Here is a 72,089-nt window from a genome sequence, read left to right as displayed (position 1 = left end):
TGATGGCCGTACTGTGACAGAGTGCGTGCATAGCTTTCACTGCGAGGATGGGAAGTAGCCATTGACAACGGTGACACCCTACATAGAGCTTGCCATGGAAGGAACAATGCGTGTGAGAAAAGGACGCCTAGGGAAAGTAGAAATTCAAAGGACAAAGCATCTCCAAAACTCCAACATATTCCTCATTACTGCACAACAAGTAACGCTTTTATTCTCTATTATTAAAGTAATAACTATTTATTCTACGCTCTAATTGGCAACGAAAATACGAGGCTAAAGAATCCTATTGGTATCCTGACTAAGCCAAATAAAATAACATTGATTGCTTCAAACCAATAATCTATGTGGATTCGACCCTTACTCACGTAAGGTATTACTTGGACGACCCAGTACACTTGCTGGTTAGTTGAACGGAATTGTGAAAAGGAAGTAATCAGTTAGTTGAGTTAGTTTAACTTTTTGGCACATGCCAAGGAGCCACTAATCAAGAATCACAATTTCGTCCACCAAGTTTTTGGCGCCGTTGCCGGGGATTATTGAGTTTGGACAATTGAAGGCTTATTTTATTTCTTAGATTAGGAATAATTTATATTTTATTTTTATTTTTTTTATTGTTATAGAGTCATTAAATCTTGATAGGATAGTTTATTTTCAAAAAAATTTCTTTTCAAAATTTATTATTTTTCTCTTAATTAATTGCCAATTTTCGTGAGTTTTAGTGTCTTGTTCTAAGTTTGGTGTCAATTGCATATCTCATATTTCTCTTTAAAATTTTCGACTTGTGATTTTTTGTTCTTCATTAATCTTCAAGTTGTTCTTGCTTATTTTTCTTGTTTGATCTTGAGTTTTTCTTGTTCTGTGTCTTTTCTTGTTTTTCTTGTGCTTTTTCAAAACATTAGTTTTCAAAAATTTAGTTTATCCATAAAAATAATACATCTTTAAAATACATTACATTTTTAATTCAGTTGGTTATAGTGTTGGCTTGTGTTCTTGGCAATTGGGCACCAGTTTTTGAAAATCCTTTTCAGAAATAATTTTTCTTGATTTAATCTTGTGCCAAACTTTAAGTTGGTGTTTTCTTGTTAATCTTTTCACAATTTTCGAAAACTTGTGTTGATTTTCTAAAAATTTTAAGTTTGGTGTTCTTTCTTGTGTTCTTGGTGTTCTTGTGAATCTTCAAAGTGTTCTTGAGTTTTTCTGTGTCTTGATCTTAAAATTTTTAAGTTTGGTGTTCCTTGGTGTTTTCCCTCCAAAAATTTTCGAAAAATAAGGAGCATTAGATCTAAAAATTTTAAGTCTTGTGTCTTTTGTGTGTTTTTCTCTTTCATCATAAATTCAAAAAAAAAAAAAATTTTTATTTTCTAACTAATTTTAAAACTACTTTTTCGAAAATTTTACATTAAAAATTCAATTTTCAATTTCAAAATATTTCCACTTTCTTTATTTATTTCGTTTTCATTTTTTTTTAAAACAAAAAAAAAAAATTTTTTATATATATATATATTTTAACTCCTTTTATATATTATTATTACTTATTCCATTTTTTTTAAAAAAATTAACCTATAAATTCTCAACTTGTATTCCATTATGGAAGTAAGTTTGAATGGACAGTCCAAGAGGACTCTGGGTCATATGCCAACCCCACTACTGCTTCATATGGGAGTAGTATCTGTATACCCTCCATTGGAGTTAGTAGCTTTGAGCTGAATCCTCAGCTCATTATCATGGTGCAGCAAAACTGCCAGTATTCTGGTCTTCCACATGAAGAACCTACAGAGTTTCTGGCACAATTTCTGCAAATTGCTGATACAGTACATGATAAGGAAGTGGATCAGGATGTCTACAGATTACTACTGTTTCCATTTGCTGTAAAAGATCAAGCTAAGAGGTGGTTAAATAACCAGCCTAAGAACAGCATAAAAACATGGAAACAGCTGTCAGAAAAATTCCTGAATCACTATTTCCCTCCCAAACGGATGACACAGCTAAGGCTAAACATCCAAGGCTTCAAACAAGGAGATAATGAATCCCTTTATGATGCTTGGGAGAGATACAGAGAGATGCTAAGAAATGCCCCTCTGAAATGTTTTCAGAATGGGTGCAATTAGACATCTTCTACTATGGGCTTACAGAAAAAGCTCAGATTTCTCTAGACCACTCAGCTGGTGGATCTATACACATGAGAAAAACAATTGAAGAAGCTCAAGAGCTTATTGATACAGTTGCCAGAAATCAACATATGTATCTAAGCATGAATCTTCCATGAAAGGAGAAGCTAAAACAGTAACTGCAGAACTCAGTCCGGCGGATCAGGCTAATGAATTTAATCAGCAATTAGACTTTCTAACTCAGCAGCTAGCCGAATTCAAGGAGATATTACAGGAAACAAGAATGGCAAACAGGAACATGGAAGTGCAATTAAAGCAAACAGAAAAACGACTGTCAAAACAAATAGTAGAAGAATGCCAAGCAGTTCAATTAAGAAGTGGGAAAACATTAAATACCTCACTTCAAAGCAGCAAGAAGCAAGGACATGAACGAATAGCTAATAAAAATCCCTCTGAGGACAAGCAGAGCCCAGAAAGGGATAAAGCTGGCGCTGAACGCCCAGACCATGCTGATTCCTGGCGTTCAACGCCAGAAACAAGCTTGAATCTGGCGTTGAACGCCCAAAAGGAGCATGGTTCTGGCGTTCAAACGCCAGTAACAAGCAAGGAAGTGGCGTCTAACGCCACTCCAGCTCCTACCTCTGGCATTCAAATGCCAGTGGGGAATCAGTCACATACAAGTGCTGATAACAAGGCTTCCCAACCCACTTTTGTAGGTAATAAACCTGCAGCAACTAAGGTTGAGGAATACAGAGCCAAAATGCCTTATCCTCAAAAACTCCGCCAAGCGGAACAAGATAAGCAATTTGCCCGCTTTGCAGACTATCTCAGGACTCTTGAAATAAAGATTCCGTTTGCAGAAGCACTTGAGCAAATACCCTCTTATGCTAAGTTCATGAAAGAGATCTTAAGTCATAAGAAGGATTGGAGGGAGACTGAAAAGGTTTACCTCACTGAAGAATGCAGTGCAGTCATTCTAAAAAGCTTACCTGAGAAGCTTAAAGATCCTGGGAGCTTTATGATACCATGCACATTAGAAGGTAATTGCACCAAGCAAGCTTTATGTGACCTTGGGGCAAGTATCAACCTAATACCTGCATCTACTATCAGAAAGCTTGGTTTAACTGAAGAAATCAAACCAACCAGGATATGTCTTCAACTTGCTGATGGCTCCATTAAATACCCATCAGGCGTGATTGAAGACATGATTGTCAAGGTTGGGCCATTTGCCTTTCCTACTGACTTTGTGGTGCTGGAAATGGAGGAGCACAAGAGTGCAACTCTCATTCTAGGAAGACCTTTCCTAGCAACTGGCCGAACCCTCATTGATGTCCAAAAAGGGGAAGTAACCTTGAGAGTCAATGAGGAGGAATTCAAGTTGAATGTGGTCAAAGCCATGCAACATCCAGACACCCCAAATGACTGCATGAGTGTTGACATGATTGATTCTCTGGTAAGAGAGGTCAATATGGCTGAGAGTCTCGAATCAGAGCTAGAGGACATCTTTAAAGATGTTCAGCCTGATTTGGAGGAGTCAGAGAAGATAACAGAACCTCTGAAAATCCCTCAGGAAGAGGAGAAACCTCCAAAACCCGAGCTCAAACCATTACCACCATCCCTGAAATATGCATTTCTGGGAGAAGGTGAAACCTTTCCTGTAATTATAAGCTCTACCTTGGAGCCACAGGAAGAGGAAGCACTAATTCAAGTGCTAAGGACGCACAAGACAGCTCTTGGGTGGTCCATTAGTGATCTTAAGGGCATTAGCCCAGCCAGGTGCATGCACAAAATCTTGTTGGAAGATGACGCCAAGCCAGTGGTTCAACCACAAAGGCGGCTGAATCCAGCTATGAAAGAAGTGGTGCAGAAAGAGGTCACTAAATTACTAGAGGCTGGGATTATTTATCCTATTTCTGACAGCCCCTGGGTGAGCCCTGTCCAAGTTGTCCCTAAGAAAGGAGGCATGACAGTAGTTCACAATGAAAAAATGAACTGGTTCCTACAAGGACAGTTACAGGGTGGCGTATGTGTATTGATTATAGAAGGCTCAATACAGCCACCAGAAAGGATCATTTTCCTTTACCATTCATAGACCAGATGCTAGAAAGACTAGCAGGTCATAAATACTACTGCTTTCTGGATGGATATTCAGGTTATAATCAAATTGCAGTAGATCCCCAGGATCAAGAGAAAACGGCATTCACATGCCCTTCTGGAGTATTTGCATACAGAAGGATGCCATTTGGCTTATGCAATGCACCTGCAACCTTTCAGAGGTGCATGCTCTCAATTTTCTCTGATATGGTGGAAAAATTCCTGGAAGTCTTTATGGATGACTTTTCAGTATTTGGAGACTCATTCAGCTCCTGCCTTAACCATTTAGCACTTGTTCTGAAAAGATGCCAAGAGACTAACCTGGTTTTAAACTGGGAAAAATGTCACTTTATGGTGACTGAAGGAATTGTCCTTGGGCACAAAATTTCGAACAAGGGGATAGAGGTGGACCAAGCTAAGGTAGAAGTAATTGAAAAATTACCACCACCTGCTAATGTTAAGGCAATCAGAAGTTTTCTGGGACATGCAGGGTTTTATAGGAGGTTTATAAAGGATTTTTCAAAAATCGCCAAACCTCTGAGCAACTTGCTAGCTGCAGACATGCCCTTTATCTTTGATGAGGAGTGTCTGCAGGCATTTGAAACTCTGAAAGCTAAATTGGTCACAGCACCAATCATCTCTGCACCAGACTGGACATTACCATTTGAACTAATGTGTGATGCCAGTGACCATGCCATTGGTGCAGTGTTGGGGCAAAGGCATGACAAGCTTTTGCATGTCATTTACTATGCCAGCCGTGTGCTAAATGATGCACAGAAGAATTACACAACCACAGAAAAAGAGCTACTTGCAGTGGTTTACGCCATTGACAAATTCAGATCCTACTTAGTAGGATCAAAAGTGATTGTGTACACTGATCATGCTGCTCTTAAATATCTACTCACAAAGCAAGATTCAAAACCCAGACTCATCAGATGGGTGCTGCTTCTGCAAGAGTTTGATATAGAAATAAGAGACAGAAAAGGGACAGAAAATCAAGTAGCAGATCACCTGTCCCGAATAGAACCATTGGAAGGGGCGTCCCTCCCTCTCACTGAAATTTCTGAAACCTTTCCGGATGAGCAATTACTAGCCGTCCAGGAAGTGCCATGGTTTGCAGACATTGCAAACTACAAGGCAGTGAGATTCATACCCAAGGAGTACAGTAAGGTGCAATCAAAGAAATTAATCACAGATGCAAAATACTATCTCTGGGATGAACCATATCTCTTTAAGAGATGTGCAGACGGAGTAATCCGTAGATGTGTGCCTAAAGAAGAAGCACAGAAGATCCTTTGGCATTGCCATGGATCACAGTATGGAGGACATTTTGGAAGTGAACGAACAGCCACAAGAGTCCTCCAGAGTGGCTTCTACTGGCCTACTCTCTATAAAGATTCCCGAGCATTTGTGCTTAACTGTGATAGTTGCCAGAGATCAGGCAACCTGCCCCACAGTTATGCTATGCCTCAACAAGGAATCTTGGAAATTGAGTTGTTTGATGTATGGGGTATTGACTTCATGGGACCTTTCCCACCATCATACTCAAACACCTATATTCTGGTGGCAGTGGATTATGTATCCAAATGGGTGGAGGCTATTGCAACACCCACTAATGACACTAAAACAGTGTTAAAATTCCTCCAGAAACATATCTTCAGCAGATTTGGTATCCCCAGAGTGTTAATCAGTGATGGGGGTACTCATTTCTGTAATAAGCAGCTCTACTCTGCTCTAGTCCGTTATGGAGTCAACCACAGGGTGGCTACTCCATATCACCCACAGACTAATGGGCAGGCAGAAGTCTCAAATAGAGAACTTAAAAGAATCCTGGAACGGACTGTAATTAACCGCAGAAAGGATTGGGCAAGAAGCTTGGATGATGCTCTGTGGGCATACAGAACAGCATTCAAGACCCCTATAGGGACCTCTCCATACCAGCTTGTGTATGGAAAGGCGTGTCACTTGCCAGTGGAACTGGAACACAAGGCCTACTGGGCAACCAGATTCCTGAACCTTGATGCCAAATTAGCTGGAGAAAAACGATTGCTCCAGTTAAATGAGCTAGAAGAGTTTAGACTCAATGCTTTTGAAAATGCAAAAATTTACAAGGAAAAAGCAAAAAAATGGCATGATAAGAAATTGTCATCCAGAGTCTTTAAACCAGGGCAGAAAGTTCTGCTATTTAACTCTAGGCTCAAATTATTCCCCGGGAAATTAAAATCCCGGTGGAGAGGTCCATATGTAATTACAAGTGTATCACCATATGGCTACATAGAGCTTCAAGATAATGACTCTAAAAAAAGTTCATTGTCAATGGACAAAGAGTTAAACATTATCTTGAAGGCAATTTTGAGCAAGAATGCTCAAGACTGAGACTTAATTGAAGAATCAGTGATAGTCCAGCTAATGACATTAAAGAAGCGCTTGCTGGGAGGCAACCCAGCCATATACAAAGTTTAAATTACTAATTAAATAAATTTTCTTTCTTTACAGGTTTAGGTCTACGTATCTTCAAAGGTGAAATAACAAATTAACTGAAGTCCCAAGAGTTACAGAGAAATTTGGAAGTTCACTGGCATGAAAAGCCAGTAAGAAACACTTTGGGCGTTAAACGCCCAAAGAAGCACCCACTGGCGTTTAACGCCAGTGAGGGTAGCCTTCTGGGCGTTAAACGCCAGAAAGGAGCATCTTCTGGGCGTTAAACGCCAGAAAGATGCACCTTCTGGGCGTTTAACGCCAATCTGCTAGCATTCTGGGCGTTTAGAAAAACGCCCAGTAAAGAAGGACTTCCTGGCGTTCAACGCCAGAAAGAAGCATCACATGGGCGTTGAACGCCCAGGAGAAGCATCACATGGGCGTTAAACGCCCAAACCATGCACCATGTGGGCGTTTAACGCCAGGATGGTGGGAGGAGGTACAATTTCGTTTTTCTTTATATTTTTTCCAAATTTTTATGTTTCAATTCATGATTTCTTGCATCAACATATTTCAAATTATCATCTCTCATCCCAAAATTAGAGTTCTAAAAATCCTAATTTCTAATATCTCTTTTTCAAATATCAAAGGTATCTTAATCCATAAAGGACAAATTAATTTTCAATCCAATCAAACTCTTTTAAAAATTTGTTTTCAAAACTCAATTATCTTTTTTAAAAATAATCTTTTTCAAAATTAAATTTTTCAGATTTGTCTTTTAAATTCTTATTCATATCTTTCTCTTTTAAAAATTATATCTTTTTCTAATCATATCTTTTAAAATCATATCTTTTATCTTATCTCTTTCTTATTTTTCGAAAAATAACCCACCCCCCTCCCTATATCTTGTGTTCGGCGCCCTCCTCATCATCCAAACTGCTCTCCTCCTATCCCTCTTCTTTCTTCTCTTTTTGCTTGAGGACAAGCAACAGTTTAAGTTTGGTGTGGATATCCGTGATCATCAAATTCATGGCCCCAAGAGGAAAACAACCCACCCAAAAGGACAAGAAAGAAAGCGCTCCAAAGCCACTTTGGAATCAAGGGAAGTTCCTATCTAAAGAACATTCAGATCATTATTATAAAATAATGAGTCACAGATCAGTGATCCCGGAAGTCAGATTTGATTTGAAAGAAGATGAATATCCGGAGATCCAAGAGCAAATCAGAAACAGGCATTGGGAAATTCTGGCCAATCCTGAAACAAAAGTGGGAAGAAACATGGTTCAAGAGTTCTATGCTAATCTATGGCAGACAGAAAGGCAAAGAATCGTTGGAGCTGCTATCTTTGATCATAAAACTGTGGTCAGAGGAAAGATCATTCATACCAATCCTGACAGGATCAGGGAGATATTCAAGATTCCTCAACTAAAAGACGACCCAGACTCCTTTAATAGGAGAATGATGAGGGTCAATAAAGGATTGGACAGGATCTTGGAAGATATATGCGTTCCTGGAGCCAAGTGGACTACCAGCACAACTGGCGACCCAGTTCAACTAAAAAGGGAGGATCTAAAACCAGTAGCCAGAGGCTGGCTGGATTTCGTAGGGCGTTCCATATTGCCCACCAGCAACCGTTCTGAAGTAACCATCAAAAGAGCTGTCATGATTCACTGCATCATGTTGGGAAAAGAGGTAGAAGTCCATCAACTGATCTCATGCGAGCTATACAAAGTAGCAAACAGGAACTCTAAAGACGCCAGATTGGCCTATCCAAGCTTAATTTCTATGCTCTGCAAAGATGCCGGAGTGAAGATGGGAATAACAGAGTACATCCCAGTTGAAAAGCCAATTACTGGAATATCAATGGTCAGACAGCAACAAGATGATTCAACCAGGAAGAGAGCACAAGAAGCTCTCCCAGAACTGCCTCAATTCGAATATTGGGAACATCTTGAAGCCTCTATTTCCAGATTGCAAGAAGCTATGGATCAAATAAAGGAAGAACAGAATAATCAAAGTAGCATGCTTTGCAAACTGCTCAAAGAACAGGAGGAGCAAGGGCGTGATCTAAGGGAGCTGAAGCGCCAAAAATTAATCCTTGAACAACACCCCAGAGATTAGAAGAACACGTCCTTCCTCAAAACAAAAGGTTGCTGAGTTCCAATTTTCCTGCTTTAATTTAGTGATAGCATTTTTTTATTTGAAATTCACCTTAGGAGATATTTAGTAGTAATTAGTATGTCTATTTTGATTTTATTTCCAATTAAGCTATAGTTTATTTTTCTCATCATCATCAGGCATGAATAAAGTAGTAGATTTTATTTTAGAATAAAGAAGTAATCTATATTTTTCGAGTTCTTAATAATAAAATTTATAATTAATTATATGTGGTGGCAATACTTTTTGTTCTCTGAATGAATGCTTGAACAGTGCATAAATTGTATTTTGAATTTGATGAATATTGGCTCCTGAAAGGATGAGGAACACGAAAAATATTATTGATGATCTGAAAAATCATGAAATTGATTCTTGAAGCAAGAAAAAGCAGTCAAAAAAAAAATATATATATATATATAATTACAATCAAAAGGAATAAAAGCCAAGCAGCCCTTAAAACCAAAAGGCAAGGGTAAAAAGGATCCAAGGCTTTGAGCATCTATGGATAGGAGGGCCCAAGGAAATAAAATCCAGGCCTAAGCGGCTAAATCAAGCTGTCCCTAACCATGTGCTTGTGTCATGAAGGTCCAAGTGAAAAGCTTGAGACTGAGTGGTTAAAGTCGTGATCCAAAGCAAAAGAGTGTGCTTAAGAGCTCTGGACACCACTGACTGGGGACTCTAGCAAAGCTGAGTCACAATCTGAAAAGGTTCACCCAGTTATGTGTCTGTGGCATTTATGTATCCGGTGGTAATACTGGAAAACAAAGTGCTTAGGGCCACAGCCAAGACTCATAAAATAACTGTGTTCAAGAATCAACATACTACACTAGGAGAGTCAATAATACTATCTGAATTCTAAGTTCCTAAGGATGCCAATTATTCTGAAAATTTAAAGATACAGGGGGATGCCAAAACTGTTCAGAGACAAAAGCTACAAGCCCCGCTCATCTAATAAATTTGAACTTCATCTAAAACTCTGAAATATATACTACTTCTTAATTTCTGTTAGAACCTATTTTATTCATCTAGTTGCTTGAGGACAAGCAACAGTTTAAGTTTGGTGTTGTGATGAGCGGATATTTTGTACGCTTTTTGGGGGTAATTTCATGTAGATTTTAGCATGTTTTAATTAGTTTTTAGTTAATTATTATTAGTTTTTAGGAAAAAATCATATTTCTGGACTTTACTATGAGTTTTTGTGTTTTTCTGTGATTTCAGGTATTTTCTGGCTGAAATTGAGGGAGCTGAGCAAAAATCTGACTTAGGCTGAAAAAGGACTGCTGATGCTGTTGGATCCTGACCTCCCTGCACTCGAAATGGATTTTCTGGAGCTCCAGGAGTCCAATTGGCGCGCTCTCAACGGCGTTGGAAAGTAGACATCCAGGGCTTTCCAGCAATATATAATAGTCCATACTTTGCGCAAGGATAGACGACGTAACTTGGCGTTGAACGCCAAGTACATGCTGCTGTCTGGAGTTAAACGCCAGAAAAACGTCATAATCCGGAGTTGAACGGCCAAAACACGTCAAAACCTGGAGTTTGACGCCAAGAAAGGCCTTTACACGTGGAAAGCTTTAGTCTCAGCCCCAGCACACACCAAGTGGGCCCCAGAAGTGGATTTCTGCACCAATTATCTTAGTTTACTCATTTTTCTGTAAACCTAGGTCACTAGTTTACTATTTAAACAACTTTTACAGACTTATCTTGTACCTCATGACATTTTTCAGATCTGAATTACATACTTTGTGACGGCATGAGTCTCTAAACTCCATTGTTGGGGGTGAGGAGCTCTGCAGCGTCTCGATGATTTAATACAATTCCTTTGTTTTCCATTCAAACACGCTTGTTCTTATCTAAGATGTTTATTCGCGCCTAACTGTGGAGAAGGTGATGATCCGTGACACTCATCACCTTCCTCAACCCATGAACGTGTGCCTGACAACCACCTCCGTTCTACATCAGACTGAATGAATATCTCTTAGATTCCCCAACAGAATCTTCGTGGTATAGGCCGGATTGATGGCGGCATTCATGAGAATCCGGAAAGTCTAAACCTTGTCTGTGGTATTCCGAGTAGGATTCCGGGATTGAATGACTGTGACGTGCTTCAGACTTTAACCTGCTGGGCGTTAGTGACAGACGCAAAAGAGGGATTCTATTCCAGTAGGAGCGGGAACCAACCGGTGATTGGCCGTACTGTGACAGAGTGCGTGCATAGCTTTCACTGCGAGGATGGGAAGTAGCCATTGACAACGGTGACACCCTACATAGAGCTTGCCATGGAAGGAACAATGCGTGTGAGAAAAGGACGCCTAGGGAAAGTAGAAATTCAAAGGACAAAGCATCTCCAAAACTCCAACATATTCCTCATTACTGCACAACAAGTAACGCTTTTATTCTCTATTATTAAAGTAATAACTATTTATTCTACGCTCTAATTGGCAACGAAAATACGAGGCTAAAGAATCCTATTGGTATCCTGACTAAGCCAAATAAAATAACATTGATTGCTTCAAACCAATAATCTCTGTGGATTCGACCCTTACTCACGTAAGGTATTACTTGGACGACCCAGTACACTTGCTGGTTAGTTGAACGGAATTGTGAAAAGGAAGTAATCAGTTAGTTGAGTTAGTTTAACTTTTTGGCACATGCCAAGGAGCCACTAATCAAGAATCACAATTTCGTCCACCAAGGGTGTTGCATTGCTTTGAAGACATTTATGGTCATTTGTTCATCATGCACCCTGAAGATCATCTCTCCCTTTTCCACATCAATGATTGTTCTAGCTGTAGCCAAAAAGGGTCTACCAAGAATGACTGAATTGTTTCCCTCTTCATCCATATCTAGGACCACAAAATCAGCTGGGAATATGAAGTTTCCCACCTTCACCAAGAGGTTCTCAACTACTCCATTTGGCACTTTGATGGATCTGTCAGCAAGTTGGAGTGACATCCTTGTGGGTTTGAGCTCTTCAATCATCATTTTCTTCATCATGGTAAGGGGCATTAAGTTAATGCTTGCTCCCAGGTCACAAAGTGATTTGTCAACAGCCATGCTCCCAATCGTGCAAGGTATGAGAAAGCTGCCAGGGTCTTTGAGTTTTGGAGGTAACCCTTGTTGAATGATGGCACTACACTCTTGATTGAGAACCACGGTTTCTTTTTCTTGCCAACTCCTCTTCTTGGTGATCAACTCCTTAAGAAACTTTGCATACAATGGCATCTGTTCTAGAGCCTCTGCCAATGGGATGTTGATTTCAAGTTTCTTGAAGATCTCTAAAAACCTTGGGAATTGTTGGTCCTTTGCTCCTTTGTGTATCCTAGTTGGGTAAGGAAGCTTGGGTACATAAGCTTTCACTCCTTCATTTTTGTTTTCTTTTTGTGGATTCATACTTTCCTTGCCATCACGGTTGCCTTCTTGACTTGGTGGATTGCCTTGTGGCTTGACAACCTCCTTGCCTTTGTTAGATGTTGAAGCCTTTTCTTCATCTTGCCTTTCCATTGTGTCTTGCTCTTTGGGTTTTGTTGCTTCTTTATTTGAACTTTCACCAACTACCTTGCCACTCCTTAACTGCAAAGCCTTACATTCTTCTCTTGGGTTGGGTATTGTGTCACTTGGGAGGACATGGGTTGGTTTCTCGGCTTGTTTGGCTAGTTGTCCCACTTGTCTCTCAATGTTCTTCATAGTGACCGCTTGTTCTTGTTGTCCCTTAGCTAAAGCTTGAGTGGTTTGAGCAAGTGCTTGCAAGGTTGCTTCCAGACTTGAGATTCTGGCCTCATGATGGTCAATTGGAGGTATGATGGGGGTTGATTGTTGTTGGAAGTTGTTGGGTGGATTAGTGCGGTAATTTTGTGAGTTGGATGTTGGTGCAGAGAAGTTATTTTGGTGGGTTTGTGGGTTATGATGGAGGTGTTGATATGTGTTTTGTGTTTTTCTATATTGGTTAGTGTTGTTGGTATGGTGATTTTGGTTGTTTGTGTTACGGGTGTGATTGTGGTTGTTGTTCTTTTGCCAATGGTTTTCTCCCCACTTTAAATTGGGATGATTCTTCCAAGATGAGTTGTATGTATCACCATGGAATTCCTCCTGAGAATTTGAAGTATTCTGCATGTATTGAACTTGTTCTTGTGGTTGTTCAACCGTGGTTCCTTCACCTTGGTTCCATTCAAGTGATGGTTGATTTGTTGTGTTCACTGATGCAAGTTGCATACCATCCATTCTCTTTGTTATCATCTCCATTTGTTGTTGGATTTGTTGGTGCATTAACTTGTTTTGTGCCAAGATAGCATCAACACCTTCAAGCTCCATTACACCTTTCTTTGGGGGTGGATTGTGTTGCCTCTCTGATGAGTAATAATATTGATTGTTTGCCACAATCTCAATGAGGTTTTGAGCCTCCTCAGCAGTTTTCATCATGTTGAGTGATCCTCCTGATGAGTAGTCTAGTCCCTTCCTTGCTTCTAAGTTTAAGCCTTCATAGAAGTTTTGGAGCTTAACCCAATCACTAAACATGTCTGGGGGACATCTTCTCATTAGTGCCTTATACCTTTCCCAGGCTTCGTACAATGACTCCCCTTCCATTTGCCTAAAAGTCTGAACCTCTGTCTTCAACTTGATGACCTTTTGAGGTGGGTAGAACTTTGCTAGAAATTTGCCCATCACTTCATTCCAATCATTGAGGCTTTCCTTGGGGAATGATTCTAGCCATTGAGTGGCTTTATCCCTCAAAGAGAATGGAAATAGCAACAACTTGTAGACATCTGGATGCACTCCATTTGTCTTCACTGTATTGCATATCCTCAGAAAAACAGAGAGATGTTGATTTGGGTCTTCAAGAGGTCCCCCTCCATAAGAGCAATTGTTCTGTACCAAAGTGATGAACTGAGGTTTTAGCTCAAAGTTATTGGCCTGAACATTTGGTGTAGCAATGCTGCTCCCACAATGTCTTGGATCAGGGATAGTATATGAGGATAACACCCTTCTAGCGTGTCCACCATTATTGTTGACCCCTCCAGGAGGGTTGTGCATCTCATCCTCCATGACTTGATCTTCTCCCTCTGATTCCTCTGACCCTTCTTCACCAACTATGAACTTTCCTCTTTCTGCTCTCCTTAACCTTCGTCGGGTTCTCTCGTCCTCAATATCACGTCTACTTGTTCCTGACATACATAAACAGAACCAAAATCACAAGTGAAATATTCTAGAATTAGAGTGGAATTGGAGTTAGTGAAACAAAGTATCAAACAGTTAGTGGGCTTAACAAAAATAAAAAAAAAATGCTTAATCTAAACCACCTTTCACTTAATCATTGTCAACCTAACCAATCCCCGACAACGGCGCCAAAAACTTGATACGTAAAAATTTAGAATTTCACGTACAACCGGCAAGTATACCGGGTCGTATCAAGTAATAAAACTCACAAAGAGTGAGGTCGATCCCACGGAGATTGGAAGATTAAGCAACTTTAGTTAATGGTAAATTTAGTCAAGCAAACATAGTTTTGATTTCATGAGCATTTTGATTTTTGAACATAATTGCAAGAATGTAAATGACACACAATGTAAAGAACTAGAATAGAGAAATAAAATGGAAGTAAATGACGGAAACTTAAAGTACAAGAAACTTAAATGACATCAAAGATAAATTGCAAGGAATTAAAGTGCTGAATTCTAAAGAGCATAAGAGTGAGAAATAAGAAACAGAATGTAAATGACAAGAATAATAAATTGCAAGGATGTAGAAGGGAATTGGGTAATGGGTTTTCAAACACTAAGAACAAAAGAAATGAGAGTTAATGATGGAGAGGATCATTAGGGATCAGAGATGTTAGTTTTCGTGAATTGATGTTAGTCAAATCCTTCTCAATCATGGGTATAGATCTATGGCAAGTGGGTGATTGAACCCCAATCTCTTGGTGATTCAATCTCTCTCAACATAACTAATTGCCACTCTCGTGATCTAATTGTTCATGAGAAGAGATGAAGCTCATATATTATCCAGCCACACAATTTCTATAATCTCAACCAAGGAGAGTTACATCTCACATACTAACCAAGGTATATTGATTAAAGAAATCATGAAAGGATGAACTCTAAACTGAATTATGTGGGTCATTCCTCAAACTCACCACATAATTCATATAGATTAACCCCTCTCTCGATGGTGGTTGAATCTGTGAAGATCAAGAGTTCCCTCTTTAAATCAACCACTAGAATTGAGGAGGAAAGATGGGTTCATCAATCCATTCCAACAAACAGAGCTCCTCCCCCTAATGAAAGTGGGGTTTAGTGAGTCATTGCTCCAATTTCAACAACAATTGCCATAAATCAAAATTAAACTAAATGTAAAGGAAGAAGAAGCCGAAGAAAAAAAAATGCTTAAAGATTAAGAAAAATGAAGAAGAGAAGTTCCAAGATGAACCAAAATTGGCTCTCTGGGTCTCCTCTCGGAAGTACCAAAAGAGTTTCCAATACAAGTGCTAAAAAGTGTCTAAAAATTCTAAGTGTCAAAAAAGTATTCAAAAGTGTAAAAGTCCCCTACAAGTACAAACTCAATTTCTATTTATACTAGTCCTAAAGCTCTTTCAAAGATCTTCAAGTGGGTTAGCAATATGGGCTTTCTCATTGTTGAATTCTTGGCTCAATTGGAAGTGTTGCTAGGCTTGGAATGGAAGAGTTCATTCATCATGTTTCTGGCCCATTGACTTGGCGTTATTGGCACTAACTCCAGGCCAAATGCACGTTGGCAACGTGCTTGACATTTTCCTGGAAGTGAAGTATGAGACTTGGGCGTTGCTAGCCCAAGTTGTTGCCAACAACTTGCTTTTCCTCTTCTTGGCCTTACTTTCATGCTAATTGTAGCCCAGAATTTGAGTGTCAACCTTCAGCTTCAATATGGACTATTATACATCATTGGAAAGCTCTTGATGTCTATTTTCTAATGCCACTGGAATCACCTCAATTGGACTTTCCTAGCTCAAGTTATGGTTCCTCAAAGAAGGTAAGGTCAAGCTGCCAAGTTGTTGCCAAGTTGTTGTGAATAACGCACCCTCAACCCCAAGTTAGCAACGTGCTCGAGCATCACTCTCCCAAGGCAAGGACTTGAGGCTGGCGTTGTTGCAAAACAAGCCCCCTTTGTGCACGTTGGCAACGTGCTCGATCCCACAGCCAAGGATCATCTCTAGCTCCCTTGAATTTCATTTCATGTTCTTGTTTTTAGGGCCTAAAGATGACTCTGGTTTGGCTTCAATTTTGTGCTCCATCATAGACTATTATATATGGTTGGAAAGCTCTGAATGTCAGCTTTCCAATGCAACTGGAAGCACTCAATTTGGATCTCTGTAGCTCAAGATATCTTCCATTGAAGAGGACATGTTCAGGCTGCCTTGTTTTGGTAAGTTGGCGTTGGCAACGCCCATCTAGCGTTGGCAACGTGAGTGGTGCAGCATTTGGGCGTTTGGAACTTGGTTGGTGCGCCATTGGGCGTTTGGCAGCCTGGTTGGTGCGCCATTGGGCGTTTGGCAGCCTGGTTGGTGCGCCAAGACTTGGTGCCAAAATTTGCTTGTGTGTGGCGTTGGCAACGCCAGATTCAAGTTGGCAATGCCAACTTTGCTTCTTCCAGGGCCAAGCTTGCCTTGCTTGTGTGTGGCGTTGGCAACGCCAGATTCAAGTTGGCAACGCCAACTTTGCTTCTTCCAGGGCCAAGCTTGCCTTGCTTGTGTGTGGCGTTGGCAACGCCAGATTCAAGTTGGCAACGCCAACTTTGCTTCTTCCAGGGCCAAGCTTGCCTTGCTTGTGTGTGGCGTTGGCAACGCCAGATTCAAGTTGGCAACGCCAACTTTGCTTCTTCCAGGGCCAAGCTTGATAGTGTGGCGTTGTTAGCCTGCATTGTCCTCAAACACGCCAATGCTTCCTAGCTCAAACAACGTGCTCGAGCTTCCATATTAGTGCCAAAATTGCTTGTGTGTGGCGTTGGCAACGCCACTCTCAAGTTGGCAACGCCAACTTTGCTTCTTGTCTTCCTCCAGGGCCAAGTTCCTTGCTTGTGTCTTGTGTGTGTGGCGTTGGCAACTTGGTTCTGGAGTTGGCAACGCCAACCTTGCTTCCAGGGCCAAGTTTGCTTGGTTGTGTGGCGTTGGCAACGCCCATCTTGAGTTGGCAACGTGCTCGAGCCTCCTTTCCTAGCTCCAGGCATTGCTTCCCACGTTGCCAGTGAACACGCCCATAGAAGCTGGCGTTGGCAACTTGAATGTTGCCTAGTCTTGGCGTTGGCAACTTGGATGTTGCATGTGATGGGCGTTGGCAACTTGGATGTTGCTTAGTCTTGTGTGTGGCGTTGGCAACTTGATTCTAGAGTTGGCAACGCCAACTTTGCTTCCAGGGTTGCCAAGCTTGCTTGGTGTGGTTGTGTGTGGCGTTGGCAACGCCAATCCCAAGTTGGCAACGCCAACTCCTTGCCTTGGTTGCCTCCAGGACCAAGCTTGCCTTGTGTTGTGGAGTTGGCAACGTGGATTCCAAGTTGGCAACGCCAACTCTTGCCTTGGTTGCCTCCAGGACCAAGCTTGCCTTGTGTTGTGGAGTTGGCAACGTGGATTCCAAGTTGGCAACGCCAACTTTGCCCAGCTTGCATCATTCTTGCTTCCATGCCTCCTTGTTTCATCACCTATTATCAACAAGGGAAATAGCTTCAAAGTCTTACCAATTCAAGCAATAAATTTCATGAGATTCATTCATACTCATTCATATATGCATTCCTTAAATCATTTGCATGAATTTGGCTAGAATTAACATGTTCCTTAATATCATCATGCATGGAAACAAAACTCATAAAAGGACTTGTTTATTTAGAGAAAATGAGTGAAATTAAGCTAAAACTAACTAAGCTAACTAACTAATAATGCAAATATGCATTTGCATCAACGCGCAAGGTGCGCGCGCGCGTCGATTCGAAAATAGGGATAACCCTAATGCGCGACGCACACTGCGCAGTCGCGCACATCCCCCCTCCCAACCCCCATTTCACCTTCTTCTTCCTCCTCCTCGGCCATAACCGCCGCGCAGCAGCGGCAACCACCACCGGCTGACCCTCTCTCTCTCTCCTACACTCACTTCGTTCTCTCTCTCTCTCATCCACTATCTCACCCCGCCTCAGTCTCTCTCTCAATCATCCCGTCTCCTTCGGCAGCAGCAACCGCCAACGCCGCCGTCCACCGCAGCTGCCACTGTTCACCGCCTCACTCTCTCTCTCTCATTCATTCACCTCGTTTTCTCTCATCCACTCCCTCTCTCCTCTTTCTCTTGGCTGAACCTCCATCACCGCAGTCACCCGTCTTTCCGGCCACCGTCCACGGCGGTGTAAATTTCTGCCTCACCAATCACTTCCGATCTATCCTACTCCCCCTTACCATTCTCAGTTCTTCCCAGCTCCCAGGTTCCTGCTCCATTTCTATTATATCTTTTTCTGTTTTTTTTTTCCTTTTTACTATTCGTTTATGTTAGTTACTGTAATTGCATGTTAGTTAGTTTGAATTCAAATTTTGCATGATTAGGTTAGATAGAAATTATTGCGGTTAGGTAGCTAGGACTGGATAGAGGATTCTAGGCCTGATAAGTGCTCCGTTTGTGAATACTTTCTATTTGATGATTTGTCTGTTATGTGCCACTTCTGAGCTGCTCTGTTTGCAATTTGTGTTGCCAAATGCGATCTGACTGCTGCTGTGCTTAATTGGTATTGTTTTCTATGCTAATTGCGCTATTTTGCTATCCGGGAACGTCCAATTTTAAGCCGGAATGCTGCCCGATTTTCAAGAAAATTAGTCCCATTTTAGTCTTTGTTTCGAATTTGGGCAAATTTCCATTTCCTTTTGACTTCCCGGATTTGCACAATCATTGTGAACATGAACCGCAACTTCTCGTTTCATTGAGCCTATACATCATCATATTACTAATCCACTTTTCTAACTCACTAATTTCCTTAACCATTTAACTTCCACTCACCTTTAACCCTCTTTAACATTTCTTTCAAAAATATGATGATATTATTGCCTTTTGAATATGAGTTGTTGACTTTAATGAAGCTTGCATTCTTGGTTTACTTGTTCACTTTTGCGTATTCTTTGCAACATCATGATTGTTATTGCCATTTGTATCCTGAACATGCCTTCTTTGTTACATGCTAAATGTTTTATATACTCTATTATATTTTTCAGGATGTCAGATAAGGGCAAAGCCATAGCCACTGCTTCCAAGAAAAGAAAACACTCTACCCCCTCCATTCCTTCCATCTACAAGCATTATGCTAATAATCCATTGAGTGATGAGGAAAAAGAAAATTAGCAGTTGCCTTCTACCAATCCAGACAAATTCCCCAATCTCTACTGTGAGCTTTGGTTTTCTAGATATCGAACAATAAAGCTGAATACTGAGAAGAAGTTGCTCTTACCTAATGATGTGAGACGTTTCATTACCGGTCGGATCCTTAAATTAGGTATCGACTTTGTTGACCGGGATTTGGGGGACATTAATATATCTTGGGTCAAGAAATTTTACTGCAACTTCTTCTACCCGACCTTGGATTCAGTTCAGGTGCGGGGTAGAGAGATTATGATCAATGAGACTGCCATTGGGGAGGCATTACATTGTCGGCACATTCCTGATGACATGTGTGCCCATCAGCAGGCTGAGATAGCCATCCATACCATGATCTTTGACTATGAGGCGCTTAGGCGCGTGATTGGGATACCGGATGCTGTATGGGTTATGGATGCGGGCAACACCAAGCCTAAGGGGATGCTATTTACTCACTTGACCAGAGAGGCCAGGACTTGGCAGATGATCTTTGCCCACTACGTCCTACCTACCACCCATTTCTCTAAGATCCCCATGGAGATGCTCCTGCTGGTTGGATGTGTCATGGAGGGGAAGGATGTCTCTTTCCCTAGATTTATCAGACAGTGCATGTGGCGGGCGCATATTCATGGCCTGCTTCCATTTCCTACATTGGTCACGAGTATGGCGGCCCTAGCTGAGGTCCCATGGCTGGACGATGATGTGCGACCACCACCCCTTGATGCGGATGACAGGGAGGTTGCCATTCCCTGGGGTGGTTGGGTGCACGAGAGACCACCTGCTAGACGCCGCTCTCGGGCTAGAGCTGTCGTGGGGACACCTTCACCATCAGCCCCTACAGCTGCCCCATCATCCTCTATAGCCGCAGCTCCCTCATCATCTACAGATCCTCCTGCAGCACCTGAGCCTACCTATCTCCTGGTCCAGCGTCTTTTCCAGTTCTTAGAGCGCGAGAGACGCCATGTCAGACGCCGTTTAGACTGGATGGACCAGACACTTATTTCTTTGGGTGCTGAGCTAACTCCGCTTCCCGACTCTCTGGCCTCCGATGAGCAGGATCATCAGGAGGAGGATGCGGAGGCACCAGTTCAGCAGGATGCCCCTGACACTACAGAGCCACCACAGACTCATGAGGAGCCGGTCCCACAGCCAGAGCCAGAGCCTATCGTTGTACCTCCCACTGATCCTCCGGTTTAGCATCGAGGACGATGCTTGGTTTTAAGTGTGGGGAGGGCACCGGTAGCATTATTTGGGAACCGGTGAACTTTTCGGCCTAGTTATCTTATTTTGCACATCTTTGTATATATTTTGATGCATTTCTAGTTTGCTTTGGATACTTTTATTGCTTATTTTGGATTTTAGATATTTTGATGCTTTTGGATATTTTTAGATGTTTTGGATGATAGATTCCATATTTTTAGTTGGATTTTTCTTTATACATTTTGCCTATCTTTATTTTTTTTGTGTTATGGTTGTGATTAGAAATCATACTTTGAATTGCAAATACTTAGTCGCCCTTTTTGCATAAGAAATTGGTTTTAAGTGAAAAAAGGAAAGGGTGAACTAAGAAAATTTTTGAATTTTTCAATCACAACAATGCTTAGTCAAACATTGAAATTTTCCAAGAGATTTAAATATAGGGCATTAACCCAATTGATTGAAAGAAATTTTTGGTGAAACTTGCTTGAATTTCATACCTTATGAAGCATGTATTGAACTAAGAACACAAGCTTGTGAGACTTAAGCCTATTGATGTGGTTACATTTTATAACCACTTATTTTCCATTTCTTTTGTGAAATTGCTCTCTTTCCATGATTATGATCCTTGATTTGCTTGATTCTATATGTCCATTTATTTCTTGTATTTATGCATTTGTATGATTGAGGCCATCATTTCATTAGCTCACTTATCCAAATAGCCAACCCTTTTATATTCCTTTGTTAGCCAATTTGAGCCTACGATTAACCCACTTGTTCTTAATTTTAGCACATTACAAGTCTTAAAGCGAAAAACAATAAATGTCCTTATTTGGATCTTTGATTAGCTTAGGCTAGAGTATGTGAGTATCATTCAAGTGTGGGAACCTTGGGACATTGGGTGAATAAAAGGGTAATTTTGTATTGTTATTGAAAATATTGGGAATTGGGTACATACTCACGTATTGATTAAATGTAAAACCTTATGCATTGAGATTCTTGTATATAGAAAAAAAATGAGAAAAACAAAAGAAAAAGAAAAAAATATATGGAAAAGAAAAAAAATATATATAGAAAAAGAAAAAAAAAGAAAGAAGAAAAAAAAAGAAAGGAATAAAAAGGGGACAAAATGCCCCAAGGTGAAGCTCAATAAAATCAATGCATAGGTGTTGTGAAATAAAAAGGAATGCATGAGTATGTAAGAAAAAAAATGAACAATGGGTAGTTAGAATAGCTTGCATTTGTATAGGTCATTATATGGATTAGGTGGGAAAGTCTATGCTAATCAAAGATTCAAATCCTAGTCCACTTAACCATAAATGACCCTACCTTGACCCTAACCCCATTACAACCTAAATGAAAGACCTCATGATGAATGTATGCATGCATTGAATAAGTGTTGATTGTTAGAAGAAAATCAAATTTTGGGAAACATGATTAGAAGAGAATTGAGTGAATTAACCCTTAAACACTTGAGTGAATAGAGCGGATACACATCTGGTGAGGGTTCAAAAGTTCAATCACATGTGTTCACCCATATTATCTATATTCTCGCAAGTTTGAACTCTTTTTGATAATTCAATACAATTGTGGTTTGGACTTAATTCCTAATGCCTAGCTCTTGTGCTTACACATGCTCTCTTGGGAATTGATTTGTTTGAACTAAGCACTTCCATTTGCTTAGGTAGTTGCATTTATATAGGACTCATATAGTTTAGTTGCATTCAATAAATGTCATAACCCTTAGTTCCTTCTTAATTTAGCATGAGGACATGCTAAGGTTTAAGTGTGGGGAGGTTGACAAACCCCAATTTGACGGTTTATCTTGTATTGAATTTAGGGTATTTTGATGACCTTTTCTCGCATTTAACCTATGAATTGGCACGGTTTTGTAATCTCCCGTATTTGTGCTTAAGTGTAAAAACATGCTTTTTTAAGCCTTATTTTGACGAATTCTAGTCTCTCTTTGATTCCATAAGATGCCTTGATGTGTTTGCTAGTAATTCCAGGATTGAAATAGACTAGGCATGGATCAAAGGAAGCAAGGAAGGAAGCATACAAGTGGAGAGAAGCATAAAAAGTCAAAGAAGCAAAGTCAGCCATGCACGCGCACACGCACAAGGCGCTCGCGCGCACATTGCGAAAGAGGCCAAGGACGCGCACGCGTACCGTGCGCGCACGCATCGATGATGGCACATGACCTCACTAATGCAACACGTGCCTGGCGATTTGAGAGGGTTTCTGAACCCATTTTTGGCGCCAATTGCTAAGGGAAAGGAATAAAAGGATGAAGGATTAAGGGAAAAACATCACTTGAGTCATTAGTGGAGTTTAGGATTAGTTTAGAGTTTTAGAGAGAGAAGCTCTCACTTCTCTCTAGAATTAGGATTAGGTTTAGTTCTTAGATCTAGGTTTCAATCTTTACTTTCTTCTACTTCTACATCTCAATCCCTTGTAGTTACATTCATTCTTCTTCCATTCTTTTGTTATAATCTCTCTTATGTTGTTCTTGTACTTTGTTATAGATCTAGTATTGTTCCTTTTACTCTCTTTCAATTTAATAAAGGTAATTCATAATAAATGTGTTTCTTTTAATTGATGTTGTTAATTCCTTTCAATAATTGTTGTTAGATTTCATTCTTGTTGTTGATTTACTATGTTTTCCTTTTATGCCTTCCAAGTGTTTGATGAAATGCTTGGTTGGACTTTAGTGTAGATTTTGTTTCTCTTGGCCTAGGTAGAGTAATTAGTGACTCTTGAGTTATCTAATTCCTTTGTTGATTGATAATTAGAAGTTGCTAATTGATTTGAATGCCTCTAAAGCTAGTCATTCCTTTAGGAGTTGATTAGGACTTGAGAAATCAAATTGATTCATCCACTTGACTTTCCTCCATGGTTAGAGGTTAACTAAGTGGTAGCAATGAACAATTCTCATCACAATTGAGGAAGGTAACTAGGATAGGATTTCTAGTTCTCACATCTTGCCAAGATCTTTGTTAGTTGTTAGTTTATTTTCATTACCATTTACTTTTCATGCTTCTTATCCAAAACCCCAAAATAACTCACAACCAATAACAAGACACTTTATTGTAAATCCTAGGGAGAACGACCCGAGGTTTGAATACTTCGGTTTATAAATTTTAGGGGTTTGTACTTGTGACAAACAACTTTTTGTATGAAAGGATTATTGTTGGTTTAGAGACTATACTTCGACGAGATTTCATTTATAAAATTCTAAACCGTCAAAAAAACCAATCATCAATTATATGTCACATATCCCATCACCAAAACCCAGATTTTACTCAAGTGTGAGAAGGAATTTCAAGCATGGTTTCATGTTTTCTTTCCCAAGGTTCCCATGAAACCCAATTGCATTCAATCTCTTTCCCAAGATAATTGAACACTAAGCATTAAGAACGAAATTCCTTCTAGCAAATCAAGAGAAGATGAAGAGAAGAAGAATTTTACTATTATCAATCCATCAAGTACAACAGAGCTCCCTCTCTCAATGAGAGGGAAGTTAGCTACTCATAGCTTGAAAAGTACTCAAAAGTGGAGTGTAAAAGTGGATCTAGAACTAACTGCTTAACCCCTCTTCATTACTCCTTGGGGGTATTTATACTACTCCTAGTAAAATTAAAAGATTTACAAAAGTGAAAAAGGGAAAATTACATTTTGGAGGGAAAGAAAACACTCAATAAGCGTGACTCCTTAGTTGGCGTGTGGCTGGCGCTTCACTGGCATGTCACGTGCCCTTCAAAATAGCTAGGCGTGCCATGCTCAATCCTTCAAGTGGCACGCTCGTCCCTTTATTAGCCTTGGTGTGCCACACCTTCGAACTCAAGTGGCACGCCATAGTGGAATTCTTGTGTTGGCGTGCCATGCCTTCCAGCTCAAGTGGCACGCCCTTTGCTTTTTCCACTTTCCTTTGCCTCTGGAAACTTGAACTAGCGTGGCACGCCCAGGATCTAGTGTGCCATGCCCTTGTTGTGTGCTTGGCTAAGCTCCTCTGGAAAGTTGCACTAGCGTGGCACACCCAGGATCTGGCGTGCCATGCCCCTTTGTGAGTGAGTGGTTCCTCTGTTTGGCGTGCCACGCCACAAACTCAAGTGGCACGCCCTAATGCTTCTTTGTCTTCTGAATGACATTGGCGTGCCATACCTGGTTGCTCAAGTGGCACGCCTAAGTGAAGAATAGTGGATGGCGTGCCACGCCTTCGATACCAAGTGGCATGCCCCATGTAATTGGCCTCTTCCATCCTCTTTGGAAACTTACACCAGCATGCCACGCCCATGATCCTGTCTTTTTCCAGTAGTTGGCGTGCCATGCCTCGGCCTTCAAGTGGCACGCCTAAGTGACATGTTCGGATTGGCGTGCCACGCCTTCGACACCAAGTGGCTCGCCCAGTCCTTGCTCATATTATCTTGTGCATTGGCGTGCCACGCCTGGTTACTCAAGTGGCACGCCTAAGTGAGATTGAGAGGTTGGCGTGCCATGCCTTGGACTTCGAGTGCCATGCCCAGTCTTCAATTGCCTTCAGCCCCTTCTCTGGATCGTTGTACCAGCGTGCCACGCCATGTTTCTCAAGTGGCACGCCCATGTATTTGTGCACTCTTCAAGCTTGGCGTGCCACGCCTGGGTCTTCAAGTGCCACGCTGACGTGGCGGAAGTTGGCGAGTTAAGAATTTATTAATATGGACACGTTGCAAGTACAGTCCTTAACCAGCCAAAAATCCAGTTATCAATTTAAAAGGGGTTGTCACAATATTGAAAATTAAAATACTGGGAGTATGAATCCCAGGTCGTCTCCCAACGAGTTGCAAGGAGATGTGCTATTTAATCAATCGGGCATTTTCAAAAATGGTTTAGTTGATAAGCAGGGAATTAATCTAGAGAATTTAACTAATTTTAAATAAAAGCCTTGACTGGGGGTAGATTAGTTAGAAGTCCTATTCTTATTGAAATACTCTCAAGATTAATTAATAATTGGAAGTTGCTCTGCTTAGTTAACCCTTACTAGGTAAAGAAAAGTCAAGCAAGTTGGAAATCTGTTTCTAGTCATAAGTCCCAATCCTCTCCCTTGGGAAGGACTAGAGTTAATGATTAGAGGTTGATCCAACAATAAACCCAATTATAATTTCTCTCTTGAGTAGTTCAACTCAAGGGTTCCTTTCAATCATCCCCCAATCAAGTCATGGGACTACTCACTCATCATAATTATAAATTTCACATAATTAATGGTGAAAATAAAAGAAGACATGATAAATAATAATAAAAGGATTAATTGAAAATAAAAGTAGTCTATATTAATAACTTGTAGAAATAATCCAATGTCAACTCTAGAGGGATTAAGAATATGGAAGGATAAATATAAAAAGTAAATAACAAAATAAGTTGACTAGTACCGGAGGTAGACTCTTCTCAAAAGCTAAAGCCAAAATCTTCCAATCCTAATTATGAATGCTCAAGTGAGTGAAAAACCTAGGGGAGGAGTAAATCCAGATCTAAAACTAAAAATTATGCAGAATGAATTCTTGTCTCTATTTCTGCATGTTCCCTGGCTCTAGTCTGTGTTTTTGGGCCGAAAACTGGGTTGAAATCCGGCCCAGAAACTCTGCCAGCGACTTCTGAAATTCTGCAGATTGCGCACGTCACGCGGCCGCGTCATTCACGCGGACGCATCATTCGGCGTTTTGCTTTCCCACGCGGGCGCGTCGTCTATGCCTCCACATCACTTATGCTTTTCCAATCCGCGCGGTCGCGTAAGCCATGCAGTCGTGTCACTTCTCGCTGGTCATCTCCTTAATTTCTTGTATTCCTTCCATTTTCGCAAACTTCCTTTCCAATCTCCAATACATTAATGCCCTATAAAGCCTGAAACACTTGACACACAGATCACGGCATCGAATGGGATAAAGGAGAATTAAAATACCTAATTAAAAGTCTCTAGGAAGTAAGTTTTCAATCGTGTAATAATTTTAGGAAGCAAATATAAATGCATGCTAATTATGTGAATAAGTGGGTAAAGATCATGATAAAACCACACAATTAAACACATTATAAACCATAAAATAGTGGTTTATCACACGCCAAAGTGACTTTTCGGAGCTGGCGTGCCACACCTTCGATACCAAGTGGCATGCCATAGTGGAGGTTCTTCGTGAGATGGTGAGTTAGCGTGCCACGCCTTCGACTTCAAGTGGCACGCCCATAGTAATTGATGGGTCAGGCATGCCACGCCTAACCTGGTGTGCCACGCCCCTTTTGTGTCCTCCATCTTGCTTTCTGGAATTTTGTACTAGCGTGCCACGCCCAGTCCCTGGCATGCCACGCCCACATGCATTCTTGGCTCTCCCTTCTGGAATTAGTACTGGTGTGCCATGCTTAGCTCCTGGCGTGCCACGCCAGTGTATTTTTGTGGCGTTTGCCCCCAAGTGGCACGCCAATTTCACACGCCCAGCCTCTTGTTTGTCTTCTTCCCATTCTTGATGCCTTTTTCACCTGAAATTCAGCACAACTCATCTCAAAGTAGTGTACCATAATTCACCAAATAATGCATGAATTGTACTGATCAAATGAGATTTGTGCTCTTTTATGGTCTTCTTTATGCAAAAAAGAAGGGTAGATGATGCAAGTCATCACAACACCAAACTTAAGCTTTGCTTGTCCCAAGCAAATCAATGTAAGTAACTTTTATATATTGAGGCCTTGGCTTCGAATGATCGCAATACAACTAAGAGTAAAGCTAAGTGTCTAACACATGTATGAATGCTTTAACTGTCATGGAAAGCTCTTGGATCCTTGAGGGTTCCCTTAGGTATAGGCTTTAGGGGTCCTTTCTATTGATTGTCACCTTGAGGTAGTAAAGGTTGTTTTTCTTTCTTGACCACGACTCTAAGTGTTTTGTCTCAAGACAACCCTTTAATTAGGCTTTTGGTGCACGAAATTGCAATCACACTTTTGCAATCCGCACAACTAACCAGCAAGTGCACTGGGTCGTCCAAGTAATACCTTACGTGAGTAAGGGTCGATCCCATGGAGATTGTTGGGTTGAAGCAAGCTATGGTTATCTTGTGACTCTTACTCAGGATATAATATCAATAATGATTCTTAGTTTTAATTGTAAAAAGTAAAAGAGCATGAAATAAATACTTATTATGCAATAGTGGAGAATGTGTTGGAGTTTTGGAGATGCTTTGTCCTCTGAATTCCAGCAACATAATGCTTTCTCACTTTCATACATGCAAGGCTCCTTCCATGGTAAGCTGTATGTAGGGCATCACCGTTGTCAATGGCTACCTCCCATCCTCTCAGTGAAAATGGTCTAAATGCTCTGTCACAGCACGACTAATCATCTGTTGGTTCTCGATCATGTCGGAATAAGATCCATTGATCCTTTTGCGTCTGTCACTACGCCCAACACTTGCGAGTTTGAAGCTCGTCACAGTCATCCAATCCCAGAATCCTACTCGGAATACCACAAAGAAGGTTTAGACTTTTCGGATTCTCAAGGATGCTACCAATGGATTCTAGCTTATACCACAAAGATTCTGATTAAGGAATCTAAGAGATACTCATTCAATCTAATGTAGAACGGAGGTGGTTGTCAGGCACACGTTCATGGATTGAGGAAGGTGATGAGTGTCACGGATTATCACCTTCTTCATAGTGAAGCGCGAATGAACATCTTAGATAGGAACAAGCGTGTTTGAATGGAAAACAGAAATAATTGCATTAATTCATCGAGACGCTGTAGAGCTCCTCACCCCAACAATGGAGTTTAGAGACTCATTCCGTCAAAGAGTACGAAATTCAGATCTAAAAATGTCATGAGATGCAAAATAAGTCTCTAAAAGTTGTTTAAATACTAGACTAGTAGCCTAGGTTAACAGAAAATGAATAAACTAAGATGAATAGTGCAGAAATCCACTTCTGGGGCCCACTTGGTGTGTACTGAGGCTGAGACTTAAGCTTCTCACATTCCTGGGCTGTTTCTGGAGTCGAACGCCAGGTTGTAACCTGTTTCTGGCGTTGAACTCCAACTTGCAACCTATTTCTGGCGCTGAACGCCAGACTGCAACATGGAACTGGCGTTGAATGCCAGTTTACATCGTCTATCTTCACGCAAAGTATAGACTATTATATATTTCTGGAAAGCCCTGGATGTCTACTTTCCAAACCAATTAAAAGCGCGCCAATTGGACTCCTGTAGCTCCAAAAAATGCATTCCGAGTGCAGGGAGGTCAGAATCCAACAACATCAGCAGTCCTTTTTCAGCCTGAATCAGATTTTTGCTCAGCTCCCTTAATTTCAGCCAGAAAATGTTTGAAATCATAGAAAAACATACAAACTCATAGTAAAGTCTAGAAATATATCTTTTGCCTAAAAACTAATAAAATTCTACTAAAAACTAACTAAAACATACTAAAACCTACATGAAATTACCCCAAAAAGCGTATAAAATATCCGCTCATCACAACACCAAACTTAAACTGTTGCTTGCCCCCAAGCAACTAGATAAATAAAATAGGATAAAAAGAAATTAAAAAGCAATGATATCTCAGAGTTGTAAGTGAAGCTCAGATTCTAATTAGATGAGCGGGACTAGTAGCTTTTTGCTTCTGAACAATTTTGGCATCTCACTTTTTCCTTTGAAATTCAGAATGATTGGCATCCATAGGAATTCAGAATTCAGATAGTATTATTGATTCTCCTAGTTTAGTATGTTGATTCTTGAACACAGTTACTTTATGAGTCTTGGTCGTGGCCCTAAGCACTTTGTTTTCCAGTATTACCACCGGATACATAAATGCCACAGACACATAACTGGGTGAACCTTTTCAGATTATGACTTAGCTTCGCTAGAGTCCCCAATTAGAGGTGTCCAGAGTTCTTAAGCACACTCTTTTTCTTTGGATCACGACTTTAACCACTCAGTCTCAAGCTTTTCACTTGGACCTGCATGCCACAAGCACATGGTTAGGGACAGCTTGATTTAGCCGCTTAGGCCTGGATTTATTTCCTTGGGCCCTCCTATCCATTGATGCTCAAAGCCTTGGATCCTTTTCACCCTTTCCTTTTGGTTTTAAGGGTTGTTTCTTTTTATTTATCCAATGATTCCTCTTTTTTTTTTCACTGCATTTTCTTGCTTCAAGAATCAATTTCATGATTTTTCAGATCATCAATAATATTTCTCTTGTTCATCATTCTTTCAAGAGCCAACACTTTTAACATTAATGAAATTCAATATAAAAAATATGCACTGTTCAGGCACTCATTCAGAAAACAAAAAGTATTGCCACCACATCTAAATAATTAGAATTTTTCTTATTAAGACTCGAAAAATAACTTGCCTCTTTATTCTAAAAATCTACTATTTTATTCATGTTTGATGATAATGCAAAAAATAAATTATAGCTTAATTGGAGATAAAATCAAAATAGATATACTAATTACAACTACTCCTATATAACTTCTAAGGTAAATTCCTGTAAGAATAAATATCACAGAGTTAAAGCTAAGATTAGGACTCAACAACCTTTATTTTGGGAAGTGGATGTTTCTCTAGTCTGTGGGGTGCTTGGTCCTTCAAGAGATAATTTTTGACGTTTAAGTTCTTTCAAGTCACGCCTTTGCTCTTCTTGTTCCCCAAGCAATTTGCAAAGCATGCTATTTTGATTATTCTATTCTTCCTTTATTTGGTCCATATCTTATTGCAACTTGGTAACAGATGCTTCAAGATGCTCCCAGTATTCAATTTGAGGAATTTTCGGGAGGAATTCCTGGGCTCTCCTCTTGAGGGGGTCATCCTGCACTTGTTGTTTTTCCATTGATGTTTTGGTGATTGGTCGCTCAACTGAGATATACTCAGTTATTCCCATCTTAACTCCAGCATCTTTACATAGCATAGATATTAAGCTTGGATAAGCCAATTTAGCATCTTTGGAGTTCTTGTTTGCAATTATGTAAAGTTCACACGAAATCAGCTGATGAACTTCCACTTCTCTTCCCAACATAATGCAGTGGATCATCACTGCTCTTTTAATGGTGACTTCAGAGCGGTTGCTAGTGGGCAGTATAGAACGCCCAATGAAGTCCAGCCAGCCTCTGGCGACTGGTTTGAGATCTTCTCTCTTGAGTTGATTTGGGACGCTCTTGGTGCTGGTGGTCCACCTGGTTCCAGGGAGGCATATGTCCTCTAGAATCTTGTCCAGGCCTTTATTTGTTCTCATCATTCTCCTATTAAAAGAGTCTGGGTCATCTTTCAGCTGAGGTAGCTTAAAGATCTCCCTGATTTTGTCAGGGTGGATGTGAACAATCTTTCCTCTGACCAAGGTCCAATAGTCATAGAGGGCAGTTCCAGATATTCTCTGCCTGTCTGTTTGCCACAGATTAGCGTAGAATTCCTGAACCATGTTTCTTCCCACCTTTGTTTCAGGATTAGCTAGGATTTCCCAGCTCCTGTTTCGAATTTGCTCTTGGATATCTGGATATTCATCTTCTTTCAGATCGAATTTGACTTCTAGGATCACTGACCTTAGACCCATTATTTTGTAGTAATGGTCTGAATGTTCTTTGGTTAAGAACTTTCCTTGATTCTAAAGTGGTTTTGGAATACTCTCTTTCTTGCCTCTTGGAGTGGGTTGTTTTCCTTTAGGAGCCATGATCTTAGTTGGTATGATTTAGTGATCACGGGTAAACATACCAAACTTAGAGATTTGCTTGTCCTCGAGCAAAAGAAGCGAAAGGAGAGGGATAGAAGGAGAGCTAGTAGCGAATGGTGGATGAGAGGAGGGAGGCCGAATGTGGATTTAAAGGGAGGGGTGGGTTTTCGAAAATTTTGAAGAAAGATAAGATAGAAGATATGATTTGTAAAAGATAAATATGATAGGAAAAAAATATAATTTAAAATTAAAAAGTTGTGAAAGAATTTGAAAAAGATAAATTTGAATTTTATTTTGAAAAAGATTTGAGATGAATTTGAAAGGATAATTGAGTTTTGAAAAAAAATTTGAAAAGAAGTTGGATGGGGTTTGAAAAAGGATTTGTGTTTATGAATTAAGATACATTTGATATTTTTGAAAAAGGGATTTTAGAAATAGGATTAAAATTTTTGGAATTGAAGGATGAGAGTTTGTAACATGTTTATGCAAGAAATCATGAATTGAAATATGAAAATTGAAAAAAATGTGAAGTAAAAATGAATTTACCTCCTCCCCACAATCCTGGCGTTAAACGCCCAAACGCTGCATGTTTTGGGCATTTAACGCCCATTTGTAGCTTCTCCTGGGCGTTCAACGCCCAACTATTGCTTCTAGCTGGCGTTGAACGGCAGGAACTCCTTTGTCACTGGGCGTTTTTCTGAACGCCCAGGACGCTGTAAATCTGGCGTTAAACGCCCAGAAGGTGCTTCTTTCTGGTGTTCAACGCCCAGAAGATGCTTCTTTCTGGTGTTTAATGCCCAAACAGCTATCCTTACTAGCGTTAAACACCCAGTAGATGCTTCTTTTAGGCGTTCAACACCCAAAATAACTCTTACTGGCTTTTTCGCACTAGTGAGCTTCCTTTTTGCTCTTTTATCCTGCGAATCCTTCTGTAACTTTGTGAACTCAAGCAATTGCTATTTTACCTTGAAGATAATTGACATAAATCTGTAAAAATCAATTAATTAACAAATAAGTTTTGTAAATGGCTGGGTTGCCTCCCAGCAAGCGCTTCTTTATTGTCTTTAGCTGGACTATTACTGAGCTTTAATCAAGTCTCAGTTTTGAGCATTCTTGCTCAAAATTGCTTTCAAGATAATGCTTAACTCTCTGTCCATTAACAGTGAACTTTTTGTTAGAATCATTATCCTGAAGCTCCACGTATCCATATGGTGATACACTTGTAATCACATATGGACCTCTCCACCGGAATTTCAATTTTTCGGGGAATAATCTGAGCCTAGAATTAAAAAGCAGAACTTTCTGCCCTGGCACAAAGACTCTGGATGACAGTTTCTTATCATGCCATCTTTTTGCTTTCTCTTTGTAAATTTTTGCATTCTCGAAAGCATTGAGTCTGAACTCCTCTAGCTCATTTAACTGGAGCAATCGTTTTTCTCCAGCGAACTTGGCATCAAGGTTTAGGAATCTGGTTGCCCAGTAGGCCTTATGTTCCAGTTCCACTGGCAAGTGACAGGCTTTTCCATACACAATCTGGTATGGAGAGGTCCCTATGTGAGTCTTGAATGCTGTTCTGTATGCCCACAGAGCATCATCCAAGCTTCTTGCCTAATCCCTTCTACGGTTAATCACAGTCCGTTCCAGGATTCTTTTAAGTTCTCTATTAGAGACTTCAGCTTGCCCATTTGTCTGTGGATGATATGGAGTGGCCACGCTGTGGCTAACTCCATATCGAACCAAAGCAGAGTAAAGCTGTTTATTACAGAAATGAGTGCCCCCATCACTGATTAGTACTTTAGCGATACCAAATCTGCTGAAGATATGTTTCTGGAGGAATTTCAGCACTGTCTTAGTATCATTAGTAGGTGTTGCAATAGCTTCCACCCATTTGGATACATAATCCACTGCCACTAGAATATAAGTATTTGAGTATGATAGTGGGAAAGGCCCCATGAAGTCAATGCCCCATACATCAAACAACTCAATCTCCAAGATCCCTTGTTGAGGCATGGCATAACTGTGAGGCAAATTGCCAAATCTTTGGCAACTGTCACAATTAGGTACAAACACTTAGGAGTCTTTATAGAGAGTAGGCCAGTAGAAGCCACATTGGAGGATGGTGCACGAAATTGTGATCATCAACAATGGCGCCAAAAACTTGGTAGCGCTCTCAATCGTGAATCACACTTAGTCACAACTCCGCACAACTGACCAGCAAGTGCACTGGGTCGTCCAAGTAATACCTTACGTGAGTAAGGGTCGATCCCACGGAGATTGTTGGTATAAAGCAAGCTATGGTCATCTTGTAAATCTCAGTCAGGCGGATTATAATTGATTATGGATTTTCGAATAATAATAAATAATAAACAGAAAATAAAGATAGAGTTACTCATGTAATTCAATGGTGGGAATTTCAGATAAGTGCGTGGAGGTGCTTATCCCTGTTGGATCTCTGCTTTCCTACTGTCTTCCTTCAATCCTTCTGATTCCTTTCCATGGCAAGCTGTATGTAGGGCATCACCGTTGTCAATGGCTACATCCCATCCTCTCAGTGAAAATAATCCAAATGCTCTGTCACAGCACGGCTAATCATATGTCGGTTCTCGATCATGTTGGAATAGAATCCCTTGATTCTTTTGCGTTTGTCATCACGCCCAACAATTGCAAGTTTGAAGCTCGTCACAGTCATTCAATCGCTGAATCCTACTCGGAATACCACATACAAGGTTTAGACTTTTCGGATTTTCATGAATGCCGCCATCAATTCTAGCTTATACCACGAAGATTCTGATTAAGGAATCCAAGAGATATGTGCCCGGTCTAAGGTAGAACGGAAGTGGTTGTCAGTCACGCGTTCATAGGTGAGAATGATGATGAGTGTCAGGGATCATCACATTCATCATGTTGAAGTGCAACGAATATCTTAGAATAAGAACAAGCGGAATTGAATGAGAATGCTTTGGTGCCAACATTTGCCTCCAAGTTTGAGGTAAACTTGAGCGCAAACGTTGGCCTCCCCTGCTCCAAGTTTTCGTCCAAGTTTGAGGTTCCCCTGGTGCTTGTTGTTGAGCCAATGTTTGCCTCCAAGTTTGAGGCAAACTTGGGCGCAAACTTGGCCTCCCCTGGTGCTTGTTGTTGAGCCAACGTTTACCTCCAAGTTTGAGGCAAACTTGGGCGCAAACTTGGCCTTCCCTGGTGCTTGTTGTTGAGCCAACATTTGCCTCCATGTTTGAGGCAAACTTGGGCGCAAACTTGGCCTCCCCCAGGGTGTATTTTTGCTACCTTCTGCCATCCCTTTCTTCAACCTTCCTCTAAGCCTTTTGGTCACCTGTCATCAATCAACAAATGCATCAAAGCTATGCTAAAATCATTAGACTTCTCATCATCCTTGACATATAAGCAATTATAGCACAAAACCTCATGAAAATGCATCAATTTATTCATGATTGATTGAATCTAAATACATATGAATTTCTACCCAAATGACTTACTTGTAACTCAAGAAAGTGCATAAAACCTATTAAAAACAAAGGAAAAAGGCTAGTAAAACTAGGCTAAGATGACTTGTCATCAAAGAGCAAGGTGGACGGGTTGAAACAACTGATGAGTTTCTTCAAAAGATTGTGCGGATGTCTTGTTCGTTGCCCCATTTAAAAGCTTTTCCTTTCTTCCTTCTTGGTGGCCAACCTAAAAGGGGAGAAAAAGAAAGAAAATTAAGCCTATAACAAAGATATTAAAGCAAATAGAACATAGGCGGGGGCTAATGCCAAATAAGAGTAAGGTTCTCAACCACATGGTAGCTACAACATGTGGGTGAGAAAACAATATAAGCTAAGGCATATCATTAAACTTGATGCAAGAGTAAAGGCAAAGCATAAGTAAATGTCATGAAGAACTTGTTGAGCATCAAGTTCAAACAAGAAAGAGTGGTCATGAAAGACAATATGAGGTTATATCAATGCACAAAGAATACAAGAGTCATAAAAGATTGAGCATTAATTTAAAAGTTTTATCACCCATCAATATCAAACAAGTCAAAGGGCACCAAAATAATGCAAGGAATTCTCAACAATTGAGTATAAGAATTCAACACCATTATTTCAATTAAAAACTTAGAAAATAAAATGAAAACAGCCTATAAAAACAAAATTGAAATGCAAAGAATAGAAGTATGCAAATGCAATAGACAAAAAAAATGGAAGATGAGAAAAAAAAACTCTTTTTTTTTTGCGGACGCGGACGCGTCACGCACGCCCACGCGTCGATGCGCAAATTGGCAGAAGGACACTGGTGTCGAAATTGTGATCATTAACAATGGCTCCAAAGGCTTGGTGCTCTCAAACGTGAATCACAATTTGTCATAACTCTGCACAACTAACCAGCAAGTGTACTGGGTCGTCCAAGTAATACCTTACGTGAGTAAAGGTTGATCCCACAGAGATTGTTGGTATGAAGCAAGCTATGGTCATCTTGTAAATCCCACTCAGGCGGATTTAACTGGATTAAGAGATTATTGGTTTAAATAAAGATAATAAAATAAATAGAAAATAAAGATAAGGTTACTCATGTAATTCAATGGTGGGAATTTCAGATAGGTGTATGGAGGTGCTGTATTACTTCTGAATTTTGAGTAAACCTCTTTAGGCAATTCTTAGCCATATGTCCTGGTTTGTTACAAATATAGCACTTGAATGTTCCAAACAGGCAGGGTCTATTACCATGATCCTTCCCACACTGCCTACATGTAGTATTCACCTGTGCCTGTTTAGGTTGTTTACCACTATCCTGCCTTGGTCTATGATGAGCGGATAATTTATACGCTTTTTGGCATTGTTTTTAGTATGTTTTTAGTATGTTTTAGTTAGTTTTTATTATATTTTTATTAGTTTTTAGTTAAAATTCACTTTTCTGGACTTTACTATGAGTTTGTGTATTTTTTTGTGATTTCAGGTATTTTCTGGCTGAAATTGAGGGACCTGAGCAAAAATCTGATTCAGAGGCTGAAAAGGACTGCAGATGCTGTTAGATTCTGACCTCCCTGCACTCGAAGTGGATTTTCTGGAGCTACAGAAGCCCAAATTGCGCGCTCTTAATTGCGTTGGAAAGTAGACATCCTGGGCTTTCCAGCAACGTTTAATAGTCCATACTTTGCCCGAGATTTGATGGCCCAAACAGGCGTTCCAAGTCAGCTCAAGAATTCTGGCGTTTAACGCCGGAACTGGCACAAGAATGGGAGTTAAACGCCCAAACTGGCACAAAAGCTGGCGTTTAACTCCAAGAAAAGTCTCTACACATGAAAGCTTCAATGCTCAGCCCAAGCACACACCAAGTGGGCCCGGAAGTGGATTTTTATGTCATTTACTCATCTTTGTAAACCCTAAGCTACTAGTTCTCTACAAATAGGACCTTTTGCTATTGTATTTTCATCTTTGATCAGTCTTATGCTATCTTAGATCACGTTTTGGGGGCTGGCCTCACGGCCATGCCTAGACCTTGTGCTTATGTATTTTCAACGGTGGAGTTTCTACACACCATAGATTAAGGTGTGGAGCTCTGCTGTACCTCGAGTATTAATTCAATTACTATTGTTCTTCTATTCAATTCGGCTTATTCTTGTTCTAAGATATCACTTGTTCCTCAACTTGATGAATGTGATGATCCGTGACACTCATCATCATTCTCACCTATGAACGTGTGCCTGACAACCACCTCCGTTCTACCTTTGATTGAGTGGATATCTCTTGGATCCCTTAATCGGAATCTTCTTGGTATAAGCTAGAATTGATGGCGGCATTCAATAGAATCCAGAAGGTCTAAACATTGTCTGTGGTATTCTGAGTAGGATTCAAAGATTGAATGACTGTGACGAGCTTCAAACTCGCGATTGTGGGGCATTAGTGACAGACGCAAAAGAATCACTGGATTCTATTCCGACATGATCGAGAACCGACAGCTGATTAGTCGTGCTGTGACAGAGCGCGTTGAACATTTTCACTGAGAGGACGAGACTGTAGCCATTGACAATGGTGATGCCCAACATACAGCTTGCCATGGAAAGGAGTAAGAAGGATTAGATGAAGACAGTAGGAAAGCAGAGAGACGGAAGGGACAAAGCATCTCCATACGCTTATCTGAAATTCTCACCAATGAATTACATAAGTATCTCTATCTTTATTTTATGTTTTATTCATCTTTTAATCATTAATCCTCCATAACCATTTGAATCCGCCTGACTGAGATTTACAAGATGACCATAGCTTGCTTCATACCAACAATCTCCGTGGGATCGACCCTTACTCGCGTAAGGTTTATTACTTGGACGACCCAGTGCACTTGCTAGTTAGTTGTGCGAAGTTGTGATAAAGAGTTGAGATTGCAATTGAGCGACCATGTTGATGGCGCCATTGACGATCACAATTCCGTGCACCAAGTTTTTGGCGTCGTTGCCGGGGATTGTTTGAGTTTGGACAACTGATGGTTCATCTTGTTGCTTAGATTAGGTATTTTTCTTCAGAATTTTTAAGAATGAATTCTAGAGTTTCAAGGTGATGTTTTCATCATCACCAAAGCTGATTGATTCTCATCAATTTAGCTCTTGAATGTAATGTCCTGCTGAAGCTTGGCTAGCCATGTCTAATTTCTTTAGACTAAAGCTTTAGACTAACATTGCATGATTCCTGGAATTCTCATTAAGAATTTTGAATCCTTTATTTTTCTTTTCCACTCAATTTTCGAAAAAAAATCCAAAAAAATTATAAAATCTTAAAACCAAAAATTTTTTTGTTTCTTGTTGAGTCTAGTGTCTCATTTTAAGTTTGGTGTCAATTGCATGTTTCTATTCTTCTTGCATTTTTTTCGAATTCAATCATGTGTCTTCATTAATCTTCAAGTTGTTCTTGATGATTTCCTTGTTCTGATCTTTAAATTCTCTTGTCTTGAGTGTTTTGTTGTTTCTCATATGCATTCTCATTTTGTTAGTGTCAATAGTATACAAACTTCTAAGTTTGGTGTCTTGCATGCATTATTTATTTGATCTTAGTTTCATTTTGATTATTCCTCATTATTAAAAGTCCAAAAAAAAATTTTAATTTGTGTCTTTTCAAGTCAATAATACAGAGAATTGAAGATTCAGAACATACAGCAGAGGAATTACACAGAAAAAGCTGGGCGTTCAAAACACCTAGTGAGGAAGGAAAACTGGCGTTTAAAAGCCAGCCAGGGTACCTGGCTGGGCGTTTAACGCCCAAAGGGGTAGCATTTTGGGCGTTAAACGCCAGAATGGATACCATTCTAGGCGTTTAACGCCAGGATGGCACAAGAGGGAAGATTTTCTTTTTTATTCAAATTTTTTTCAAGTTTTCATAATTTTTCAAAACCAAATCTTTTTCAAATCATATCTTTTCAATCATATATTTTCAAAATCAATTTCTTTCCACTTTTCAAAAATACTTGCTAACAATTAATGATTTGATTCAACATTTCAAGTATGTCGCCTTTTCTGTTGAGAAAGGTTTAATGTCTGAATCATATCTTTTAAATTTCTTGTTAGCCATGTCATTAATTTTCAAAATCAAATCTTTTTAAATTATTTTTCAAATCATATCTTCTCAATCATATCTTTTTAAAATTATGTCTTTTCAATCATATCTTTTTATCACATTTTTTTCAAAATTAATTTTTCAATCATATCTTTTTGATTTCTAATTTCAAAATCTTTTTCAATTTCACTTGATTTCTTTCCCAATCTTAGTTTTCGAAAATCAATTACCATTTTTCAAAATTTCTTTTAATTAATTCACTTTAATTTTCGAAAATTTCTTCCCCTCTTCTCACATCCTTCTATTTATGGACTAACACTCCTCCTCAATGCACAATTCAAACTCTATCTTTCTTGATAAGTTCGAATTCTTCTGCCTCTTCCTTCTATTTTTCTTTTCCTCTGACACCTCAAGGAATCTATATACTATGACATAGAGGATTCCATACTTTCTTGTTCTCTTCTCTTTCATATGAGCAGGAGCAAAGACAAAAGAATTCTTGTTGAGGCTTACCCTAAACCTGAAAGGACCCTAAAGCGAAAGCTAAGAGAAGCTAAAGCACTACTCTCTGAAAAGGACCTAACAGAAATCTTCAAACAAGAAGAAGACATGGCAGCTGAAAACAATAACAATGCCAACAATGCAAGGAAGGTGCTGGGTGACTTTACTGCACCTACTCCTGACTTCTATGGGAGAAGCATCTCTATCCCTGCCATTGGAGCAAACAACTTTGAGCTTAAGCCTCAATTAGTTTTTCTAATGCAACAGAATTGCAAGTTCCATGGACTTCCATTGGAAGATCCTCATCAGTTTTTAGCTGAATTCTTGCAAATCTGTGACACTGTCAAGACCAATGGGGTTGACCTTGAGGTCTACAGACTTATGCTATTCCCTTTTGCTGTAAGAGACAGAGATAGGATATGGTTGGACTCACAACCTAAAGAAAGCCTGAACTCATGGGAAAAGCTAGTCAATGCCTTCTTGGCAAAGTTCTTTCCACCTCAAAAATTGAGTAAGCTTAGAGTGGAAGTCCAAACCTTCAGACAGAAGGAAGGTGAATCCCTCTGTGAAGCTTGGGAAAGATACAAACAATTGATCAGAAAGTGTCCCTCTGACATGCTTTCTGAATGGAGCATCATAGGTATCTTCTATGATGGTTTGTCTGAACTGTCCAAGATGTCATTGGATAGATCTGCTGGAGGATCTCTTCATCTGAAGAAAACGCCTGCAGAAGCTTAAGAACTCATTGAAATGGTTGCAAATAACCAATTCATGTACACTTATGAAAGGAATCCTGTGAACAATGGGACAAATTAGAAGAAAGGAGTTCTTGAGATTGATACTCTGATTGCCATATTGGCTCAGAACAAAATATTGACTCAGCAAGTCAATATGATTTCTCAAAGTCTGTCTGGAATGCAAACTGCACCAGGCAGTACTAAGGACGCTTTATCTGAAGAAGAAGCTTATGATCTTGAGAGCCCTTCAATGGAAGAGGTGAATTACATGGGGGAACCCTATGGAAACACCTATAATCCTTCATGGAGAAATCATCAAAATCTCTCATGGAAGGATCAACAGAGACCTCAACAAGGTTTCAACAACAATAATGATGGAAGAAACAGGTTTGGCAATGGCAAGCCTTTTCCATCATCTTCTCAGTAACAGATAGAGAATTCTAAGCAGAGCCACTCTGACTTAGCAACCATGGTCTCTGATCTAATCAAAACCACTCAAAGTTTCATGACTGAAACAAGGTCCTCCATTAAAAACTTGGAGGCACAAGTGGGTCAGCTGAGTAAGAAAGTTACTGAACTCCCTCCTAGTACTCTTCCAAACAATACAGAAGAGAATCCAAAAGGAGAGCGTAAGGCCATCAACATGGCCGAATTTGGAGAGGAGAAAGAGGCAGTGAACGCCACTGAGGAAGACCTCAATGGACGTCCACTGGCCTCCAATGAGTTCCCTAATGAGGAACCATGAGAATCTGAGGCTCACACTGAGACCATAGAGATTCCATTGGATTTACTTTTGCCATTCAAGAGCTCTGATGAGTATTCTTCCTCTGAAGAGGACGAAGATGTCACTGAAGAGCAAGTTGCTAAGTACCTTGGAGCAATCATGAAGCTAAATGACAAGTTATTTGGTAATGAGACTTGAGAGGATAAACCCCCTTTGCTCACCAAAGAACTGGATGACTTGACCAGGCAGAGATTACCTCAAAAGAGACAGAACCCTGGGAAGTTCTCAATACCTTGTACCATAGGCACCATGACCTTTGAGAAGGCTCTGTGTGACCTAGGGTCAAGCATAAACCTCATGCCTTTCTCTGTAATGGAGAAGCTAGGAATCTTTGAGGTACAAGCTGTAAGAATCTCACTAGAGATGGCAGACAATTCAAGAAAACAAGCTTATGGACTTGTAGAGGATGTTCTGGTAAAGGTTGAAGACCATTACATCCCTGATGATTCCATAGTCCTAGAGACTGGGAAGTGCATGGATGAATCCATCATCCTTGGTAGACCTTTCCTAGCCACAGCAAAGACTGTGATTGATGTGGACAGAGGAGAATTGATCATTCAAGTGAATGAAGAATCCTTTGTGTTTAAGGCTCAAGGATACCCCTCTGTAACCATGGAGAGGAAGCATGAAGAGCTTCCCTCAAAACAGAGTCAAACAGAGCCCCCACGGTCAAACTCTAAGTTTGGTGTTGGGAGGCCACAACCAACTTCTAAGTTTGGTATTGAACCCCCACATTCAAACTCTAAGTTTGGTGTTGGGAGGTTCCAACATTGCTCTGAGTATCTGTGAGGCTCCATGAGAGCCCACTGTCAAGCTATTAACATTAAAGAAGCGCTTGTTGGGAGGCAACCCAATGTTATATTTATCTATTTTCCATTGTTATTTTATGTTTTTTTGTAGGTTGATGATCATGTGAAGTCACAAAATCAATTGAAAAAGCAAAAACAGAATGAAAAATAGAAAGAAAAATAGCACACCCTGGAGGAAAACTTGCTGGCGTTTAAACGCTAGTGAAAACAGCAAATGGGCATTTAACGCCCAGTCTGGCACCATTCTGGGCGTTTAACGCCAGAAAGGGGCACCAGACTGGCGTTTAACGCCAGAATGGGCACCAAGCTTGCGTTAAACACCAGAAATGGGCACCAGCCCAGTGTTTAATGCCAGGATTGGCAGAAGGAGCATTTTTGCTCGCCACTTGGTGCAGGGATGAATTATCCTTGACACCTGAGGATCTGTGGACCCCACAGGATCCCCACTTACCCCACCACTCTCTCTCTTCTTCACCCATTCACCAATCACCTCAACACCTCTTCCCCAAAAACCCCTCACCTATCAAATCCTACTATTCTCTTCACTACTCACATCCATCCTTTATAAAATCCCACCTACCTTACCATTCAAATTCAAACCACTTGCCCTCCCAAACCCACCCATACATGACCGAATCCAACCCCTCTCTCCACCCCTATCTAAACCCATCTTCACCCCTTCATTTCCACACAACCTAAACACTACTTCTTCCCCCTTAGCCGAAACACAAAGCCCCCTCCATCTCCTCTATTTCTTTTTCTTCTACTCTCTTCTTTCTTCTTTTGCTCGAGGACGAGCAAACCTTCTAAGTTTGGTGTGGTAAAAGCAATGATTTTTGTTTTTCCATAACAATTTATGGCACCTAAGGCCGGAGAAACCTCTAGAAAGAGGAAAGGGAAGGCAAAAGCTTCCACCTCCGAGTCATGGGAGATGGAGAGATTCATCTCAAGGGTGTATCAAGACCACTTCTATGAAGTTGTGGCCATGAAGAAGGTGATCCCCGAGGTCCCTTTCAAACTCAAAAAGAGTGAATATCTGGAGATCCGACATGAGATCCAAAGAAGAGGTTGGGACGTTCTTACCAACCCCATTCAATAAGTCGGAATCTTAATGGTTCAAGAGTTCTATGCCAATGCATAGATCACCAAGAACCATGATCAAAGTGTGAACCCGGACCCAAAGAATTGGCTTACAATGGTTCGGGGGAAATGCTTAGATTTTAGTTCGGAAAATGTAAGGTTGGCATTCAACTTGCCCATGATGTAAAGGAGATGAACACCCTTACACTAGAAGGGTCAACTTTGATCAAAGGTTGGACCAAGTCCTCATAGACATTTGTGAAGAGGGCGCTCAATGGAAGATAGATTCAAGAGGGAAGCCGGTTCAACTGAGAAGGCATGACCTCAAGCCCGTGGCTAGGGGATGGTTAGAGTTTATCCAACGCTCAATCATTCCCACTAGCAACCGGTCCAAAGTTACTATAGACCGGGCTATCATGATTCATAGCATCATGATTGGAGAGGAAATAGAAGTTTATGAGGTTATATCCCAAGAACTTTATAAGGTGGCAGATAAGTCCTCTACCTTGGCAAGGTTAGCCTTCCCTCATCTCATTTGTCACCTCTGTAATTCAGTTGGAGTTAAGATAGAGGGAGACATCCTCATTGATGAGGACAAGCCCATCAACAAGAAAAAGGATGGAGCAAACAAGAGATCCCACTCATCATGAAATCCATGAGATGCCTCAAGGGATGCACTTTCCTCCATAAAACTATTGGGAGCAAATCAACACCTCCCTAGGAGAATTGAGTTCCAACATGGGACAACTAAGGGTGGAGCACCAAGAACATTCCATCTTCCTCCATGAAATTAGAGAAGATCAAAGAATCATGAGAGAGGAGCAACAAAGGCAAGGAAGAGACATTAAGGAGCTCAAGCACCCCATAAGATCTTCAAGAGGAAGAACAAGCCGCCATCACTAAGGTGGACCCATTCTTTAATCTCCTTGTTCTTTTTTTTTTCAAATTTTTATGCTTATGTTTATCTATGTTTATGTCTTATGATCATTAGTGTCTTAGTGTCTATGCCTTAAAGTTATGAATGTCCTATGAATCCATCACCTTTCTTAAATGAAAAATGTTCTTAATTAAAAAAAAAGAGAAGAATTGCATGAATTTTGAATTTTATAACAGATTAATTATTTTGATGTGGTGGCAATACTTTGACTTCTGAATGTATGCTTGAACAATGCATATGTCTTTTGAATTTGTTGTTCATGAATGTTGGCTCTTGAAAAAATGATGAAAAAAGGAGACATGTTACTGAGGATCTGAAAAATCATAAAAATGATTCTTGAAGCAAGAAAAGGCAGTGAATACAAATATATATATATATATATATATATATAAAGTTGTGATCCAAGGCAAAAAGAGTGTGCTTAAGAACCCTGGACACCTCTAATTGGGGACTCTAGCAAAGCTGAGTCACAATCTGAAAAGGTTCACCCAGTTTTGTGTTTGTGGCATGTATATATCCGGTGGTAATACTGGAAGACAGAGTGCTTTGGGCCACGGCCAAGACTCATAAAGTAGCTGTGTTCAAAAATCATCATACTTAACTAGGAGAATCAATAACACTATCTGGATTCTGAGTTCCTATAGAAGCCAATCATTATGAATTTCAAAGGATAGAGTGAGATGCCAAAACTGTTCAGAGGCAAAAAGCTAAAAGCCCCGCTCATCTAATTAATACTGATCTTCATAGATGTTTTTGGAATTCATTGAATATTCTCTTCTTTTTATCTTATTTGATTTTTAGTTGCTTGGGGACAAGCAACAATTTAAGTTTGGTGTTGTGATGAGCGGATAATTTATACGCTTTTTGGCATTGTTTTTAGTACGTTTTAGTTAGTTTTTATTATATTTTTATTAGTTTTTAGTTAAAATTCACTTTTCTGGACTTTACTATGAGTTTGTGTGTTTTTCTGTGATTTCCGGTATTTTTTGGCTGAAATTGAGGGACCTGAGCAAAAATCTGATTCAGAGGCTGAAAAGGATTGCAGATGCTGTTGGATTCTGACCTCCCTGCACTCGAAGTGGATTTTCTAGAGCTACAGAAGCCCACTTGGCGCGCTCTTAATGGCGTTGGAAAGTATACATCCTGGGCTTTCCAGCAATGTATAATAGTCCATACTTTGCCCGAGATTTGATGGCCCAAACAGGCGTTCCAAGTCAGCTCAAGAATTCTAGTGTTTAACGCCGGAACTGGCACAAGAATGGGAGTTAAACGTCCAAACTGGCACAAAAGCTGGCGTTTAACTCCAAGAAAAGTCTCTACACATGAAAGCTTCAATGCTCAGCCCAAGCACACACCAAGTGGGACCGGAAGTGGATTTTTATGTCATTTACTCATCTTTGTAAACCCTAAGCTACTAGTTCTCTACAAATAGGACCTTTTGCTATTGTATTTTTATCTTTGATCAGTCTTATGCTATCTTAGATCACGTTTTGGGGGCTGGCCTCACGGCCATGCCTAGACCTTGTGCTTATGTATTTTCAACGGTGGAGTTTCTACACACCATAGATTAAGGTGTGGAGCTCTGCTGTACCTCGAGTATTAATGCAATTACTATTGTTCCTCTATTCAATTTGGCTTATTCTTGTTCTAAGATATCACTTGTTCCTCAACTTGATGAATGTGATGATCCGTGACACTCATCATCATTCTCACCTATGAACATGTGCCTGACAACCACCTCTGTTCTACCTTAGATTGAGTGGATATCTCTTGGATCCCTTAATCAGAATCTTCGTGGTATAAGCTAGAATTGATGGCGGCATTCAAGAGAATCCGGAAGGTCTAAACCTTGTCTGTGGTATTCTGAGTAGGATTCAAGGATTGAATGACTGTGACAAGTTTCAAACTCGCGATTGTGGGGCGTTAGTGACAGACGCAAAAGAATCAATGGATTCTATTCCGACATGATCGAGAACCGACAGCTGATTAGCCGTGCTGTGACAGAGCGCGTTAAACATTTTCACTGAGAGGACGGGACTGTAGCCATTGACAACGGTGATGCCCAACATACAGCTTGCCATGGAAAGGAGTAAGAAGGATTAGATGAAGACAGTAGGAAAGCAGAGAGACGGAAGGGACAAAGCATCTCCATACGCTTATCTGAAATTCTCACCAATGAATTACATAAGTATCTCTATCTTTATTTTATGTTTTATTCATCTTTTAATCATTAATCCTCCATAACCATTTGAATCCGCCTGACTGAGATTTACAAGATGACCATAGCTTGCTTCATACCAACAATCTCCGTGGGATCGACCCTTACTCGCGTAAGGTTTATTACTTGGACGACCCAGTGCACTTGCTGGTTAGTTGTGCGAAGTTGTGATGAAGAGTTGAGATTGTAATTGAGCGTATCATGTTGATGGCGCCATTGATGATCACAATTCTGCCCACCAGTCTACTTTCATTTCCACCTGTAAGGTAAACAGGAACGTTACCAGTTTGTGGGTTTCTTCGCTGTGGCACACTAGGTGTCTTGATATTTGTCCTTCGCGGTTGCCAATTATAACTGCTGTTGTTCCTTAATGGAAATCTTTAACGACTTGCTTTAGATGCAGTTACCTTCTTAGCACATTCTTCCACTAACTTACACTTATTAACCAGCTTAGCAAAATTTTGAATCTCCAATGGAACTACCGAACTCATCAGATCCTCACGAAGGCCCTCTTCAAACTTCAAGCACTTCCATTCTTCGAAGTCAACAGGATTCCCTTAACAGACCTTGGAGAAATGGCATAAGTCATTAAATTTACGGGCATATTCTGCAACAGTTGTGTTACCCTGTTTCAATTGCATAAGTTCCATTTCCTTAGTGTCACGAGCTGCCCTCAGAAAATACTTCTTATAAAATTCATCGTTAAAAGTGTCCAAAGGAATATTGCCTTCATCCTATTGCAATAATCGTTGTATCCCCTGCCACCAATACGCAGCTTCTCCTTCCAGCATATATGTAGCAGTGATCGTTCGATACCTGAAACCAATTATCAACATCGATTGCAATGAGTGTACCTTTGAACTTAGGCGGTTTAACCTTTAGAAAGGTCGCAAGGGTCATAGGTCTTTCAGGATGCCGCAAATTATTCTCATCATTCCCATTATCTTCTCCATGTTCATTCTCATTCCCGTTTCTCACTCCAAGACGTTCAACAGCCATAGCCGCTGCTACCGCAGCCTCACGCACTGCTTCAGCCACATTGTTCATGGTAGCCATAAACGTTTCCTGTTCCCTCTTGTAGTTAATATTAGGAATTCCTTCCCGTACACCTCGTCTCCGTGAACCCATTATGGTCTTGTTCACACCAAACAATCATTATTAATGTGATCAGTCTTAACACTTTAAGTCAAGTGTGAACATTCCCAAGATGAAAACACAGAGACAATCATGCAATACATAACATCAAGATATCCTATAAGCATGAGACACACAACAGACTATGCAATAAAGCATAGTCAGTCCACTCCCCAGGCTCTACTGGGAACGAACTACTCTGATACTAAATTGTAATGACCCAACTTCCAGTATGCCAATCACATTGCTGTATCCCACAGCCTTCACCAACCTACCCTCTACGCGATCCCGTCGCTACTGCCTACCTAACCTCCTTAGCACTAGACAATCACAAATAATGCAAGCAAGTAAAACACAAGTAATATACATATATAGCAGGTAATTCATCTAGCATTTAGGCATATTATTCAAATAGGCATAACTCAAGTAATCAAACCAAGCAAGCATATAGAAGATACAAATGATGAATGCCTGTCCTATGGCTCGTTGGTACAGAATTTATAACCCACAAACTAACCGACAAGTGCACCAGGTCGTACCAAGTAGTACCTCAAGTGAATGAGGGTCGATCCCACAAGGATTGATGGACTAAGCAATAATGGTTGATTAATTTACTTAGTTTGACAAACAGGAAAGAGTGTTGAGAGTTCAAATGCATCAAACAGTAATTCAGAAAATCAGAAAAGCAAGCAGTAAACAAGTTCCAGATTGACTTTTCTTACTAACTATTTTAATCATGCAGGATTCAATTCATGGCAACTATATGTGACTAAACCATAATTCCTTAGACCTTTTTAGTCTCCTCTAACCTTCATCAACCACCAATTTATTGGTCACTTAATTCCAATTAGAGGGTGAAGTTCAATTTTAGTTATATGCCACAAAAATTCTAATTATCCAAATATAAGAGGATTATATGTCACGTATCTTGTTAAGACCAGATAATTAGTGATTTAGGAAAATATGTTTTCAAGCTGTTGTTCAAGTAAAGAGCTTTTCCAAGTTATACAAGAACTCAATTAGAATAAGGGTTATACTTCCGTTCCACCTAGATTCATAAGATAAAGAATGAAAACAATTCTTGAAATAGAATTTAGTACATGAATTAAAATAGAAAAATAATAGTATCAATCCATACAATAGACAGAGCTCCTAACCTTAACAGTGGAGGTTTAGTTGCTCATGGTTCAAAGAGGAAACTAGGATTCTGTAAAACTGTAAATTATGGAATGAGGTAGAAGAGAAAAGATGAGCCCAAAGGGATGAATCTTTTCCTTTTTATATCTAATCCTAATTAATATAAAATATATTTTCTAAAACTAAATAATATCTTTTCCTATTTGTAAATAAAATAAAGTTTAAATCAAAATAAAATAAAGTCTTCGTGCAGCTTCAATTGAGCGAATGGGGACCACCTTAGGATTATTCGCGGCGCCAAACTTGGAGAATCCCAAGTTTGGTGCCACGTAGCCCGAATGAAATCTTGGATTATGGTGATCATGGAGCCAAACTTGGAAAACTCCAAGTTTGACTTCACTTCAGCGCCTTGCGATTCCTGGGGTTCTTCAGCATTGGCACCAAACTTGAAACCTCTCAAGTTTGGCTTCAAGTTAACGCTATGCACTTCTTGGAGGTGGGTGAGTGTGGTGCCAGACTTGGAAAATTCCAAGTTTGGCTTCACTTTGACCGAATGCTTTGGAAGATTATATGATCATGGTGCCAAACTTGAAAAATCCAAAGTTTGGCGCCACCAAGGTAGTGATTCCAAATAAGAAGTATAAACTATTATATATCGTTGGAAAGCTCTAGAAGTTAGCTTTCTAATGTTACTAGAATCACATCAATTGGACCTCTGTAGCGTAAGTTATGTTCGTTAGAGTGCAAGGAGGTTAGGGTTGACAACATCATCCACTTTCTTTCTCTTCTTCTATAAAACTCTGTAGAATCCATCCAAATGCTACCTGAAATAAACAAAATTGCATACACTCAAAGTACCATTCATAGTGGCTAAAAATTATTTAAATTGTGATTAAACTTAACAATTAAAATGCAAATTCACTAGGAAAAAATAGGATAGATGCTCACGCGTCACTCGTGATATAACTTGTCGGTTATAAAGCCACCCCCGACACAAAATCCAGACAGCAACAACATGGATTAGTCTTTCTATTCTGCATACTCAGGAGGAATAATTCCGATGGATGAGTGCCCTACCACCTTCTCCTTTCAGAGGAAAATGTTCCGAGGGAGAGTATCATACCACCTTCCTCTGGATGCCACATGATTATGTAGGTTATTTCCCTATCACCTTGTAACCCGAGAGAAATGTGAGTGAAAAGCATAGCTTCAACTATCACATCTCAACATAGGCAGGAGAATGTCCCAGCCCCTACGCCAACACCGGTACCTCGACAAGTAGGAGACTGCCACAGCCCTTGCTCGGGGTGCATGGCAACTTACCAAAATAATGCATGTCACGTGAGCGAGAGACTGCTACAGCCCTCACATCTGAATATAGGTGGGAGACTGCCACAGCCCCTATGACGGAAAACAAAGTATATCACAATCACATAATCAATCTCATCATCCAGCCTCAATATCACAAGCTCATCATCATCATCCCCATTAATTCACAAGACAAAAACCACCTGTTCCGAGGGTTTGCCTGAAACGTGCAGCTCGGTCGTCTGGAAAGGCCCGAGGTAGAGGGGTTCAGTGACCCGAGCTTGATATGCAGAATTGTTGGTGGTTGTACCTGCAATGACACTCCGATGCTTAAGTTAGCATGGGTCCAAGCAGATATGTGTAGATTTGGAATGAATGCCATACCTGGGTGCTCCAGTGTATTTATAGTGGTTGGCAGTGATCTTCCCCGGATAAGATATTCTTATCTTATCTTATCTTTGGGAGTTTTATCTCTATCTTTGTGGAACCGCCTATTCTAGGCCTTTTCGGCCTTTAGGTTTGGGCTGCGTTCCTTTTGATGGGCCTTCCTTGCTCTTTGTCCGAGGTCCGACCTTTAGGTGTGAGCTTTTAGGACAAGGTCGGACCTCTTACGAATTTGCCGAGTTGGAGGACCCCGGTCAGGGTATGAACAGTGCCCCTGCCCGAGTTCGTCCTTTTTTTTGGGAGGTCGTGCTCGGGCATAGTAGTCTGTTTTTCAAAATTCAAAAATGGCCGTTTCCTGCATTTATTGCATTTTACCGTTTTTCCTCGATTTCCGTTCGGGCTCTGTGAAGGCTTTATTTATTTGCTCCTTTCCTCCTTTCTGCGTTTGTTTTTCTTATGCTTTTACGAGCGCCGCTTCTTCTTTCTCTTTTGTTCTGCTTTCCAGAATCTTTCTGTGTGTCTTTCCGGGGTTTCCTCTGTGCCGTCGTTTCGTTCTCCTTGCTTCGGAGCTTTTCGTTTTCGTTTCTTTTTCCAGGTTTGTTCCCATGTTTCTCTTTTCTCGTGATCATATGCTTCTGTTCTTTGTGTGGCTCTTGTTTATTTCTGTTTTCTTTATGCCTGGGTTGCCCCAAAAGAGGTGCCGCAATTGCTGTTGTTTTTATATGGGGGGGCTCTTTTTTGTTCTCTGGTGTTTTTGTTCTGTGTTGCCCCACTTTTCTTCTTGCTTTGCTGAATGGGTTTTCGTTGTCTTCTTTATGTGATTTTTTGTCTGCTGTTGTATTCTTCTTTGTAGGTAAGAATTTTTATGTCTCGAAAGGTTCTTCAAGCGATGTCGACTAAAATTCCATGTGGTCTTGATTGGGTAGACCCTCTTCCTCTAAGAGTTCCTACCGTGGTCGATTCTGAGTACTTAGTTAGGTTCCGTAGGCATTGTAGCATATGTGAAAATAGAGAGTCTGAGAGGGATTATGAACTAGTTGCCCCGGATTCCGAGGAGAGAGTATGCTTCCCGCCCCTAGATAGTTCCGAGAAGCTTTTCTTTATGCTTATGACTGTTTTTTCTCTAAGCTGGGCGTCCGACTTCCTTTTACCGATCTGGAGTCTGAGGTATTGTGGTCTTGTAATCTTGCTCCTACGCAGCTCCATCCAAATTCTTGGGCGTTTTTAAAGCTGTTTCAACTTTTGTGTCAGTTCTTGGGCGTTGCTCCCTCTATTTCTCTTTTTTCCTACTTGTTTGTGTTGACAAAGCCAGGGTCGGGTGGAGGGAAGGTATCTTGGGTTTCTTTTAGGGCTAACCAGGGAAGGAAGTTTTGCACCCTGTATGATGAGTCCTTTCATGATTTTAAGAACTTCTATTTCAAGGTCCGGGCTACTGGAGATGTCCGACCTTTCTTTTTAGATGAGAGTGGGGAGCCTTCTTTTCCTCTTTGTTGGCAGGAGAAAGTAGTGTCTACTAAGTATACCTTTGAGAGTCTAGATGAGGTGGAGCAGGCTTTTGTGGGTGTGGTAAGCAGTTTATGGGGTCGGGCACCTCACTTGGACACGAAGAAAATGTTGGGGGATCCAAGCCTTCTCCGTTCCGAGTTAGGTAGTTCCCGACCCTTCCGAGATTATCCTTTTGGTATTTTGGCTTTGCTTGTTTTTGTTTTGGTGGAATTTCTGTCTTGGTGATCCTTTTCTTTTATTTTTGCAGAGATGTCTTCTCAGGCGGATTCCATGAAGTATCTTCGTCGGACGAAGAAGTCCGTGGCTGCTCGAAATATCGAGGCTGGGGAGGCTTCTGCCCGATCTTCTCCGAAGAAGACTACTGTGGGTGTCGCTACTCGGTCGAAGACTATTCCGACTCCCCAGTTTCGACCTATAAATCAGGATCCTCCGACCTCTGGACCCGGTAACTCTTCCCCTCCTTCGTCCTCGGGTCCTACTCCCAAGAAGCAGAAGACCTCTCAAGAGCTTGCGGGTTTTAATGATAAGGATTTTGATGCTCTTGGTTGGGTTGAACAGCATATTCTCCCTCAGACTTTTATTTCTACTGATGATGTGTCTATGGAGCACCATTTTCAGTATATGGCGCGGAGCTGTGTCCGGATGGCTAGTCTTCATGCCGCTATTGCCCGGGAGTTCAGGAAATCCCCCATTGGTGCGACCAGTTCCCGACTTGAGAAGGCTCAATCTGAGTTCAAGAGGATTAGTGAACTGAAGGCTGCTAGGATTTCTGAGCTGGAGGCATCTTTGGAGAAGGAGAAAGCTAAAGCTACCGCGGCTGTGGCGGCAGCGAATGCATCTGAGGAGATGGCGAAGGCGGCGAAGGAGAGTTATACTCGAACATATGCCGAGCTTGTGGAGACAAAGGAGAGGTTGCAATCCGCTCAGGATGATTTTTACGAGTTAGAAGGACACGTGGCTAAGGGTATGGATGCTATGTTTGAAAATTTGAAAGCTCAGGTCCGGGTTCTTGCTCCTGACCTGGATCTGAGTTTATTCAGTACGGATAATGTTGTCGTGGAGGGAAAGATTGTTCCTGCTCCCAACGAGGATGAGGTTCCGGTGTCTGACCCCAAAGTTCCGGTTGCGAACCCGACTTTACCTTTGGCCGAGGAGGAATCTGGTGTGGAGGTTTTAAACCGAGATGACGGTGCTGTTAAGGCTGTCCCGATTTCTATGGTTCTTCCTCCGCAGCCTTCTACCGACGTGGAGTCCGGAAAGGATCTTGATTCCCTGTAATCCTTTTGTCTTTGGTTTTTTGCCCGGCCTGTGGGCTCTTTTTTGGATGGCTCCTGTTAAATGCTTTGAACACCTTTTTGCTATTAGCTACTTGTAGTAACTTTTTAGCTTATTATGTGGTGTTTGTTTGCGTTTTGACTTTTAGTTCCGCTTTATGCTTTTTAGTTGTTTTTGGATAACAACCTTTTAGCTAGCGCTTTTTGAAACTTTGTTTTGTACTTCTCTTTGATTTCGTTTCTTCGCTTGTACTTTTTAGTTGTTTTTGTATAGCAACCTTTTAGTAAGCGTTTTCGAAATCTTTGTTTTCGCCGTTTTAAGGCTTCTTCTCGGATCCGGGCTTTTTCTTGGACCCGGGCCTTTTCTCGGACTTCGGGGGGGGGGGGGGGGGGGGCAGTCGAGTATTTCCCTTTGTTGGGTCCGACTTTGTTGTTGGTCGGCCTTTTAAGTTATTTTTGTAACCTCTTTTATTTTGGCTTTTTGAGCCTTTTCAGAGTTGCTTTATAACTTCTCACATTAATTTGAACCTCGTCGCTTTATCTTTGCCGACCTTGTGTGGTCTCTTGGCAATGATTTTTTTGCGTTTTGCCGAGCATAAATTAATGCGCCTTGGCGGGGTACTTTTCAGGATTTGTTTCGTGATGAGGGAGAAAAAGGAGAAGGAACAGAGAAAAATTCGATTAGTATTAAAAGGAAAGAATATTTACAGAGTGCTTACCCTTGGCTAGGTCGGGTGCTTTTCTTGTCCGGGTGTCTCATTAAAAAACCCTTGTAGGGAAAAAGAGTACACCTCGGGTCAAGTTTTTCTAGCTGTAGTATCGTCTTAGATTACAGGCGTGCCAGGCCCTGGGCAACTCATTGCCTTCTAGGTCGGATATTTTGTAATAGCCTGTTCCTAAGACTTCTGTTACCTTGTAGGGTCCCTTCCAATTTGCAGCTAGCTTCCCTTCTCCCGACTTTTGTGTTCCGATGTCATTTCGGATCAGAATTAGGTCGTGAATTGAGAAGCTTCGTTTTATTACTTTCTGATTGTATCTGAGGGCCGTTCGCCGTTTTAAGGCTTCTTCTCGGATCCGGGCTTCTTCTCGGACCTCGGGGAGGAGGTCGAGTTCTTCCCTTTGTGCCTGTGGGTTACCTTCTTCGTTGTAGAAGATGACTCGGGGTGACCCTTCATCTATTTCGATAGGAATCATTGCCTCCATCCCGTAAGCTAGTCGGAATGGTGATTCTCCCGTTGTAGAGTGTGGGGTTGTCCGATATGCCCATAGCACCTGGGGGAGCTCCTCGGCCCATGCCCCTTTGGCCTCTTGGAGTCTTCGTTTTAACCCGGCCAAGATGACTTTATTTGCGGCCTCCGCTTGTCCGTTGGCTTGTGGGTGCTCGACTGAGGTGAATTGCTGTTTGATTTTTAGCTCGGCCGCCAAGTTTTGAAAACTTGTGTCTGTGAACTGTGTTCCATTGTCTGTGGTGATGGAGTAGGGGACTCCGAACCTCGTGACGATATTTTTGTATAGGAATTTGCGGCTTTTCTGAGCCGTGATGGTGGCTAAGGGTTCAGCTTCGATCCACTTTGTGAAGTAGTCGACCCCCACCATGAGGTATTTGACTTGCCCCGGTCCTTGAGGGAACGGGCCGAGTAGGTCAAGTCCCCATTTGGCGAAGGGCCATGGTGCGGTGACGCTGATAAGGTCTTCGGGTGGTGCTTTGTGAAAATTGGCGTGTTTTTGGCAGGGGGCATATTTTTACAAATTCCGTTGCGTCTCTTTGCAAAGTCGGCCAGTAGAATCCGGCTCGGACTACTTTCTTGGATAATGCTCGAGCTCCGAGGTGGTTCCCACACATGCCTCCGTGGACTTCTTCGAGGACGCTCTTTGTTTCTGAGGTCGGGACACACCTAAGGAGGGGGTTTGAGAATCCTCTTCTGTATAATATGTCGTGAATTAGTGTATAATTATGGGCGTCTTTTGTGAGTCTTCTAGCTTCCTTTCTTTCGGCGGGGAGAGTTCCCGACTTTAGGTAGTTGAGTATGGGGGTCATCCATCATTGCTGTTGGTTGGATATATTTAGCGCTTCTTCCTCTCTTAGCACGGAGGGAGATTGTAAGGTTTCCTGGAGGAGACTTCTGTTGTTGCCTCCGGGCTTGGTACTGGCAAGCTTTGAGAGGGCGTCTGCCCGGGCATTTTGTTCCCGAGGTATGTGCTGAATCTGTATCTCTGAAAAGTGGCGTAGTTGTGCCTGTGTTTGGTCCAGGTATTTTTTCATAGTGGGGTCTTTGGCCTGGTAGCTTCCATTTACTTATGATGTGACGACCTGGGAGTCGCTGAAGATCGTGATTTTTTAGGCTCCGACCTCTCCGGCTAGCTTTAGACCTGCTAGTAGGGCCTCGTATTCGGCTTGGTTGTTCGAAGCCTGGAACTCGAATTTTAGGGATAGTTCTATCCGTGTTCCTTGGTCGCTTTCGAGTATAACCCCGGCTCCGCTTCCTGCTTTGTTTGAGGACCCGTCGACGTACAGGTTCCACGAGAGTGGAGTTCCAGGGGTCTCAGTGTATTCTGCGATGAAGTCGGCTAAATACTGGGATTTTATGGCAGTCCGGGTTTCATAGTGGAGGTCGAACTCGGACAGTTCCACCGCCCATTGCAGTATTCGTCCTGCCAGGTCTGTTTTTTGGAGGATGTGTCTCATTGGTTGGTTTGTCCGGACTTTGATGGTGTGGGCTTGAAAGTAGGGACGGAGCCTTCGGGCTGTGAACACTAGGGCGTAGGCGAATTTTTCTATCTTCTGATAGTTTAATTCGGCCCCTTGTAGTGCCTTGCTTACAAAGTATATGGGGTGTTGTCCTTGGTCATTTTCTCGTATTAACGCTGAAGCGACTGCCCGATGTCCAACCGAGAGGTATAGTACGAGTTCTTCTCCCTTTGGAGGTCGGGTTAGGATTGGTGGCTGCCCGAGGAATTCCTTGAAGTCTTGAAAGGCTTTTCGCACTCCGGGGTCCATGAGAAGGGTTTCCCTTTCTTTAGGAGTGAGTAGAGAGGTAGTGACTTTATTGCTGATCCTGCCAAGAATCTTGACAGTGCGGCTAGCCTTCCATTCAGTTGTTGTACTTCCTTGACACACGTCGGGCTCCTCATATTGAGTATCGCTTGGCATTTGTCCGGGTTTGCTTCGATGCCCCTTTGAGTCAGCATGAAGCCTAAGAACTTTCCGGCTTCTGCGGCGAAGGTGCACTTTGTCGGGTTAAGTCTCATGTTGTGCTTTCTGAGGGTGCCGAAAACACTGGCGAGGTCGGTCAGCAAGTTTCTGTCTTCTTGTGTTTTTACCAGCATGTCGTCGACGTACACCTCCAGCTGTAGTCCGATGTGCTCTGAGAACACTTTGTTCATTAGCCTCTGGTAGGTTGCTCCTGCGTTTTTTAGCCCGAAGGGCATTACTACGTAGCAGTAGTTTGCCCTTGGGTTATGAACGAGGTCTTTTCTTGGTCGGGTCCGTACATGGGGATTTGATTGTATCCCGAGTATGCGTCCATGAAGGAGAGATATCTATAGCCTGAGGCTGCGTCTACTAATGTGTCGATGTTTGGTAGTGGATATGGGTCTTTGGGGCAAGCTTTGTTGAGATCTATGTAATCGACGCACATCCTCCATTTTCCGTTGGGCTTTTTTACCAGGACCACGTTTGCGAGCCATAGGGGGTATTTTACTTCCCTAATGAACCCTGCATCTAGCAGTGCCTGTACTTGTTCTTCTATTGCTTGCATGCGCTCGGGTCCGAGCTTCCGGCGCCTTTGTTGGACAGGCCGGGATCCCGGGTAAACCGATAGCTTATGGCACATCAGGTCGGGACTTATGCCCGGCATGTCGGAGGCTTTCCAGGCGAAGAGGTCGGAATTCTCCCTTAAGAGGGTTATGAGTTCCTCTTTTAGGCTCGTTTCGAGGTTTGCTCCTATGCTTGTTGTTTTTTCAGGTGTGTTTCCAATCTGGACTTTTTCGGTTTCTCCTTCTGGCTGTGGCCGGAGGTCTTCTCGGGATTGAACTCATCCGAGTTCTATTGTGTTGACCTCTTTCCCTTTTAGGCTCAGGCTTTCGTTGTAGCATCGTCGTGCTAGTTTTTGGTCGCCTTTTAGAGTAGCGATTCCCTTTGTGGTAGGGAACTTCATACAGAGGTGTGGGGTCGAGACTATAGCTGCTAGTCTGTTTAGGGTTGGTCGCCCAATGAGGGCATTGTATGCTGAAGTGACGTCGACTATAATGTAGTCTACGCTTAATGTTTTAGATTGCTCGCCTCTTCCAAAGGTAGTGTGTAGCGAGATGTATCCTAAGGGATGGATCGGAGTATCCCCTAGTCCAAATAGGTCGGTGGGGTAGGCCTTTAGTTCTTTTTCTTCAAGTCCGAGTTTGTCGAAGGCCGTTTTGAACAGGATATCTGCTGAGCTTCCCTGGTCAATCAGGGTTCGATGCAAGTTGGCGTTTGCTAGGATAACGGTGATTACCATTGGATCGTCGTGTCCGGGAGTTATCCCTTGAGCATCTTCTCGGGTGAATGAAATAGTAGGTAATTCGGGCAGGGGACTGTCTTCTCGGACGTGATAGACTTCTTTGAGGTGTCTTTTTCGTGAGGATTTGGATATTCCTCCGCCTGCAAAACCTCCATTTATCATGTGAACATGTCTTTCAGGGGTTCGTGGGGTTTGTTCGGCCCGATCTTCGTTGTCTCCCCGCCTTCTCTTCCTGGTCTCTTCTCCTTTCTCTGCTATGTATCTGTCGAGTTTTCCCTCTCTGGCTAGCTTTTCTATAACATTTTTTAGGTCGTAGCAGTCGTTAGTAGAATGACCGTAGAGCTTGTGATATTCACAGTATTCGGACCGATCTCTCCCTGCTTTCTTATGTTTTAGCGGTCGGGGCGGTGGGATCCTTTCGATGTGGCATACTTCTCTGTAGACGTCTACCAGGGAGACTCGGAGGGGGGTGTAGCTGTGGTACTTCCGTGGCTTGTCCGAGTTGGGTTCTTCTTTCTTTTTCTGTTCTCGATCCCGATCTCGGAGTGGGTAGGTTGATTCCTTCCTAGAAGAATCTCTTAGCTGTGAGGTTTCCTCCATGTTGATATATTTTTCTGCTCGCTCCTGCACCTCGTATAGGGAGGTCGGGTATCGTTTGGATAGGGATTGGCTAAACGGTCCCTCTTTTAGGCCGTTTGCTAGTCCCATGATGGCTGCTTCGGTGGGCAGGTGTTGTATGTCCAGGCAGGCTTTGTTGAATCGCTCCATGTATTTTCGGAGAGTTTCTTGGTCACCTTGTTTGATCCCGAGTAGACTGGGGGCATGTTTTGTCTTGTCCTTTTGAATAGAGAATCTTGTTAGGAATTTTTTGGTTAGGTCTTCGAAGCTGGTGATTGATCTTGGTGGCAGGTTGTCGAACCACTTCATGGCTGATTTGGTGAGAGTGGTGGGGAAGGCTTTGCACCGAGTCGCATCGGAGGCGTCGACTAGGTACATTCTGCTTCTGAAGTTGCTGAGGTGATGACTTGGATCGGTGGTGCCGTCGTAGAGGTCCATATCGGGTGGTTTGAAGTTTCGCGGTACCTTCTCCTTCATGATCTCTTGCGTGAAGGGATCATGGTTGTCTTCGGTGGTGGTGCCGCGTTCCGTCCGGTTTTTCAGGTTGGCCTCTATTTTCCGCAGTTTTTCTTCTAATTCTCTGCGCTTTCGAGTCTCCCTTCTCAGATCTTGTTCAGTTTCTTTCTGTTTCTTTATGTCCTCTTCGAGTTGTTTTAGTCGGTCTTGTTATGCCCGGACTGCTTCTAGAATTTCCGAGCTCTTCTCTCTTTCGGAATTTTGTGGATCCTTGTTTGGGGGTGATGTTTTTGGGTGATTCTGTTTGTTTCCTCCTGGAGTACGTGGTGATAGAGGGCTGTCCGGTCGTTCTCTGGTGTCAATTTCGTCCTCTTGTTAAGAAGTAGCGCGCTCATCGTTGAGAGGGTTGTCCGCCATGGTAGAGGGATGACTTCCAGGTCCCCGGCAACGGCGCCAATGTTCCGAGGGTTTGCCTGAAACGTGCAGCTCGGTCGTCTGGAAAGGCCCGAGGTAGGGGGGTTCAGTGACCCGAGCTTGATATGCAGAATTGTTGGTGGTTGTACCTGCAATGACACTCCGATGCTTAAGTTAGCATGGGTCCAAGCAGATATGTGTAGATTTGGAATGAATGCCATACCTGGGTGCTCCAGTGTATTTATAGTGGTTGGCAGTGATCTTCCCCGGATAAGAAATTCTTATCTTATCTTATCTTTGGGAGTTTTATCTCTATCTTTGTGGAACCGCCTATTCTAGGCCTTTTCGGCCTTTAGGTTTGGGCTGCGTTCCTTTTGATGGGCCTTCCTTGCTCTTTGTCCGAGGTCCGACCTTTAGGTGTGAGCTTTTAGGACAAGGTCGGACCTCTTACGAATTTGCCGAGTTGGAGGACCCCGGTCAGGGTATGAACACCACCCAACTGACATACCAAGCCTAAGTCACCGTCTTTTAAATTCGTACATAAATTACCAATTTAAGTCACCAACCCATCTCTATTAGTCTTAGGGCCTAACTACTAGTTAACACTCCTAAAAAGTAGATAAACAATTTTGGAAAGCTAGAGAACCCTTGAAAAATGAAGAAAAATAATTTTTCAGCAAAATTGGGGTTGTGCGTACTCACCCCCTATCATATGTACGCACACGTTGAAGAAAGTGCGTCCGCGTATGCATGCTAATATGCTGCATATGCATCCAAGAAAAATTGGACCGTCCTGCGTACGCATGCATGGACCGCGTACGTGAGAAGGCTTGACAGAGACGCACGTCTGCATATGAAGGGGTCCGCGTACGCATGTACCTCAGATTGTAGAAAAATGTCAAGTTGCAGAAATTTCAGTTTTAAAGACCAAACTTTAAATGTTCATAACTTCCTTTACAAAGCTCTGTTTTCCTAAACTTTATATCATTTTAAAGCTCTGTTTTCCTAAACTTTATATCATTTTAAAGCTCTTGAAATCGTCTTTAATTTAAAATAAAAATCATTGAATTTCAATGTCTGAGGATCAAGTTATGATCCGTCAAACTTCTCCAAAAATCAAGTTTTACACAAAAATATCAAAGTTCTCTAGTTTCCAAATTCCAAAATCAAACCAAACCAAAACATACCCAATTTCATCACAAACAATACCACATGCTACACTTTACCATTTTATTTACACTTCAATCAACTCAACCTCCATTTCACTTAATCTTTCCACCCTAATATAACAAAAATCAACAATTTATTACCAAAAATACCACCACACATTTATCGTTACTCCTCAATCATATCACATGCATTTTCACACCTAATCACTTAATTCTTTTTCAAACTCCATCTACAATTTCTCAATATGTTACCAAACCTCATAGTCATCATCAATCAACAAAAAACATAATTAACCACTACTAATTCTCATTAAATCACTAATCATAATCATCAATATCCATCATCAATCATCATAATCATAAACAATACGAATACTCTTCATATTATCATCATAATTTATATATCACACATTCTAACACTCCATCTCACTTCTTCATCATTAAACATAAATTTACACATAATTAATCATGCACCAACATCATTCAATCCGATCTTAGAGTCCACTAACCTAAGTATCTAGAAATAATACATATTATATAAAGAAAACTGAAACTATACCTTGGCCGATTCCCAAAATGCACCAAAAACCAAAATGATGCCACAAAGCTCGATCCAAAAGCCTCAAACCAATTCCAACAAATACCAAAACTCAATCCAACATCATACAATATACCAACATCAAACCTAGGGTTCACAAAAATAACTAAACACAAGGGTTTAGTGAGACCTTACCTTACCCAATGAGATTAAAGTCAAAACCCAACAACATTTCAATGTTAGATTGATGAGCGGATAATTTGTACGCTTTTTGGCATTGTTTTTAGTATGTTTCTAGTATGTTTTAGTTAGTTTTTATTATATTTTTATTAGTTTTTAGTTAAAATTCACTTTTCTGGACTTTACTATGAGCTTGTGTGTTTTTCTGTGATTTCAGGTATTTTCTGGCTGAAATTGAGGGACCTGAGCAAAAATCTGATTCAGATACTGAAAAGGACTGCAGATGCTGTTGGATTCTGACCTCCCTGCACTCGAAGTGGATTTTCTGGAGCTACAGAAGCCCAATTGGCGCGCTCTCAACGGCGTTGGAAAGTAGACATCATGGGCTTTCCAGCAATGTTTAATAGTTCATACTTTGCCCGAGATTTGATGGCCCAAACCGGCGTTCCAAATCAGCTCAAAACTGCCCGGCGTTAAATGCCGGAACTGGCACAAGAATGGGAGTTAAACGCCCAAACTGGCACAAACGCTGGCGTTTAACTCCAAGAGAAGTCTCTACACGAAAATGCTTCAATGCTCAGCCCTAGCACACACCAAGTGGGCCCGGAAGTGGATTTTTATGTCATTTACTCATTTCTGTAAACCCTAGGCTACTAGTTCTCTACAAATAGGACCTTTTACTATTGTATTCTCATCTTGGTTCTTCTGGTTCCCTCTCTGGGGCCAAAGCCAATGATCACTTTTGTTCTTATGTATTTTCAACGGTGGAGTTTCTACACACCATAGATTAAGGTGTGGAGCTCTACTGTACCTCGAGTATTAATGCAATTACTATTGTTCTTCTATTCAATTCAGCTTGTTCTTATTCCAAGATATTCATTCGCACTCAAGAACTTGATGAATGTGATGATTATATGACGCTCATCATCATTCTCACTTATGAACGCGTGCCTGACAACCACTCCCGTTCTACAAGCAAACAAGGCTTGAATGTTTATCTCTTGGATCCCTTAATCGGAATCTTCGTGGTATAAGCTAGAATTGATGGCAGCATTCAAGAGAATCCGGAAGGTCTAAACCTTGTCTGTGGTATTCTGAGTAGGATTCAATGATTGAATGACTGTGACGAGCTTCAAACTCTGGAAGGCTGGACGTTAGTGACAGACGCATAATAATCAATGGATTCTACTCCAACCTGATTGAGAACCGACAGATGATTAGCCGTGCCATGACAGGGTGCGTTGAACATTTTCACTGAGAGGACGGGATTGTAGCCACTGACAACGGTGATGCCCAACATACAGCTTGCCATGGAAAGGAGTAAGAAGGATTGGATGAAGACAGTAGGAAAGCAGAGAGACGGAAAGGACAAAGCATCTCCATACGCTTATCTGAAATTCTCACCAATGAATTACATAAGTATCTCTATCCTTGTCTTATGCTTTATTCATAAATCATCTATAACCATTTGAATCTGCCTGACTAAGATTTACAAGATGACCATAGCTTGCTTCATACCAACAATCTCCGTGGGATCGACCCTTACTCGCGTAAGGTTTATTACTTGGACGACCCAGTGCACTTGCTGGTTAGTTGTGCGAAGTTGTGATAAAGAGTTGAGATTTCAATTGAGCGTACCATGTTGATGGCGCCATTGATGATCACAATTTTGTGCACCAAGTTTTTGGCGCTGTTGCCGGGGATTGTTGAGTTTGGACAACTGACGGTTCATCTTGTTGCTTAGATTAGGTATTTATGTTCAGAGTTCTTAAGAATGAATTCTAGTGTTTCAAGGTGATGTTCTTATCATCACCAAAGTTGATTGATTCTCATCAATTTAGCTCTTGAATGCAATGTCCTGCTGAAGCTTGGCTAGCCATGTCTAATTTCTTTAGACTAAAGCTTTAGACTAACATTGCATGATTCCTGGAATTCTCATTAAGAATTTTGATATCTTTATTTTCTTTTCCACTTAATTTTCGAAAAATCCAAAAAAATTACAAAATCATAAAAACCAAAATATTGCATGTTTCTGTTCTTCTTGCATTCATTCATGTGTCTTAAGTGATCTTCAAGATGTTCTTGATGATTTCCTTGCTCTGATCTTTAAATTCTCTTGACTTGAGTATTTTTGTTGTTTGTCATATGCATTCTCAATTTGTTAGTATACAAACTTCTAAGTTTGGTGTCTTGCATGCATTGTTATTTGATTTTAGTTGCATTTTGATTATTCCTCATTATTAAAAATCCAAAAAAATTTTTAATTTGTGTCTTTTCAAGTCAATAATACAGAGAATTGAAGATTCAGAATATACAGCAGAGGAATTACACAGAAAAAGCTGGGCGTTCAAAACGCCCAGTGAAGAAGGAAAACTGGCGTTTAAACGCCAACCAGGGTGCCTGGTTGGGCGTTTAACGCCCAAAAGGGTAGTGTTTTGGGCGTTAAACGCCAGAATGTATACCATTCTGGGCGTTTAACGCCAGGATGGCACAATAGGAAAGATTTTGTTTTTAATTCAAATTTTTTCAAGTTTTCAAATTTTTTTCAAAATCAAATCTTTTTCAAATCATATCTTTTCAATCATATATTTTCAAAATCAATTTCTTTCCATTTTCAAAAATACTTGCTATCAATTAATGATTTGATTCAACATCTCAGAACATGTTGCCTTTTCTGTTGAGAAAGGTTTAATGTTTGAATCATATCTTTCTTGTTAGCCAAGTCATTAGTTTTCAAAATCAAATCTTTTTTTTAAATTGTTTTTCAAATCATAACTTCTCAATCATATCTTTTTAAAACTATATCTTTTCAATCATATCTCTTTAATCACATCTTTTTCAAAATAGTTTTCAATCATATCTTTTTGATTTATAATTTCAAAATCTTTTTCAAAAATCACTTGATTTCTTTTCCACTCTTAGTTTTCGAAAATCAATTAGTTTTTTTTAACATGTTTTTAAAATCTTTTACTTAATTTTCGAAAATTTCTTCCCCTCTTCTCACATCCTTCTATTTATGGACTAACACTCCTCCTCAATGCACAATTCGAACTCTGTCTTTGGTGATAAGTTCGAATTATTCTACCTTCTCCTTCTATTTTTCTTTTCCTCTGACACCTCAAGGAATCTCTATACTGTGACATAGAGAATTTCATATTTTCTTGTTTTTTTCTCTTTTATATGAGCAGGAGCAAAGACAAAAGCATTCTTGTTGAGGCTAACCCTGAACCTGAAAGGACCTTGAAGCGAAAGCTAAGAGAAGCTAAAGCACAACTCTCTATAGAGGATCTAACAGAAATCTTCAAAGAAGAAGAACCCATGGCAGCCGAAAACAACAACAATGCCAACAATGCAAGGAAGGTGGTAGGTGACTTTACTGCACCTACTCCTGACTTCTATGGGAGAAGCATCTCTATCCCTGCCATTGGAGCAAACAACTTTGAGCTTAAGCCTCAATTAGTTTCTCTAATGCAACAGAATTGCAAATTCCATGGACTTCCATTGGAAGATCCTCATCAGTTTTTAGCTGAATTCTCGTAAATCTGTGACACTGTCAAGACCAATGGGGTTGACCCTGAGGTCTACAGACTTATGCTATTCCCTTTTGCTGTAAGAGACAGAGCTAGGATATGGTTGGACTCACAACCTAAAGAAAGCCTGAATTCTTGGGAAAAGCTAGTCAATGCCTTCTTGGCAAAGTTCTTTCCACCTCAAAAATTGAGTAAGCTTAGAGTGGAAGTCCAAACCTTCAGACAGAAGGAAGGTGAATCCCTCTATGAAGCTTGGGAAAGATACAAACAATTGATCAGAAAGTGTCCCTTTGACATGCTTTCTGAATGGAGCATCATAGGTATCTTCTATGATGGTCTGTCTGAACTGTCCAAGATGCCATTAGACAGCTCTGCTAGAGGATCTCTTCATCTGAAGAAGACGCCTGCAGAAGCTCAAGAACTCATTGAAATGGTTGCAAATAACCAATTCATGCACACTTCTGAAAGGAATCCTGTGAACAATGGGACAAATCAGAAGAAAAGAGTTTTTGAGATTGATACTCTGAATGCCATATTAGCTCAGAACAAAATATTGACTCAACAAGTCAATATGATTTCTCAAAGTCTGTCTGGAATGCAAGATGCACCAGGCAGTACTAAGGACGCTTCATCTGAAGAAGAAGCTTATGATCCTGAGAACCCTTCAATGGAAGAGGTGAATTACATGGGAGAACCCTATGGAAACACCTATAATTCTTCATAGAGAAATCATTCAAATCTCTCATGGAAGGATCAACAGAGACCTCAACAAGGTTTCAACAACAATAATGGTGGAAGAAATAGGTTTAGCAATGGCAAGCCTTTTCCATCATCTTCTCAGCAACAGACAGAGAATTCTAAGCAGAGCCACTCTGACTTAGTAACCATGGTCTCTGATCTAATCAAAACCACTCAAAGTTTCATGACTGAAACAAGGTCCTTCATTAGAAACTTGGAGGCACAAGTGGGACAGCTGAGCAAGAAAATTACTGAACTCCCTCCTAGTACTCTTCCAAGCAATACAGAAGAGAATCCAAAAGGAGAATGCAAGGCCATTAACATGACCCACATGGCCGAACTTGGAGAGGAGGAAGAGGCAGTGATCGCCACTGAGGAAGACCTTAATGGGCGTCCACTGGCCTCCAATGAGTTCCCTAATGAGGAACAATGGGAATCTGAGGCTCAGAATGAGACCATAGAGATTCCATTGGATTTACTTCTGCCATTCATGAGCTCTGATGAGTATTCTTCCTCTAAAGAGGATGAAGATGTCACTGAAGAGCAAGTTGCTAAATACCTTGGAGCAATCATGAAGCTAAATGACAAGTTATTTAGTAATGAGACTTGGGAGGATGAACCCCCTTTGCTCACCAAAGAACTGGATGACTTGACTAGGCAGGGATTACCTCAAAAGAGACAAGATCCTGGGAAGTTCTCAATACCTTGTGCCATAGGCACCATGACCTTCAAGAAGGCCTTGTGTGACCTAGGGTCAAGTGTAAACCTCATGCCTCTCTCTGTAATGGAGAAGCTAGGGATCTTTGAGGTACAAGCTGCAAGAATCTCACTAGAGATGGCAGACAATTCAAGAAAACAAGCTTATGGGCTTGTAGAGGATGTTCTGGTAAAGATTGAAGACCATTACAACCCTGCTGATTTCATAGTCCTAGAAACTGGGAAGTGCATGGATGAATCCATCATCCTTGGCAGACCCTTCCTAGCCACAGCAAAGGCTGTGATTGATGTGGACAGAGGAGAATTGATCATTCAAGTGAATGAAGAATCCTTTGTGTTTAAGGTTCAAGGATATCCCTATGTCACCATGGAGAGGAAGCATGAATAGCTTCTCTCAAAACAGAGTCAAACAGAGCCCCCACAGTCAAACTCTAAGCTTGGTGTTGGGAGGCCATAACCAACTTCTAAGTTTGGTGTTGAACCCCCACATTCAAACTCTAAGTTTGGTGTTAGGAGGTTCCAAGATTGCTCTGAGTATCTGTGAGGCTCCATGAGAGCCCTCTGTCAAGCTACTGACATTAAAGAAGCGCTTGTTGCGAGGCAACCCAATGTTATATTTATCTATTCTCCTTTGTTATTTTATATTTTCTGTAGGTTGATGATCATGAGAAGTCATAAAATCAGTTGAAAAAGCAAAAACAGAATAAAAAATAGAAAGAAAAATAGCACACCCTGGAGGAAAATCTCGCTGGCGTTTAAACGCCAGTAAGGACAGCAAATGGGCGTTTAACGCCTAGTCTGGCACCATTCTGGGCGTTTAACGCCAGAAAGGGGCACCAGACTGGGGTTAAACGCCAGGAAAGGGCAAGAAGCTGGCGTTAAACGCCAGAAATGGGCACCAGCCCGGCGTTTAACGCCAGAATTGCCATGAAGAGCATTTTTGCTTGCCACTTGGTGCAGGGATGAATTTTCCTTGACACCTCAGGATCTGTGGACCCCACAGGATCCCTACCAACCCCACTACCCTCTCTCTTCTTCACTCATTCACCAATCACCTCAACACCCCTTCCCCAAAAACCCTTCACCTATCAAATCCCATCTTTCTCTTCACCACTCCCATCCATCCTTCATAAAACCCCACCTACCTCACCATTCAAATTCAAACCACTTTCCCACCCAAACCCACCCTCCCATAGCCGAACCCTACCCCTCTCTTCACCCCTATATAAACCCATCTTCACTCCTTCATTTTCACACCCCCTAAACACTACTTCTCCCCCCTTTGGCCGAACCACAAAGCCACCTCCATCTCCTCTATTTCTTCTTCTTCTACTCTCTTCTTTCTTCTTTTGCTCGAGGACGAGCAAACCTTTTAAGTTTGGTGTGGTAAAAGCATTGCTTTTTGTTTTTCCATAACCATTTATGGCATTCAAGGCCAGAGAAACCTCTAGAAAGAGGAAAGGGAAGGCAAAAGCTTTCACCTCCGAGTCATGGGAGATGGAGAGATTCATCTCAAGGGTGCATCAAGACCACTTCTATGAAGTTGTGGCCTTGAAGAAGGTGATCCCCGAGGTCCCTTTCAAACTCAAAAAGAGTGAATATCCGGAGATCCGACATGAGATTCGAAGAAGAGGTTGGGAAGTTCTTACCAACCCCATTCAACAAGTCGGAATCTTAGTGGTTCAAGAGTTCTATGCCAATGTATGGATCACCAAGAACCATGATCAAAGTGTGAACCCGGACCCAAAGAATTGGCTTACAATGGTTCGGGGGAAATACTTAGATTTTAGTCCGGAAAATGTAAGGTTGGCATTCAACTTGCCCATGATGCAAGGAGATGAACACCCTTACACTAGAAGAGTCAACTTTGATCAAAGGTTGGACCAAGTCCTCATAGACATCTGTGAAGAGGGCACCCAATGGAAGAGAGATTCAAGAGGGAAGCCGGTTCAACTGAGAAGGCATGACCTCAAGCCTGTGGCTAGGGGATGGTTGGAGTTTATCCAACGCTCAATCATTTCCACTAGCAACCGGTCTGAAGTTACTCTAGACCGGGCCATCATGATCCATAGCATCATGATTGGAGAAGAAGTAGAAGTTCATGAGGTTATAGCCCAAGAACTTTATAAGGTGGCGGACAAGTCCTCTACCTTGGCAAGGTTAGCCTTTCCTCATCTCATTTGTCACCTCTGTTATTCAGTTGGAGTTGACATAGAAGGAGATATCCCCATTGATGAGGACAAGCCCATCACTAAGAAAAGGATGGAGCAAACAAGAGATCCCACTCATCATGAAATCCCTGAGATACCTCAAGGGATGCACTTTCCTCCACAAAACTATTGGGAGCAAATCAACACCTCCCTAGGAGAATTGAGTTCCAATATGGGACAACTAAGGGTAGAGTACCAAGAACATTCCATCCTCCTCTATGAAATTAGAGAAGATCAAAGAATCTTGAGAGAGGAGCAACAAAGACAAGGAAGAGACATTGAGGAGCTCAAGCACTCCATAAGATCTTCAAGAGGAAGAACAAGCCGCCATCACTAAGGTGGACCCGTTCTTTAATCTCCTTGTTCTTTATTTTCTTGTTTTTCGAATTTTAATGCTTATGTTTATCTATGTTTGTGTCTTGTGATCATTAGTGTCTTAGTGTCTATGCCTTAAAGTTATGAATGTCCTATGAATCCATCACCTTTCTTAAATGAAAAATGTTCTTAATTGAAAAAGAGAAGAATTGCATGAATTTTGAATTTTATAACAGATTAATTATTTTGATGTGGTGGCAATACTTTTGTTTTCTGAATGTATGCTTAAACAGTGCATATGTCTTTTGAATTTGTGGTTCATGAATGTTGGCTCTTGAAAGAATGATGAAAAAGGAGACATGTTACTGAGGATCTGAAAAATCATAAAAATGATTCTTGAAGCAAGAAAAAGCAGTGAATACAAAAAAAAAAAGAGAAACGAAAAAAAAAGAGAGAGAAAAAACGAAAAAAAAGGGAGAAAGAGAAAAAGAAAGAAAAATAAAGAAAGTTGTGATCCAAGGCAAAAAGAGTGTGCTTAAGAACCCTGGACACCTCTAATTGGGGACTCTAGCAAAGCTGAGTCACAATCTGAAAAGATTCACCCAATTATGTGTCTGTGGCATGTATGTATCCGGTGGTAATACTGGAAGATAGAGTGCTTTGGGCCACGGCCAAGACTCATAAAGTAGCTGTGTTCAAGAATCATCATACTTAACTAGGAGAATCAATAACACTATCTGGATTCTGAGTTCCTATAGAAGCCAATCATTCTGAATTTCAAAGGATAGAGTGAGATGCCAAAACTATTCAGAGGCAAAAAGCTAAAAGCCCCGCTCATCTAATTAATACTGATCTTCATAGATGTTTTTGGAATTCATTGCATATTCTCTTCTCTTTATCTTATTTGATTTTCAGTTGCTTGGGGACAAGCAACAATTTAAGTTTGGTGTTGTGATGAGCGGATAATTTGTACGCTTTTTGGCATTGTTTTTAGTATGTTTTTAGTATGTTTTAGTTAGTTTTTATTATATTTTTATTAGTTTTTAGTTAAAATTCACTTTTCTGGACTTTACTATGAGTTTGTGTGTTTTTCTGTGATTTCAGGTATTTTCTGGCTGAAATTGAGGGACCTGAGCAAAAATCTGATTCAGAGACTGAAAAGGACTGCAGATGCTGTTGGATTCTGACCTCCCTACACTCGAAGTGGATTTTCTGGAGCTACAAAAGCCCAATTGGCGCGCTCTCAACGGCGTTGGAAAGTAGACATCCTGGGCTTTCCAGCAATGTATAATAGTCCATACTTTGCCTGAGATTTGATGGCCCAAACCGGCGTTCCAAATCAGCTCAAAACTGCCCGGCGTTAAACGCTGGAACTGGCACAAGAATGGGAGTTAAACGCCCAAACTGGCACAAAAGCTGGCGTTTAACTCCAAGAGAAGTCTCTACACGAAAATGCTTCAATGCTCAGCCCAAGCACACACCAAGTGGGCCCAGAAGTGGATTTTTATGTCATTTACTCATTTCTGTAAACCCTAGGCTACTAGTTCTCTACAAATAGGACCTTTTACTATTGTATTCTCATCTTGGTTCTTCTGGTTCCCTCTCTGGGGCCGAAGCCAATGATCACTTTTGTTCTTATGTATTTTCAAAGGTGGAGTTTCTACACACCATAGATTAAGGCGTGGAGCTCTGCTGTACCTCGAGTATTAATGCAATTACTATTGTTCTTCTATTCAATTCAGCTTGTTCTTATTCCAAGATATTCATTCGCACTCAAGAACTTGATGAATGTGATGATTATATGACGCTCATCATCATTCTCACTTATGAATACGTGCCTGACAACCACTCCCGTTCTACAAGCAAACAAGGCTTGAATGTTTATCTCTTGGATCCCTTAATCGGAATCTTCGTGGTATAAGCTAGAATTGATGGCGGCATTCAAGAGAATCCGGAAGGTCTAAACCTTGTCTGTGGTATTCTGAGTAGGATTCAATGATTGAATGACTGTGACGAGCTTCAAACTCCTGAAGGCTGGGCATTAGTGACAGACGCAAAAGAATCAATGGATTCTACTCCAACCTGATTGAGAACCGACAGATGATTAGCCGTGCCGTGACAGGGTGCGTTGAACATTTTCACTGAGAGGACGGGATTGTAGCCACTGACAACGGTGATGCCCAATATACAGCTTGCCATGGAAAGGAGTAAGAAGGATTGGATGAAGACAGTAGGAAAGCAGAGAGACGGAAGGGACAAAGCATCTCCATACGCTTATCTGAAATTCTCACCAATGAATTACATAAGTATCTCTATCCTTGTTTTATGCTTTATTCATAAATCATCTATAACCATTTGAATCTGCCTGACTAAGATTTACAAGATGACCATAGCTTGCTTCATACCAACAATCTCCGTGGGATCGACCCTTACTCGCGTAAGGTTTATTACTTGGACGACCCAGTGCACTTGCTGGTTAGTTGTACGAAGTTGTGATAAAGAGTTGAGATTTCAATTGAGCGTACCATGTTGATGGCGCCATTGATGATCACAATTTCGTGCACCATAGATCACCCCTAAAAAAATAAAATCACAAAATCTACTACAAAACCAAATGTAAAAATGCAAAAATGTTAGGGCAGGAAATTAGAGTGTGAGTTTTGATGTCCTATCTACAAACCTTAGTTAGAAATGACGGGCTCGGCGAGAGCTTTGCATGGCTGAAAACAAGATGAATGTGAATAGTATTCTCATCTCATCTCAACGCCTCCCCTCTCTCAATCCAGGATAAAATGAGCTGAAAGCTCACTAAAAGATGTATATATATATGTTGGGCTTGGGCCCAACTTGGGTCCGGTCTAACCCGTTAGCATTTAGGGTCCGTTTAGTCCACTTTGGACCAAAATCTTTAGAATTAGTGCCCGGTTTTTAATTATAAACTATTTTTTCCTTTCCAAAACAATAAATTCAATTTTCAAAATTTTATTTTTCTTAATACGCGGTACCGGACAAACTAGAGCCGGTATTGTCGGTGATAGCAAGGATTTATACCGGTTCAAAATTCTACAAAATAATTCCGTTGTTAGTATAGTCTAAACTAATAGTCAATCCTCAAATCAAGTTAAATTTGGTTGTCACAAGTAATAAACCCCAAATGAAAATTAACTGAAGTATTTGAACTCTGGGTCGTCTCATAAGGAATTGCAATGAAATGCTCAATTATTGGATATGAGGATGCAAGGGGTTTTGGTTTTGAAATGGCAAGAAAAGTAAACGAACAATTAACTAATAAGATAAAGGAAAAGTACTCTTGGCTAGACATAGGTAATTGAGATCACCATCCTTGTCTTCAACCCATATATTGATAATTATGAGAGGCCAACCTATTAAGTCTACTTCCAAAAGCCTTAAGTACATAATATCTACTCCTAGGCTTGAAGTACGACAAATAGGCTTGATCACGTCAACCCATAAGGTCTAACCTCACTACTAATTAACCTAGTAGTAGGCTAGTGTCAATGGCTATCAAATTGATCACTAAGGGTTCTCAAATCACCAATTCATTGAGACCCAATGACTCAAGGTCACTCAATTCCCTTAGCCTAGGCCAAGAGTAAAGAGAACTACTCAAAAACTAAAGGAAACATTCTATCAAATACCTAATATGCAATAAAAGCAAACATCACAAAATGCAAGAATTAGTGAAACCCATAACTACCACAAGCAAGAAATTAATAATTGCAATTAACATGAACATAAAAAGGACATAGAAACATAAAATTGCATTAAAGAAAATTAAGATTCAACAATGGTTCATCAACATAAAAGAGAGCAAAATAAGAAACTAACAAGAGAAACTAAGAAGATTAAGACAATAGAACACGAAAATATAAAGAGAATTGAAATCAAAACAAGAATTGAAAGAGAAATTTGAGAGTGATCAACCTAATTTTACCCAAATTTCTATCATAAATCTAGAGAGAGGAGAGAGCTTCTCTCTCTAGAATTCTACCCTAAAACATCATGAAAACTAAACTATGACTACTTGGTTCATTCCCCTTCAATCCTTGGGTTCAATATCATCAGAAATGAGTTGGATTGGGCCCAAAATGAGCTAGAAATCGCCCCCAACAAGTTGCTCAAAATGGACCCATGCTGCTCCAATGGCGCGCACGTGTACATGGCGCGCGCGCCCCTATACGTCAGGCAACTATGGCAAATTTTATATCATTTTGAAGCCTGGATGTTAGCATTCCAACGCAATTGGAACCGCCTCATTTGGATCTATGTAGCTCATGTTATGGTCGATTGAGTGCGAAGAGGTCAGGCTTGACAGCTTTACGGTTCCTTCATTTCTTCATGAGTTCTCTCACT

The 72,089-nt window shown here is 40.9% G+C and overlaps 1 protein-coding gene and 2 non-coding genes across 3 annotated transcripts; all 3 read right to left on the bottom strand.

Annotated features, from left to right (window-relative positions):
• Positions 1 to 39,539: 39,539 nt before the first annotated feature.
• LOC130972229 (small nucleolar RNA R71) lies at positions 39,540 to 39,647 on the bottom strand. Its single transcript, XR_009083421.1, has one exon. It is a non-coding gene; the product is annotated as a small nucleolar RNA R71 (small nucleolar RNA).
• A 6,324-nt stretch (positions 39,648 to 45,971) lies between these two features.
• LOC130966403 (uncharacterized) lies at positions 45,972 to 46,719 on the bottom strand. Its single transcript, XM_057891201.1, has 3 exons — positions 46,408 to 46,719; positions 46,190 to 46,325; positions 45,972 to 46,147 (listed from the first exon to the last, which is right to left on the bottom strand). The coding sequence occupies exons 1-3, from the start codon at positions 46,717 to 46,719 to the stop codon at positions 45,972 to 45,974; spliced, it is 624 nt and encodes a 207-aa protein (XP_057747184.1).
• A 17,209-nt stretch (positions 46,720 to 63,928) lies between these two features.
• On the bottom strand, positions 63,929 to 64,036 carry LOC130972116 (small nucleolar RNA R71). The gene has a single exon (XR_009083313.1). It is a non-coding gene; the product is annotated as a small nucleolar RNA R71 (small nucleolar RNA).
• Between the last annotated feature and the right edge of the window lie 8,053 nt (positions 64,037 to 72,089).

This window comes from Arachis stenosperma, chromosome 3 (assembly GCF_014773155.1).
Source record: "Arachis stenosperma cultivar V10309 chromosome 3, arast.V10309.gnm1.PFL2, whole genome shotgun sequence".
In the NCBI taxonomy this organism is placed as follows: Eukaryota; Viridiplantae; Streptophyta; class Magnoliopsida; order Fabales; family Fabaceae; genus Arachis; species Arachis stenosperma.
Note: the sequence above shows the minus strand (reverse complement) of the source record. Positions and strands in the feature narration are given on the sequence as shown.

What these genes read in the sequence shown, in the direction of transcription:
- LOC130966403 (XM_057891201.1), bottom strand. Translation starts at nt 46,719, where the DNA reads ATGGGTTCACGGAGACGAGGTGTACGGGAAGGAATTCCTAATATTAAC. An exon ending in ATGTTGATAATTGGTTTCAG is followed by an intron (nt 46,326 to 46,407) that starts GTATCGAACGAT and finishes TTATTGCAATAG; the next exon opens with GATGAAGGCAATATTCCTTT. An exon ending in AACTGTTGCAGAATATGCCC is followed by an intron (nt 46,148 to 46,189) that starts GTAAATTTAATG and finishes AGGTCTGTTAAG; the next exon opens with GGAATCCTGTTGACTTCGAA.